General features: G+C 40.2%; 1 protein-coding gene and 1 long non-coding RNA gene across 3 annotated transcripts; one reads left to right on the top strand and one right to left on the bottom strand.

Annotated features, from left to right (window-relative positions):
• Nucleotides 1-26518: 26518 nt before the first annotated feature.
• On the bottom strand, nucleotides 26519-31373 carry ID4 (inhibitor of DNA binding 4). Of its 2 annotated transcripts, XM_005665612.4 has the most exons (3): nucleotides 30540-31373; nucleotides 30097-30155; nucleotides 26519-29541 (listed from the first exon to the last, which is right to left on the bottom strand). In XM_005665612.4, exons 1-2 carry the CDS (start codon nucleotides 30978-30980, stop codon nucleotides 30111-30113), a joined length of 486 nt encoding a protein of 161 aa, XP_005665669.2. In that variant the 5' UTR covers nucleotides 30981-31373; the 3' UTR covers nucleotides 26519-29541; nucleotides 30097-30110.
• LOC146401209 (uncharacterized) lies at nucleotides 29658-50296 on the top strand. The gene is made up of 3 exons (XR_014809155.1): nucleotides 29658-30185; nucleotides 35808-36029; nucleotides 46664-50296. It is a non-coding gene; the product is annotated as an uncharacterized LOC146401209 (long non-coding RNA).
• Nucleotides 50297-72089: the final 21793 nt, after the last annotated feature.

The following is a 72089-nucleotide window of genomic DNA, read 5'->3' as shown; positions in this document are numbered from 1 at the left end:
CAAATGTACAGGCACTGTTGGATTTCTCAATCATTGTTTCCACTGAGGCCTTTAAACAAATGACAACAATGGCGAATCATCACCAAAAGTTATACTTCTCTGTACAAAAATCTCTGTTGATAATTTCAGAGTTTGACTGTCTTGAATCTCTTTGGGCTTGTAGATATCCAAACGGGTTACCCAGCCGAGAACTGAGGCCATTAATCAGATTATTCAAGGTGAAAAAAATACTATTGTTTCTATTAACTGGAGACTTCAGGGATTTTGTTTTTCTTAAGCGAAGTTCTTTGATCTGGCTTAGCTGAATAATCCCCTGGTTCCTAGCTTTGTTTTGTTTGGTGCCACTCTGATCATAAAGGAGTTGATATTTCTGCTGCAAAACCATTTACAAATTTGATGGAAATAGTGCAATGAAAAGCCATTTCCAGTAGGGCAAGGGCTTCTGTTAAATAGGCCACACGCGTGTGCACACACACACACACAATTAGGGATTCTTTTGCTGTGTGGAAAGAACACCTTTATTTTATCTATTATAGCTTCCTAAAGCTCCCTTCACCTCACGTAGGAATGCAACATAATATAACATAGATCATGTTTGTGATCTGCTAATTTTGCCCCTGTTCAGTGATCTCCCTCCCCCGTTCTCTCTCTCCTGCCCTTCATTTCTTTGAGCCATTCAGTGCTTCCAAAAGCCCCAAGAAACATCTGAAGAGCTGTGATACCCACAGTAAGTCCTCGTTCTGTTATGAGCTCGCAAGACACACAATGCCAGCTCTGCTCAGTAATCTCCTTGTCAAGCCTGCCTCTCTACCTTCCCATCCTCATTCCAGGAGCCTATTAAATTAATGAGATAGAAGTCCGCGCTCCAGCGGTCGACATGTTATTGGTGTAGAGCGCCGGTGCTGTTACAGTGTGCCTGTTTTCTCTCCTGGGACGTTTAATTTCCGCTTCTCAAATGAGCTGCGAAGCTGTGAGGCCTGGCAGTGTTCGTCCTCGGCACTCCGTGATGCAGATAATGAGGGTACTGATAGGTGCCTAGGAGACTGTGATGGCTCCAAGCGCAGCCATGGTCTGATAATGCTTTATGCCAGCAGTGTCACAGCGGAACCACTATCATCCCTCAAGGAATGGTTCATCTTTATGTGTAATACAGCAGCTGTCACCTAAATGGCTAATGGGGAAGCAAAGTAGAGCCATAGTGCTAGTAATCTTTGTCACTTAATAATTTTAAAGGTATCAGACTTCAGCGGCTCCTGCAAGTTCCAATAAAAGTGCACTTGCCGATTTTGTGCTGTTTGTGGTGGATTAAATGTAAATTGAGAAATCTGTGGCGTTGTTCTGTGCAAATCTAATTTAGTATAATTTGAATAGCCAAGTAATTAAAATGTATTATAGGTATAAGATGCTGGGATGGTGGAATGCCTGCATTTAAGAGGAAGATTTATTGGGTTTGCAGCATCCACTGTGAACCTTCTACAACCACATTAGCTAACATCTGGTGGAAAATGCCGAGATGCAGGGCAGAAGACATGCACACAGGATGTAAGCTTTCATGAGTTGGAACAACAAACCGGAAACATGGGGTAGCACTTGCAATTTAAATTAATTAGTAATGGGACCTGTGTCTGCATAGGCGTACACACACATGCACGAGGGGTAGATGGGTGTGTGAAGGGTCATGTGTGTGAACACGTAGGTACATACAAACACATATCCTTTCTAATTAACATCCAACCCCTGCAGAGTAGGAAGTGAAGTTTGATTGGATTTAAGGAGCAGGGTAGTAATAATGGGACCGTTACTACAAATGATGTCTGTGTTGACACTGCCCCATTAGTATTTCCTGGCAGATTATTTTGTTTGCTTTGCCTAAGTGCACAAGATTATAGGAGGTGATTTAGTAGGCTAGGCCACTGGATTCTGAAGGAAAGCCAAGCTAATTCCAATCACACCTACGACCAGACTGTTAATCTTTGAGGAGTTACTGCACCTGTGCTGGCAAAGGTTAAGAGGCGAGACATTCTAGAAGACTCAGAGCAATTGTCCAAGGGAAAGGGTAGCCATAGAATGGACCCATAATTTTCTTAGAGGATAAATCAATGGACATTTTGAAATCTGAAAAATATGCTTGTAGATAAGTGCTAGAGATACTGTCCAAACAAACACAAAACGTGTTCCAAGGAAATATTGGTCAGGAGACAGTCAAGAGTGCTTGCTAAGAGATGAGAGATAGTCAAATGCATGTGAACTATGTTTAAGCAGCACTTCAATATTACATTCTTCTCTTTTCATTCCTGAGTGCTTTGGGCATATTGTCAAATGTGAGTCCTGCTGGGAGAAAAAGAACTGGGTGGGATGGGGAACTGTGGCTGTGAACAATAGTTGCTGTTTTTACTTCCTCTCTGCCTTCCAAAGCACTCTGTTATTCTCCTTCTAAATTCCTGGTCAAATAGGAGCAAAACTAATAAGGAATTTCAATGCTGTAATCAACTTCCTCCAAAGGCTCAGCCTCCCCTGCTGAACTCACTTACAGGAGGACCTTAGGCTATCAGGCCCCAGGGGCCCCCAGGTATAAAAGTTTAGCTCAGGTCCCTTAAGCCTCCACCTTATTCACAGCACATCTCTGAGGATACAGTCATAGCTGACTGTTTTGAATAAATATGTAGATTTTAAATAAGGTAATAAGGTTTTTAAAAGCACTCTCAGGTTTGTGATGTCTGAGCCAAAAACAGGTATTGACACAAGTGTTGGAAACATTTACTAACACCTGCAGTCTCCTCAGTCATGTGTCTCTTGGCAAGTAAGAAAAGAAACAGATACAACAGTCATCAAAAAAAATTACACTGGTGATACAAAAATGAAAAAAGTTGTTTTTTGCCTAATAGAATAATAATGTGATATTCAACATACATAAAAATTGGTAAAAAATTTCTTTAGTACTCATTAGAAAATTGCTAATCGCCATTGAGCTCTTTGGGAACCCTTATAGGTGTGATTAAGAGGCTCTATGCAAAATCCATTCAGATTTAGCATTCCTTAAAGTCCACTTAATATACAATGTCATATTTTAGGTCGCATCTTCATTCCATTGACATTTCAATTAGAAGCACTGTATCTGTGCTTTGAAAATCACAGAAAAGATGGTTTTTCTAAGGTAAGAGTTTGAAAGTCAATATTATCAGCATTTTTAAAGAAAGAAGTTAACATATCAAATGTCTTACTTCCCTCATTTATTCAAACCAAAGGTTTTGCTCCACACAGAGCACAGAGGTAATGATTGTGCATCTGTTGCTGTAATACAGCAAACTGGGAAGAACTAACTACGTGCAATTCAATAAAGTATATTTAGCATATTTTCATTGCACCAAATATCAGCTGATCCACCTCTTATTAGTATAAATGGCATAGATTAGTGTCAGGCATTTTCAACAGTGAAGAAATTACAGGAGTCTGCAAGGCTCATTAGGCTCTGGCTGCATGTTAACGAGGGGCCAGGCCTTATTAATAAGAAGAAGAAAAGATAAAACTAAGCTGCAAGGAAAAAAAGGAACAAAATACTCCTCTAAAAATTCTCCAGTGCTTAAAAAGTAAGCAGACTGTAGTGTGTGATTCTTTTCCTTCCTGGTTCTCTTCACATTTGTGAGGACATGTAGTTCCCTTTATTTTTATTTATTTAGCCATAGACATAAAACATTTTGTTTCAGTTAATGTCAAATGCGTAACAGAAACCACGTTATTTTAAACAAGTGAGAGGACTGTCAGCTTATGCTTCTGATTAGCCATTCTGGAGTCAAGTTCAGGTTTTGTATTTACACCTCTTGTTTCTCCTACCATAGTCCCTTAAGGAAGATGGGAAATAACCTGCCCCAGCCTTCAGAGATAAGAGGATCTCTGTTTCCTCCCAGCTTCCATATCTCACTGTGTTTGAAAATCTCGGTGGCAATATTCAAAGAGCAATCCTTCCCTGGGAAGGAAGGTAACGAAGATTTCCATAGGGTCATACCCAATGAGGACCTTTTTCTGCTAACTTAAAGGTCAGTGTGACGAATTCCGATTGAAGAAAAACAACTCCATGATTAGCATTTTGCTTAAATTTTGAGAAATCAATCAATAAAGCCTGACACTAGAGTACAGGGAAAATAAGAGCTACACACAAAAGAGTAAAAATAAGGATCTTGTCTAGAGGATGTGTTCATTCAGAATTGTGTCAAAAGACAAAGAACTGAAAGCAAAGGAAAATCCTCCAGGCTCAGTATGTGCCATGATATATTTCTGCAAAATGGAGAAAGAAAAAAATTCTGTATGTCAGAGTCCTCCCAATACACACACATTCACATCTATGCATATTCACACATACCCCACCCGCAGTGGAGCAATTGCACAGCTTTTTAAAAGCAACACCAGAATAAATGTAAATGATCAGTTTTTTAATTTTGCAAAAATTAAAACCGTTCACATTTTGCACTTCTCCAGAGCCTTTCATCTAGGACTATTTCAGGGTTTCTTTTAGGCTACGTCGTTACAAAAAGATAAGATTTACATTAAAGGAAAGATAACTGTGCTAAAGTCATAGTCTATTGTTGAACAGTCAACGGTAATTAATTTAGAGTTTCAGGATGTTCTGAATCATCTTCCATTATGTTTACAGTGTTTTCCCAAAAGCTTAAAAATTACATTTATTTTCTACCGATTTCCCTCCATTCTTTGATTTCTCCCACTGCCTTCAAAATGAAAGTGAAATGACCATGACTCTCAAGGCTTGTTTTGAACCAGCATTATCACTAGCATCTTTGCAGTTATAGAACGCTGCCATTTTTTGCCCAGGACAACTGTGAGGTAAGGACAGTTCGAAGCACCAGGAACATCTATAATTGCCACGTCTCCATCCCGAATGCCAACATGGAAATGCATGGATCCTAGGAGGTAGAGCAGTGGGTATTCAATGCCTTCTAACTTTCCCTAAATCAAGTTGTTTGAAGATGATGGAGACAGCAGTAATTGGCATCTTAGTCTGCTCTAATATTTTTAAAGCTTCCTTTCTTTTTTCCACTTTCACATAGCCTGTTTTCACAGACTAATAATCTGTTGCAGATTACTGCAGATATAATATTCAGAAGTATTTCCTTCAAGTTTTGTGTATATACAAAATTATACCCTCCCATACTTGAATATATGCTTATATAAATACTGTGGGTTTTAGGTACTGGATAAGGCATTTTCTTCTTTTTTTTTTCACGGTTGCATCCAAGGCACATTCAAGTTCCCAGACTAGGAGTTGAATCATAGCTTCAGCTGCCAGCCTATGCCAAAGCAACATGGGATCCAAGCCACGTCTGCAACCTACACCACAGTTCACACAACAATGGGTCCTTCACCCACAGAGCAAGGCCAGATTGGATAGAATCTACATCCTCAAGGTACTAGTCACATTCACTACAACTGAACCACAATGGGAACTCTGGCATTTTCTAAAACAGTTAAATCAAATTTTTGGGAAGGCAAATTTTAAAAAAAATAAGAATTACATGAATGTGCCCATTTTAATCATATCAGTTTCAGTGGCAAACTTTTGTGAAAGAATACCACAAAAGTTTTTCACAGATCCAGTATGAAGGAAGCAATTGTCTGTCTTCTTTTTAACCTTTAGCATGGAGACATAGAAATTTTTTTGTGACCATCATTTTTCAAATCAGGTTTTACCAAGAGAATTGGAATCCGGCTCATGGAAAGTTGGAAAATCTCAAAACCTCCCAAATCCCCATCATGAAAGATCATGTGTATTACTTGATTTTCCAAAGTGACAAGGCGTACATTAAAAAATATTTCTCTTATTGTTATATTTCAGGCACGTTTACTGTTAGCTGCTTGGCTTCATTATGTATCATAGTCTGAATCTACAAATCAAGTATAATTAGACTTAGCGAACTGATTGGATTTCTAATTAAGCTACATTGGAAACAATGCACAATCAGTAAATACTCTGACTAGGTACATTTTAAAGAGCAACTCTTGGGCTTTTTGCTGATGACTAGACACCAGTGTCATTAAATTTGTTGGTGGCAAGCAAATTTTAAAGCTAAAATAGAGGCAATTAGTAAAGATCTTGAAATATTTAATCACGTTTGTCCAATTAGTGTGCAATTAGGCAGTGGTGTGGCGTGGGACAGGCATTCTGCTTCCGTGCTTGGTGCAGAAGGATCCCTTTGAAATTTTGCTGTTTAGTTTATTGATATATAAAAAGGAAGTTATGGTTGTAATTTCCAATTTAAAAAAAATACTGTGCAGATGGTCTGACTATATATTTAACAATGTTAAACAAATCCAAACAAGGGAAGCATGTTACCTGAAATTACACAGCTGTGATCTGTGAATAAGCTCTGGATCATGGTAGATTACAGCTGTGCTTATCTGGATCCTTGAAACTGCCAGGCATTTTATACTAGAGAAATTGAGAACCTGATAAGCTCACCCGACTGGTCTTGAAATGATTGGCAGCTCCTTACTTGACCAGATGCACCCGTTCCTGGTGGTTAGCTCAGCTCCTAGCTCTGCTCCTCTGAGTTCCAGTGGTTTAAATTTTATGCCGAGGGAGAGACGAGAGGAGATCCTGCCCGAGAGGTTGATTTGGGAAGTATCAACAAGCTGGGCAACAATGTTACCTGGTACACTCCTTGCAAACCAACAGCTCCTGTCTACTTAGCTCTATCCTTGGGATGGAGCAATGTCAGTGGGGGGGTCTGACATGCCCAGGACAAAAGGAAGGAAAAATGTCTCTTATTTTATTTTATTTATTTTTGTCTTCTTGAGCCATATGGAGGTTCCCAGGCTAGGGGTCCAATCGGAGCTGTAGCCACCAGCCTACGCCAGAGCTATAGTAACATGGGATCCGAGCCGCATCTGTGACCTACACCACAGCTCACGGCAACGCCAGATCCTTAATCCACTGAGCAAGGTCAGGGATCGAACCTGCAACCTCGTGGTTCCTAGTCGGATTCGTTAACCACTGAGCCACGAAGGGAACTCCACGTCTCTTATTTTAAACACTTAATTTGCATTGCCCTGCCACAAAATAGGGTCCTACTCTCTTTTGTTTTGCTGTAAAGCAAAGAGCACTGTCCTGACATTCTTGTCAGGGTGATCTTTGGAAAGGTAATGATACCATTTCCATTTTAAGAGAAGGCTACAGAAAGGCCACCAGGCCATGTGTGTCTCAGGCATCAGTGAGACACAGGGCTGAATGACCTCAGAGACACCTGGGAAGTGTCATTCCATGGAGTTATCAGATAAGATAATGAGGTGACAGTAAGAGAGAACTGAGGAACATTAACAGTGGGAGGGGTGTGTTGTGTGGAAAGTGAAAGGGGTCTCGGGGAGCGGAAGGAGGCACTAAAAACTCACTGTGCATCCAGGTCTTCTAAAAAGCTTATTTGAGTCAAAGGACTGTCCCCCATTTTCTCCTGGAATACTGACTTCATGCTCAATCACATATGACAATCTAAATACCATCTTAACTAGGAAGTGAAAAGATGTTTATAGATCAATAAACTTGTTTTTCTAAATGCTGGTAACCTACTAGGGTGAAATATATTGAATCTCAGGACTCTAAGTAAGGATTTCTGGATGGAGATCCAGGTCTCCCCAATGCACCAACATTTCGTGTTACCAGATGTCAGTACAGTCTGTTTGGATCACTTGGAAACTAGTAAGAGGAAAACCCCTTAGGTATCTACACATGTAAGCAAAAAACTCAAAAGTAAAATGAAAAATGTCCTTTAAAAAATGACAGGTGAATTTATGTGGAGGATGGGATTAGAATACACAGGACTCTAAGATCTTACGATAGCTTTACTGGGAATTTAGGAAGCCTGTGTCATATTTATTTACATATCTTCCTTCTTTAATTTTGAAGGCCCCTTTTTTTCTGTCTCACAGTCTGGAAGCAGGTTACAATTATCATAAGTCAAAGCCAGACATTTTGAAACCTTTGAGTATAATTAAATTTTATATTGAAAGTTAATTACATTCTTAATTAAGTTCTATACTTAGAATGTTCATAAATTTGTAATTCTAAATATAGCATATTCTAAATTTAAAAATTTAGAACATTAGTGAGTTAGCCATGGATAACACTTCTATCTTGCTTTTTCCTGGGCAGGAATGGGATTCTAGGCTGACAATGTCTGCTGCTGTGCATGGTCACAGTCAAGCCTTTTTTTTTTTTTTTTTTTTTTGGTGTGGGGTCCAATCGGAGCTGTAGCTGCTGGCCTGTGCCACAGCCACAGCAAGGCAAGATCCGAGCCACATCTGCAACCTCCACCACAGCTCACGGCAATGCCAGATCCTTAACCCACTGAGCAAGGTCAGGGATTGACCCCTCATCCTCATGGATACCAGATGGGTTTATAACCTGATGAGCCACAACAGGAACTTCTCACAGTCAAGTCTTGAGGGGTAATGTATGCTCAGGCCCTTTCACCTAAGCTGGTAAAGTAGGGAAGGTTAGGTTGATGTTTACAAAGATGTGGCAGAAAGGTACTTGAGTGAGTTTGTCAAAGTAAGTAATTGTGTGTTTGGCAGAGCCCTTCTTTGCTTTTCGGTCTTTCTACAGCTTTCTTCACGCCCTCCCCTCAAGGTCTCTATGTTTCTCTCTGTGCTTTTTCCACTCCCACTCTCAGAAAGCCTTCTGGATAAGATTAACTAAATTTAGCAAATAAAAATATAGGAGGCCCTGTTAAATTTGAATTGCAGATAAGCCATGAACAATTTAAGTATATTCGTATATTACATGGGATATACTTATACTAAAAATTACTTATCTGCAATTTAAATTTAACCAGGAATCCTGTATTCAATCTGGCGATCCTGCTTCTGGAACACATTCATACTAAGGTGTAAGTAAGTGAGAAAAGCATCATCTTTTTCCCAAGGACAAGTCTATTTTTGTGTCAATCAGAAACTTAAGGGAGAAGTGGATTGCCTAATGTTGAGATTTTAGGCATCCGTTAAGGCCCTGGTTTTCAGTCTTGGTTGCATATTATAATCACCTGGGGGAGCTTTTAAACTCTCAGGCCAAAACCCAAACTAATTGAATCAAAATCTCTAAGTGTAGCACCCACGCATCAGTGTTGTTTAAAGCTTCCTGGTATTCCAAAGCACAGCTGGTTTTTAAACTACGGAACTAAGGGTTCTCAACCAAGACTGCACCTAAGAACCACCAAGAGAACGTTTTTTCAAAAAGCATACTTATGCCTGGATGCCAACCCCAGAGGTTCTGACTTAATTGGTCTGGGTAGGGGTCTGGCATTCACAGTTTTTAAACCTCTCTGTGTTATAATCACTGAGTGATTATAGAAGATATGCAACAGGGTCTTTTGAAGAGCAATGGGTCATCCTAGCATTTTATAAATCACACCAGAGTCCTAATAAAGCTGTCCATGATGCTTGGTTTCTGGGAAAAACAATCCCATAAAATGTACCTGCTTCCCAGTGTGAATCAGGGTCTTACATTTCTTTTTTTTTTGTCATTTTAGGGCCACACCATGGGCCTATGGAGTTCCTAGGAGAGGGGTCGAATAGGAGCTGTAGCTGTCGGCCCATGCCAGAGCCACAGCAATGTAGGAGCCACATCTACAACCTACATGATAGCTCACAGCAATGCTGGATCCTGAACCTACTGAGTGAGGCCAGGGATCGAACCCGCATTCTCATGGATGCTAGTTGGGTTCATTAACTGCTGAGCTATGACAAGAACTCCAGGGTCTTACATTCCAAGACATTTAGGATGCCTCTGACAGTTGCCTTGGGAAAAAATCAGATGTGACTCTACAGTATTGAAGGCAATTTAAAAAAAAAAGAAACAAAACTATGGTCTGCTTGGCCAGATGGGTAGATCAGGGCATCGCCAAGGAATGATGATTATCAGGAGACCTAAAAGACCGAAGCGAGAAGGAGGCTGAACACGAGAAATATAGTCAAAGGGAAGAAAAAAATTCCATAAAAAGAGCAGGATGGGAACGAAAATCAAGAAGGAGCCAATGAACCCAAATAAAGCTTAGCTTGGTTGGAGGATTTTTTTGTATGTGTGGCGACAAAGCAAAACAAAGCCTACAGTTTTGATGTATGTGAGTGACAAGCAGCAATAGAGAAGCATGAGTGACAAAGTTGGCTGAAATCACATTAACATATGCTGCTGAGTAAGACATCTAGACAGCTGATAGACATCAGCTCCATATCATTTGTGACCCAATGTGCCCTTACCGAAAAACACATTTGTCCATCTGTCACAGACGGTGCAGTTCAGAAAATGGGAATTCCTTCAAGGTACTGGCCCTGACAACAGAGTGGCTAAGCTAAAAACAGTTTTGGCCCAGGTCAGCTACAGAGGAGGCCCTGAAGAAGGTCCCAAAGTCCCACAGAAGAAGAGCGTAAGCAGATCCAGAGCTGGGCTGATGTTGGGAGCTGACTGAGAACGGGAGAGATTACCCTAACGTGTACGCAAGAGTGCGTGTGTCTATGATGAGGACGATTCCTGCTGAGGGTCAGCAGGAGTTGAGGAGGAGGTAAACCAAGAAGAAACTGGAAACTGTCTGCTCAAAAATTCCAGAGAAATTTGCTGGTCAGCTTTCTGCTGAATTGGAGCCTCCCTGCAGGCCCTGAGGACCCTCCAAACGTGGATCTGGAGGTGCATCAGGACTGTTTGCAATGCCTGCCTTGGATGGAGTCTCTTTCAATAGAAGCTGCCTTGCTCAGAGCCACTGCAGAAGGAGGAGCCCCCAGACCCATGTATTGTAGTGTGTGAACCCCATCCCACCTGTCTCACAGCTGATTGGGACAGGTGTGGGTATCCTACTGAAGGGCAGAAGACTCAGGTAGGGCAGCACCTGTAACTCTGTACAGAGAACGTTTAAATTGAGTCAATCAGATTTTCTCTCTTGGAAACAGGACCTAAGATACTGTAACAAATATTTTCAAATGGGGGGAAGGGGGACTGCTTGCGGGTAGAACTGGGGCAGAAGAGGCCATGGTGGGTGGTATTTACAGGGCTTAGAAATCTTGATGAAGCCGAGGCAGTTCATCAAAGAAAAGAAATGGCAAGAGATATGGCAGAGATCTGCTGAGAATGGATGAGAGACATGGACAGGAAGAGATAGCATTGCCTTTGAAAGAAAGAGTAGGGGATCCCTGGAGCCTCACTGATGTCTAAAGAGTTTTACAGTTCATGGTCAGTTCCAGTCTGTGGATATCACATCCATGCTCTGTCCCCTTTTCTGGTATGCTGAATGGGTCTCTGTTGCCCTAACCGCAAGCATCTAACTAAAACAAAAGGACACAAAATAGTTTGTAGTTCCCAGTGGGAAGAGCTGCTAGTAAACAGACACATGAGAAATCCCACCCTGCTTCTCAACACCCCTAATGGGCCACCATTAAGACAGGTCGACAGTGCTATATAGTGGGGCTCTGGGCTTTTCTCAGGACGGTTTGCTCTCTAGGTGTTCATATCCCCGCTCCCACTATTCTCTTGGCTTGCGAATGTTCTACTCACTCTCCCCTAGCTTCCAGCTATAGGATGCTATAATTTATCATCGCACAATATTTTAAACCATTACTAATTTCAGCCCCAGTCCCGAGTAGAACACCTATCCTGATGGTCTTAGTAGCAGCAGAGCTGACTCTTGGGTTTACAGGGAAAAAAAGCAGCTGTCGCTTTGGACTTACCCTCTCCATACCTCACATCCCCTATTTGTAAAATGGGGGGGGGGGGGTCATAACCATAATTACGAGAAATTAAATGAATGAACACATGCAAAACCCGTAGAAGGCTATCCAGGAAATATCGAACGCCATACACATCAGCCATTGTATTTTAGGTTCCCTTCTCCTCTCAAGGACTTCCAGCCTTTTCATAAATGCACCTACCCCTGCCTGTCCCTAACTTGGATGCCCATGAAAAGTGACACTGTCCCCTTACTGCCACCAGCAAAGCCCATTAACAACTCCTGGGAAATAAAAATAGAATCTGGGTAATAAAGTCTCACCTTTTTTTTTTTTCTTTTTCCTTTGTGCTTAGTCTAGCTTCACCTGTTCACAGGGCGCTGCTTGCAGAGACCTGCCTGCGTCCCTTCAGACCAGCATTCCTCGTGCAAAATGGCTTCTCCGACGCTTCGGCTCCACGGAGGCCGTGTGCAGGCTGTGTGCAAGCCGAGCGCTGGCTGTGTGTGTGCAAGCCGAGCGCAGGCTGTGTGCAAGCCGTGTGCAGGCTGTGTGCAAGCCGAGGGCCGAAGCGCTGCGCTCCGCACACCTTGATTCAAGACGGCGCCGCCCTGTGCGCAGAGACGCTGCGCGTTACGTGCAATCGGGAGCAGGAGCAGCGCAGCTGTGCCCGCTGGGGAACCCACCCTCTCCCATAAGATCTCCGAAAAGCACCCCGCCTATGGCCTGTGGGCAGAGCATACGCTGTAGAGCGAGAGCCCCCACCTCTCCATGCTTTGATCAAAGAATAAAGCTTTTCTTTGTTTCTGAACCACCTTGGTCTTTGTTCTATTGGCTCCAAGGACAACAGGCAGAGGGACCCTATTTGGGAACCGGCTTGGAGAGGGTTGGTAGGTAGTGTAATGTCTTTGACCCAACACCCTCATCAAGCTGCCTACTTTCCCCCCTGCCATTGCTGAACTTGCTTTATATGAGCCTTAGCTCTGGAAGGCACTTTAATGTGCTCATGGAGACAGTATTCCCAATTAAGCAACCAATTTGGAGTTCCAACGAAGGGAAGTTCAAGTTGCTCACAGTGGGATTAGTTTGGGCGTGATTCTTCGAAATGATCGTAGATCTTCCCATTTAACCTAATGGGAGACTAGATAGCATGGCCATATCCTGGCTCAGGTGGAAGCAATGTTGATCAGTGTATCCCCTGGTTATTACCTGGGCTTATAAAAAAGAGCGAAAAGGCTAAACAGAGCAAAATGACTGATCATGACTAAATAACAGCAGCAGAAAAATAATGACCATTTACTGTCTACACCCACCAAAAATAAGGCATCATGCTGACTAATTTGTGGAATATGATCTCCCGGAGTCCTTCAGGTCTGTGAGGTGAAAGTTTCACCTCTATTTTTATTGAAGGGAAAACTAAGCCCTCAAGAGGTTAAATGACTTTTCCAATGAAATAGCTGGCAAAGGACAAAGCCAAGGTCTGAATCCCAGTCTATGTGCCTGTAAAGCCCAAATTCTTGGCCTTCGTACTGCATGGGACACGATACCCCAAGTGCTTACGATTTGGTAGATGTGCAGAATGTCCACACTGCATGTGTTGAAGTCCCATTCTGGGGGCCTTAGAAACCACAATAAAGAGAAAAAAAAAGACCTTAGGAATAAAGCAGGCATACACGGAGCTCATCTGTTCTGTTCTGTTCTGTTTTTGAGGACAGCAATAAACAACTGAGCAGATTCTCTTTTTTTGGACAGATTGATTCTAAGCCTAAAACATTATGTATATTTTGGGGAAATTCAAAAGGTTCAGAGCAGAGATTTAAACACAAAGCTGGTCATTGATCAGAAATATACTTAGGCATTTCATGTGAGTTGTATTTGGCCTTGAGAATTCTCTATGAATTTCCAGAGGCCCCTTCAAGTAAGTGATGGCCCTCTGGAGGGTGATGAAAACAGATGGAGAATCTCTGTTTGTCCTCCCTCAACCCCTCCACCCCCAGCTGGCACTCCTGCTTCTGGGAGGGAGGGAGTGATCACAGGCAGCTTAAATTTTATTCGTGGAAGAGTGTACTTAAGAAGCCGGCAGCTTCCCTTCTAAAAGAGCGATGCTTGATGTAGCTCTGTGGTTCAGTCACCGTGCTTCCTTAGTGAGATCTTTCCAGGAGACTGAATGTGGTACCCAGGAGGACTGCAGTGTTGGCTGGTCCTAAAACTTTTTGGTGGGGAGATATTTGTGCCTCAAACACAATCTCTCCTACAGCCTACAGTTGCCTGCCAATCTGTGCAGCTGGTGCAGGACTCAGCTACTTTGAAGGAGGAGGGAAGATGGCTTTCTCCCTTCATCCTCCCTCCCCTAGCCCCCCTCCTCTTGGAACTATTGCTCCCCCTCCCCCCATATTGTACAAAACCATGTGGATTTGCTGAACAGGTCTGTAAAATTAATTATACTGTGAGTGCTTGGTAACCAATGAATTGTAAATTGTACATTATTAAAACAGCATCAGAGCTCTGACTGATCTATTATTCTTTGGGGACTGAACAAAGATAAGAGCTCTATGTGCTTTCGAGGTCTTTCTTGCCACCATACAGCAGGCATGGAGAGGAAATATCAAGTAGTTTTTTTGTTTTGTTTTGTTTTGTTTTTCTGCAAGCTGAATTAAATAGAATCTTTTTTTCTCCTCTGTTATTAAATTGTTATATGTGCCCTCACAGTTCTGTTTGTAGCATTTAGTAAGGTAGTGGGCACTCAATAAATACTATTTGGCAGTGATTGTGATAATGTGTATCCATATATGCTCGTACACAAACGCCGTGCCATGTCAACCCACTGTGAACAGGAGATATATGATATAACATGGCATCGTAATAAAATAAATTGTGTTGATTTAGTGCTTCTCTGCAACAGCTCAGGAAGAGTTCAGAGTAAATAGTAGGAGACATAAAAAGCATCAGCTGAGTATGTGCCAGGGGCCTTGTGGCTTCCGTTGAAAGGGAAGAATCTGGAAGAAACGTTTTTTCTTGTCTCTTCTTCTAGACACAACAGGATGACCCCTGGGAGTTGTTCATGAACCTCTCTTTTGACTGAACTATCTCCCCTGTGCAGAATTTCTTAGCATCTTTCTGTCTACCATGATGATTTCTTCCAGGCGCATCCTGCAGTCCTCCATGGAAACTTTCTCTTTCCACAACTGACCAAGCCTGTAGTCCCTGGAAATGCAACTGCCAGTCAGCCAGGCAGCATTACCTCCACAAGCAGGCATTCCAGCTAAGAGAACCAAGGCAGGCACAAGGCAAAACTCACATCATTCCACCCCTCAAATAAGTAAAGGTTTATAAACCCACCCTTTCAGGAGGAAATAGGGTGCCTCAAAACAGGGGCTGTGCAGGACCAGGTATGCAATTTATGGGGCCCGATGCCTAAAGAAAATGCAGGTCCCGTGTTCAAAAATTCTGAAGAATTTCAAGACTGTGATAGCGGAGCATTAAAAAAGGGTGGGCCCTTCTAAGGGCGGGACCCTGAATAACCCCTCATGCTGCACACCCAGGAAGCCAGCCCTGGAGCAGAGGCATAATTGCCCACTGGTTTGTGAGGGTTTCTGAATTTTTAGGGCATGTCACTCTTCCAGTGGCCTGATTGGGCTGTCGGACAAATTCACCATTTCTTCTGGGCAGGGGATGCAGTGCCAGCAATTCTGTTTTCCACCTCCAGCTGCAGTGGGATCCCTTCACCCATCTCCATGGTCAGAGGGCAGCAGTCATTCTCAATATGAGGCTGCAGTTGCAGGGAAGGGCTGAAGGGGAATGACGTTTTATGATCAAACCTAAAAAGGCTATGGGGTTGAGGCGGAACTCAAGGAAGCAGGAGAGAGAGAAAGAGAGAGGCAGGCGAGCATGCACAGGGGGTGGGGGGGAATTGCCATAAAAGAATAGGCAGAAATCAACTTTCTGACAGACTTTTATCCTTAGACACAGTCTCTCCTGCCGTTTCTGGGCACTCTGTTGTTGCCATCTTCTTATTCTCCAACGGACTACTGTGATTTTGCGGGGAAAATGACAATAGCCTCTTTTGTTTTATTTTCAGTGAGTCTATTCGCACCACTTCCTTCATATTTCAGTTTGGTACAAGGACACAGGAGAGATGATCAGGGCACATGAGGACAGAAGGGCGAGATGCTAACAGGATTGGGGGACAATGTAATCACAGCCGAGAGCAGCTGGTGGAGAGGTGAGAACGGGGCAGGATGAAGGTGGTATTGATGAGCTGTACCCAGCCCAGAGGGTTTAACCTTCCTGTAAGACCTTCTGATTTCTCTCTGACCCTGTCCCCTCTGTGAGGACCACAACCTGGGTATTGTCCTAGAAGGACAGATGTGTTCCGCTGCACAGGTAAGGGATGCCTTGGGGCAAAAGCCTTCCCTTCAGTATCCTTGTTGCTAGAAATGGATGTGAGCCCTTTAGGGGAATAAATCGATCAGATCCCAAAGGGGCAGTGGTCCAGGAGGTACACTGGCTTAAGATAAGAAAAGAAAAGAAAGCAGAGCAGAACAATAGCATGTCTTATAATTCATTTGCTGCTCTGTTGTCGTAGAAAATGGTTTTGGCTGTCGCCACAGAAGAAAACCCAGCAGAAGCAGTTAAAGTACTATTCAAGCCACACTGGAATAGCCGTTGCTGGTCATCAGAAAACAAAGCCAGAAGGGTGAACCTCCCCTCCACCTCTACCCCACCCCCATAGGCAAAGAAAGCTCCTCCAGGCAACAGGTCCTGTGAGTGTAGTGTGCCCTAAAATTCAAAAGAGGGCAGCAGATAACTGACACTGCCTGTAGGAACAGAAAAGCCTGTAACCTGAGGAATGTCAGCAGGAAATTTTGCCGGTTTATCAAAACGCGTGTCCTTTAAGGGTTAGCTGAGCCAGAAATTTGTGTTTCTAGAGCTATGTGTTTAATGTCAAAGCAAATGTTTGACGTTGACGGCAAGCGTGGACCCAATGCCCACCACGGTAGCCTCATGCCATGTGATGTAGTGATTTAAAACCTGCCGTGGGGATGTCAATAAAGTCAAGGCTGAAGTTCATGAGAAATGGCCCTGTAAACTGAGGTGGAAACTGCCTGTGCACCTTGGCCGTCTTGTAAGTGCTTCTGCTGATATGAAATGAGTGGAACTGTCCCCATGAAGAGTGTACAGTCTCCCCCTACCTGGTAAATTCCACAGGGGCTGAGATCCACAAGATGTAGGAGAGAGTAATTCTCTTATTCCTGTTGAGATTTCCCAGTGCTTCCAACAATAAGTTTGTGATGGGAAAGACTGGCTCCAGCTGCCTGGAGACGGGGGTTTCAGGGAGGCTGGGGGCAGGTGGGGTGAGAAGAAGAAAAAAAATGACCGGAGGGGAAGAAGCCTGAAGCAGTTGGGTTGAAGCAAAGCACCAAGTTGGGCTGAACTCAGTCCTGCAGAGTTCGAGTATCAGGATTTCATTCCTAGGGTCATCCTTTTTAGGATCCTGTTTCTGAAAAAGAGTCACGATCAGGTGTTAGATGCAAACACAGCGTCACAGAGAAGTTCTTCTGTGCTATTTTGCAGGAACAAACAGTGACTAGAAAGGCATCTTATTTTTACAATAAACCTTGAAATGGTGTTGGAAGGCTCATGATACTCTTTATTTTAAAAAATTTGACCTGGTTTTACGTAATTGTTTTGACTCTTGATCTTTTTTTTTTATTAAAAGTATTTTAAAATCATGTCGAGCTATCAAATACATAAGGAACCTAGATGTTGCCTTTGAAAAGCTGAACCCTGTTTATTTTGAGCACATTTTTGACCCCTAGAAAGAATTCTGATGGTTTTTACCCCATCAATGAGTTAGATTAAACTGTGAAGAATTTCCAATAAGACTGGGGAAAATGCACATTATCTTTTTTTTTTTTTTTTGTAGCCTAAAATTAACAGCTGCTATACTGTCTAGATACACACCTGATGCTAGACAAAGTGTTTCTGAGAAACATGCCCTAAAAGTTTGGACTGATTTAATATTAAACAATTACTATGGAGCTGAGGAAATCAGCCCCTTTATAGATGCTGGCGAACAGAGGATTCTCATCATATGCAGAATAATAAAAACCAGACTTGGCAAGAGCTAGCTGGTCTAAGTGATTGCGGATTTCTTTGTATTCTCCAAAATATTCAGGCAGGAGATTATTTTTTTACTAGCGTTTCGCATGTCATGAAATTAGAGCTGCAAATTGATAAACAAGTTGATGAGGTCTCTAGTGCCCAGCATCATTAAGGACTTCTGGGCCTTTTGTAGGTCTGCTTGGAGTGTACTTGTAGTATAATATAATCCAAGGTGATCGTGGATTAAAATAACTTAAAATGCAAGTTTTAAGGCAAAATGCTGCATTTCTCTTGTCCAGAGCAGTCATCTCTAGAGTTTCCAAAAAATAGTTTTGTTCTGAACAGAGCTCTCTCAGGATGGCCACTCCCCCACTCACCCCACCAGTCAATCTTCAAATTGTAAATCCAAAAAAAAAAAAAAAAAAGTAAAAGAAAAAAGAAAATAGTTGTATTTACAAAATTTTTATAAGAAGAAAAGGAACCACAAGAAAAAGAAGTATAGGCATCAGAGCAAATAAGAGCCTTGATGCTATAGATAACAAATAGGAGTCTGATATCTATTGAAGTTAACAAAGTTAAGGAGACTAGAGGTTGGAAGTACTGAATTTTGTTGGTGGCTCTGCTTCTCCATTAAATCATTTCACAAAAGACACATTTTTGCATTTTAGAGCTCAGTTTTCTTCTTAGTAAAATAAGGACATTTGATTTTTCTTTTAAAATTCTTATTTTATGATTCTTTGAAGCATTGCCATGGACAATGGCTTCTTTACCTTGTTGAATTATTCTTGGCTTTAGTTTATGGCAAAGCACAGCTACCAGAAATTATGCTACTATGTTATAAAAGGTATACTTCCCTAAACCATGAGGAACCATACCAGTTGCCATGCTGCTGTTAACTTCATTTCTCTCTTAAATACCATCTGGAATCCTGTGTACCACTCCAGTGTTATGTCTTTAGTTTTCAAAATCATTTCTTTCCCAGGAGAATATTATTAGGGTGCAAGATTCTTAAGCCCTGAATATGGGAGTTTAGGTGTAGAGAGCCTCCCTCTGCCCCCATCCTCAGCATCTGTAGCACTTAACTATCAGAAAACAGATCAAAAAGCAAACAAGCTTTCTGCCTGAACATGTTAACAGCAAAATCAACAGATATAAGGCCACGGTTTTAATTTCCTGTAAGCCATCATCTATTTTTCTCTGCCTTCTTACCACTGCAGTTCTTTCTTGCTCTTTAGATTCCCATCTTTTCTCAAATCCTTCTTCGTCCATCAACATTTATGTCTTCTGTGTGCTGAGTACCTCTGGTTATTTTGGAGAAAAAGAAACGACACAGAAAATATTTTCTGCACTTAGAAGGTGTAAAAAAGATCTAGGTCTCTCAGAAATATTTGTGCATTGCCTAAATCTTTGTCCTCCATATTGAGGACATGTGTCCCTTGCTCCTCCATGCTTGTCAACTCCATTTTCATATCGGAAGAGGGCAAGATAGTTTTAGGTCTTAGAATATGCGTAGAGGAGTTCCCGTTGTGGTGCAGGGGAAACGAATCCAACCAGTATCTATCAGGATGCGGGTTCCATCCTGGCCTCGATCAGTGGGTTAAGGATGCAGTGTTGCCGTGAGCTGTGGTATAGACTGACAGCTGTAGCTCCAATTCCACCCCCTAGTCTGGGAACCTCCATATGCCATGGGTTCAGCCCTAAAAAGGCAAAAATAAATAAATAAATCATTTAGAAAGCTATAAAAAAAACCATGAGTAGAGGTAGAGATGATTAGAAAAAAAAAGGAACTTACGCGTACTGAATAGTCAGTGTGCCTGGTGCCATGCTAGGGACTTTGCACTCCTGATCTTCATAAAGACTTTTATTGCTATGTTTGTAACCCCAACATAAAAGAAAGTTTTAACAAGCCTCAGAGAGGTTAAGCACCTCACCTAAGGCCACACAGTAAGTGGCAGAGCTCAGAATCTAATTCCACAGATTTCCTAATGTTTCCTTTAGTAAAGTTCTTACAATTTTGGAAGAATGGAAGCTCTTGTCTTGACTACTTTTAAATTCATAAACATCATATATAATTTTAACAAAAAGAAATCTATTATATGAAATGAAGGTACAATGGTACCAATCCCCACTTTTACACATATATGGTATTTTAACATTTGATAGCCATGAACTAGGATAGTTCTAAGGCCAACACGACAGTTGAGACAAAACCAGTTAAACCATTTTTCTATATCACCTTTAAAGGCCATCCTTTAGGATAATATAATATACTAGGAGAAAGAATTTTTTTGTAAATTTGTTTATCCAGAAGAATCTCTTTACCGTTAAAGTAATACTACTTATGAGGGTGGAGGATAACACGGGGTTCAGAGTCTTTCATCCTTTTTGGTGTTGTATCTAAAAATTCATCATCAACCCTAAAGTCACATAGTTTTCCTCCTTTGTTTTCTTCCGGAAATTTTACAGGTTTCCATGTAACATTTAGGTCTATGATCCATTTTGAGTTCATCTTTGTGAAAGGTGTAAGCTCTGGGTGCAGAGAAGGTGTGTCTTCAGATATTGCTCAGGTCATCACATAGATGCCATGAGAGGATGTAATGATTTAGAATGACGTAGAAGAGGGTAGAAACTGACCTCTTTCTTTGATGTCTTTCCTTAGACAACTAAGGATGTAATGGGATAGGTAAAGCAAAGCAGTTATTGCAAATGTTCTGACTCATGGAAAATAGGAATGAGAACCAAGGGGAAGGAAGATTCAGAACCTTGAGGTAGGAGCCCCCACTGTGGCTTAACGAAGAAGAGGTTGGTTGTAATGAAGCCAACTAGCATCTATGAGGACATGGGTTCCATCCCTGGCCTCGCTCAGTGGGTTACGAGTCCAGCATTGCTGTGATCTGTGGTTAGGTGGCAGATGTGGCTCAGATCTGGCGTGGATGTGGCTGTGGCGTAGGCCAACGGCTGCAGCTCCGATTCGACCCCTAGCCTGGGAACTTCCATATGCTGCAAGTGCAGCCCTAAAAAGCAAAAAGAAAAGAAAGAATCTTGACCGTAGATTTGTCCCAGCCATCCCACTCCACAGCCTCACTTTTGAAGCCTTCCCTCCCAGGCATCCCCTTCTAGTACCAATCTCCCTTCTCCCACCGGATAGTATTCCCATGACCTTCTGTTGCTATTATATTAACCTCTCCCCTTTACTGGATCAAAGCTCCTGGAAAATTGGAAAGGGGTATAAAAAGGAGAAATACACCATGCATAACATAGCAACAATAGCCTAAACCTATACAAGATATTATAGCTTAAAATGCTATTTCTTGGAGTTCCCGTTGTGGCACAGTGGTTAACGAATCTGACTAGGAACGATGAGGTTGCAGGTTTGGTCCCTGGGCTTGCTTAGTGGGTTAACGATCCGGCGTTGCCGTGAGCTGTGGCTTGAATCCCGTGTTGCTGTGGCTCTGGCATAGGCTGGTGGCTACATCTCCGATTAGACCCCTAGCCTGGGAATCTCCGTATGCCATGGGAGCGGCCCAAGAAATAGCAAAAAGACACACACACAAAAAAAAATGCTATTTCTTGAAATGTTGTTCCTGGGAGAGTTGCCTTAGATTCCCAGCGAAAAGTTAAAATGCAGATTCCTGGTTCCCACCCTATTCCTGATGAATCAGAATCTCAGTGGTGGGGAGGAAAGGATGAATGGAACTCAGGAATCTAAACTTTAAAACTCTCTCCAGATGATTTTTTATATGTACCAAAGTTATAACCATTGTCTTATACAATGTTTTCATATGTGTTACCTTCTTGGAATCTTTCAAGAACCCTCTGTATTAGATAGTGATTATTATATACCCATTTTACAGATGAGGCAGGAGGAACACAGAAAGCTCACTTGCCTGAAGGGACACAGCTAATTAGCTGCAGAACTCTGAGTAGCAGCCAAGTCTTTTTGTTTTGTTTTTATTTTGCTTTTTTAGGGCCACACCCACCGCACATGGAAGTTCCCAGGCTAGGGGTCTGATCAGAGCTATAGCGGCCAGCCTACGCCACATCCACAGCAATGCCAGATCTGATCTGCATCTGCGACCTACACCACCGCTCACGACAATGCTGAATCCTTAACCCACTGAGCGAGGCGAGGGATTGAACCCGAAACCTCATGGTTCCTAGTCAGATTCTTTTCCGCTGTGCGACGATGGGAACTCCACACCCAACCAAGTCTTTTGGCTTGACCCTTCCCCACACCACAGGTCTCCATGTCCCCATTGATTGGATGTGAGAGGATAGAGCTGTGGAGGATAACAAAGGGTTCAAATTCTTTCATGCTTTTGGTGTGGCATCTAAAAATTCATCACCAAACCCAAAGTCACATAGTTTTCCTCCTCTGTTTTCCTCAAGAAGTTTTACAGTTTTTCATTACACTTGGGTTTATGATCCACGGTGAGTGGATTTTTGTGACTCTGGGTCTAAGTCCATTCTTTGAAACAGGGCTGTCCAATTGCTCCAGCATCGTTTGTGGGAAAGACTATCCCTTCTTTATGGAATTGCCATTGCTCCTTTGTCAAAGAGCTTAGATCCTCATTGTAAAGTACTTGACCTCTGTTCTCTTTCTTAAAAGAAAGCCAGATCTTTTCAAAGCCCTGCCTTTAATGATTATTTGCTTAGGATATGGACCCTACTGTCTTAGGAAAGAACATGAGGCAATTTGGAGATGAGAGTATGAATGGAGAGAAACCCCCAAGAGTAAATTGGAATAGAATCCACCATCCTGCATTTCGGGGCCCTGGATTAGAGAATGAGAAACCAGGTTCTGGACCTGCCTCCATCATTCATCCTCCTTTGGGCTTCTGTCTTCTTCACTGGAACATGAGGGGAATGATACAAGACATATTCCAGGCTACTGATCTTACAATTCTACTTCTAGGCCCCAGATCCTAGTAGGGGCAATGAAACTTCCATCTGGAAAATGTTTTCCCTTTCAGGCAGGAGGATTATTCTTTCTGAACTGATTCATGGGGAGTCACTGCATTTCTCGCGACTGATCTATCCCACATCAATGTCATTCACCAATTCTAGAGAACGAGGAGCCCACGACACAAGCAGGGACCGACCAGATTGTGCAATCTTTCTGAGTGCCCCCTGCCTGCTGCTGACACCCCAGGCCTATCACATCTGACAACTGTGTAGCCATCCCTCCTTGCCTCACACCTCCATTCCTGGTACTGAGGTGTCTTTGCTTATCCCCACTTAAATCAGGAATGTTTCTTGGCGAGAGAGAATCGGCTGTGCCTCTCTTTCCTTCTCAATCTCTCCTTCCAACTCTCTCTGCCCAAGGCTGACCACACTCCCTCATTCTCAAGAACACACAGTTTATCTCTTTTCCGTGTTTAAGGCAGCCAAAGGCTTTAAAAGATAATGACAGTCTCTCATCTGCACTGTTGAGTGGCAAAGAATTTGCTAGATTTCCTGGCACAGAGAGTTACAGGAATGTTCTTCTTGTACTTTGTGGTCTGGAATCCCTGGAGGGTCAAGAAGCTACAGAAAACATAGACATGTGAAAACAATTATACTATAGCATGGGATGCCTTAGCTCTTTAGTAGGGAGTGCCGGGGGAAGAGGCATCATAGGATTCTTGCAGAAGAAGTGACAGTTGGGTCTTAAAGGATGGTGAGAAGTTCAAGAACAGAGTAGACTGGGAGTGGGGGTAACACCATGTGCAAAGGAAGGGAAGCATGAAAGAGCTATTTTGGATGTGGATAGGTCAGCCCTCACCCACAGATGACCAAATTGGCTTAGCTGGTTTGGCTGGCTGGGCAGGTGCCCCCTCCCTTTACCCCCATGTTGCACGATCCATGTGTGTTCTTCCTGAGTCTGCTCTTTTCCTAACACTCAGGAAATCAATCATCCTCTGTCAAGAAAAGAGAGATAAGCAATTTTGCCATCTAGCATCCGCAGGATGAGAACTTCAGTAGAGCTGAAACAGAGACTATGTCTCTGAAGGCAGCCAGAAGCAAAGGAGGAAAAGAATTGGTGGGAAATGAGAGCTGAAGGATCCTTACATTCAGGTCATGGGAGCAGGAGAGAGGACCTGGCTTAGCCCTGAGTTTTTTTTTTTTTTTTTGCATTTTTATGGTGAAGCTCCAAGGAGGAAGCTAAGCGCCCCATGTGACTGTGGGATCTGAAGGATGCAGGTGTATTGGTTGCTATGCTCATCCAGCAATGGCAGTGACTTCCTGGAACCAAACTGGCTGGCACCCTGATCTTGAACTTCCCAGCTTCCTGAACCATGAGAAATCAATATTTGTCTTTTAAGCCACCTGGTCTATGGTACTTTGTTATAGAAGCCCAAGTTGACTGAGACAGTAAGGAATTCAGAGAGAATGACAGGTTTGCAGAAAGCATGAAATGCTGTTTCAGATCCATTACACTTCAGAGGCAGAGAAGACCAGAAGGCATCTAGGTATATTGGTCTGAAGCTAAATCATGATGAAGGGGTAAAGGAGTAATGGAGAGCAATTGGAAGATACTCTGTGGGAGGGGATATTCTTCATTCCATGCAACAAATATTTTGTCAGGCCCTGATGAAGCATTGCCAGACATGCAAAGAAGAATCATGCATAGACTTCTAGCTTAAGGAGCCTACTTCATTTTAATTATGGCCACGGACTTAGGCTCAACATATATGAAAAATGTTTCCAAGAAGTACTGCTGAAGTAAAGTGTAAAATTTATGTCTACAAGTTTAGGTCTGTTTCCCCACCTTTCTCTCAGGTTTGATATAATTAGGTCCCCTTGTTTTTCTTTCTTATTTTCTTTAGATTACTTATGAGATTAAACCAAATTCTAGGATATGGCAAGCATGATAATTGATTTACTTACTCTTTATTTTCTGTCTGACTTTCTGCTTAAACATAACATGGCTAACTCATAGCAGTCCAAAAAAATGAAGGGTGTGTCTCTACAGAAATCTCCAAACTTGGGAATTAAAGTGGAGAGAGAATGGAGGAAGGTTAAGACAGTGTATTTATTTCTTAGAGTAAAACTCCTTTTCCAAAGATATTTTCCTGTATGTTAGTTAACTATTTTTAGGTAAACAGACACACACACACACACACAGTGACAGTCTTTCAATTGACTGCTAAAGCTTGTGAAATGTGTAGTAAATATTTAAGAAAATGCTTAAAATATTTAAGAAAATATTTAGAACATTTAGATATTTAAGAAACATTCTAAAATATATGAATTTGCAGGAAGAAGGACTGCAGGACTGCAGTACTTTCCTTTGGAAATTAAACTTTGGAATAAAAGATAAAATTTTAGAATTTGAATTTAAAGCATACTAAAAGTGCTGATATGCACTTATATCACTACCAATTGAGAAACAGTAATTTAAAGCTCACAATACTGTCTTTGTTTCACCAGGAATTTGCACATTTTGTCAATACTTTGGTAGCATCTTAGAAAATCCTTTCTAAACTATGAAATTTCTTATTGGAAAAACATTTAGAGACAAGTGGATTCATATAGAAAATTTGTCTTCAGTTCAATATTTTAAGTTCAATTCCTCTTTAATCACATTTTAGCCGGTGGAATACAGGTAACACATTTTGTTCTTCTTTCCCTAGAAACTGGTGTGTTTACTCTTATGGACTCAAAGGAGCTTTTCAAATTAACTTCAATTTTTACGGCCCTTTTTTCATACCCCATGTGTGAATTTACTGTGGAGACTTATGAATGATGGAACCAGCTTCAGCAGCTGACTGCCGAGTTGCTTTGCTTGGGTGAGTATAGAAAACCTTTGGCAATGCGGTTCAGACTCGAGTTTAGCACTTAAGCGAAAGTTTTTAGAACAGGCCAGGATATCAATCAATATGAAGGAGACACCTGAATGCAAAACACACTTTAAAAAATTCATTAAAAATTTGAAAGCATTTTCAATTAAGTTTATATGACTGCAGATTTCCTCCCTTGAACAAATTAGTGACCTTTTGTAAGAGTTTTATCTTTTCGAGTATCTGTTGTATCAGCACTCCAGGTAGAACTCTAACTAAAATTACAAGTTGAAAACCTTTGGGGCAATGGTTCTAATTAATATAATTAATATTTTAGCAAAATGTCATGGGTTGTAATTGAAAGAAATCATCTGGGTCTGAAGAGCACCTACTGAGGGCAGCCCTCTTAAGATTAATTCTGAGGTGGGTAAATTAATTTCCTGGACTTGCAAAGCAGCAAAGGGAAGCTTTTCCCTCTTCAGAAGCCTGGAGGGGTTGGTGTTTGGCCCTGGTGAGACCCACAGGCTATCTGTGTTGATTAACATATGTATAATTAAAGTGTACCAGCTAGAAAGGCAAAGCCAGTTTTATTTGACTCTGAACTACTGTGAAACAATTTCTTTCTGTCTATACTATTTATCTTGTGTGGCTGGGGGGGAATCTGGGACAGAGTGGGGGTCTAGTTTTCCTGAACATCATCCTGCTGCCTTCTTAGGATTTTTGCTTCCTCTCCCAGCAGACACCGAAGAGTAGACAAGATTCCCCTAGCCTTCAAACTAGATTTTCTTTCCGTTCATATCACCATTTTCAAGCCACATTTTTCATCACATGGTAAGAAACACTGTAAATAATTGAGGTGATCCATCAAGAGTCCCATTCTTGATAATGAAAAATTGCATAACTCAGTAGAAGTCAATTAAAAACCACAAACTTCAGAACCCTTTGCTCAGTGAAGATTTATTATTAAAGAAGGCATTTAACACAATAGACTATGGGGGGGGGTCAATTTTTTTTAAAGTTCTAAAAATTCCATCACAGCTTGACAATAAATTTGAGTAAGATTTACACAATATCAAAGTATATTTTTTTAAATGAAAAGGGTTTATTTTTTGTCCTTTCACATGAAATGTCTGAGATATTCATGATTTTAGAACCACATTAGAAACAACATCCCATCGTGAGATACTTTGTTTTTTCCTTTGAAGATTTTAAATGATTCTTACTCTTTGGTTGTGCCTATACAATGAAAAGTAGACAAATTAAACAAAGTCAGGATATTTTCCTCTGTTAAAGCAAATATCTGAATAATGAGAACTACTTAGATAAACGACTCAAAATGTTTTTGCTATCTGGTTGCTTGGTTAGGACACAACCAACATTTAATAGAATGTATTATCTTAACACAACTGCACATAATTAAAAAAAAAAATAAACAGTGACTTTGTTTCTTTAGAAATACCCAATGTGGCACAAGTGGCCAAGGGGAAAATGCCAAGTCTCTCATGTACAGTATCTGTAACACTTTTCTTCCCTTGTACTAGTTTTTCATGCCCCAAATATGAAGTGAACTAAGGAACAACATTGATCCTCAAAAATTAAAAATATTTATTCATTTATTTTGAGGTGTGTCATCGCCCAGCATAAATGTAAACCGGGCTTCAAGGCTTAAGTTGGGTATGGTAGTCAGGCCTGACAAGATGCCTAACTCCAACCAACAGAGCACATGTGACTTGCTTCCTACTGAAATTAAACTGCCAAATCAAAAGGAGGAATTGTCCCCTTTCTTAATCACAAAGAATGCAATCGTTAGAATTCTTCAGATTTGGAATTCCAGCAGTGTTCTTGTGTTCTCCTCCTGATGTGTGACGAGAATGAATAATATCAAAAATAAAAATAAATCTCATCTGAACAAGCCCTCCTTTGACTTTATAAGGCTCAGCATCACATATGTCAAATTCTAAAAATACCTAAGACCAGTGAAGTGTCAAAGCTGAGGGGATACCATGCTAGGGACAGAGGGCGGATTTTTAAAAACCTTTCGATTTTTTTTTTTTACTCTACTAGCATTAACTTTGTTCATTTCTGCCACTTCCACTGACTACTAGGGGCCATGATATTTCATATTCACATAAATATTTGACTTTGACCTCATAAAAAGTCCCTCGGGTCTATAATACTTTTATTCTTGTATAATCTGAAACAAATCCTTTCCTTTTAAAAATCAAACAGACCACGTTACACACACAGTTGACTAACTATTTACAAAGCACCCAATTAAATCCTACTTAATTCGCTCTCACTCTAAAAATTCCATCTAACTGGTGTGTAGAGTACTGATCACATTAAATGCAGAACGTTCACAAGCCCTGATAGTCCTATCTAACCCAGAAAATATTATCTTCCTTAAAGAGAAAAGGAAGTCTTAAAAATTAGTGTAAGGTTTTGAAGAAATGAGACCAGAAATCACAGTACAAGACAGAGAAGTCTACTTTAATATTCACATGTAAAAGTTACACATCACAAGAGATTGGACAGTAGTTTAGCGGTTAACTAACATAGCTATAGTGAAAATCATTTTTATAAAAAAATAATCTAGATGCGGTCATTAGAATTTTTGGTCTACTTAATGTTTGAAGATCGACTTTTATCCCTGCTTGAAGGATTTGCCATTATGCCTTTTAAATTTTTTCTCCCACTGCTGCCTATTAATATTCTTTGGAGGAAGGAAAGCAGAAAGTGTTCATTTCCAAGAGTTTGTCCTTTGGTAGCAAGCAGAGAACATTTTTCATTTCTATGATTTAAATAATCTGTACAGACATGAAACTTAGTGACATTAAGCTTTAGTGTAAAATGAAGAATGATAAGTACTTTTTTCACTTTGATAAAACAGCAGATTTCATTAACTCATAGGATCCAAGCATTTCCCCACCCTATATGCAAAATCATTCAGAATCCATTTTGACCTCACTTAAAAAACAAAAAACAAACACTTACTCTTTATATATTACACTATCAGACCCTGTACTTAGAAACTGATAAAGCATATTTTCAACATGTACGCTTCACATACAAAGATTTCAATCTAGGTTAAAGAAAACACATTTGAGTGGACTCAGAACAAGTTTATTGTGTGATTAAACATCTCATGCAGTCATGCAGGACCACTAGCTATAACTGTTACTTCCGAGTCTACAGGACGCTGGGCAAAACAAAAACAAATTAAAAAGCCAGGCCAAACAAAAAGACATTCAAGATATCAAGACCTCTTCAATTGAGCTGAAAAATAATTTTCCAAAAGAAATATTCCCATAGATTAAAAAAAACACACACATAATATTTACAAAAAATATTTAATTAAAAATATCTTATAATTACAGTAGTCTATTAAAGCATATACTTTCTCACACTTATAGAACATCTCTATATATACATGGTATGAAATGTCACTCAGTTATCTATACAATATGTAACATTCTTGCAGGGAAAAGAAAGTGTCCTGCCCCCTTATAATCATCTATTTTAAACAATAGATGTCAAAAAAAAAAATATCTACAATGCTCTGGTATATTAGTAAAGCTTCAAAACAAAAATTGAGCTCCTTGGTCACAAAGTAGGTTTCTAAAGTCAGATTTACTCGTGATCTTCTATTTATCAGTCCGGTCACACTTAATCTTAAAAGTTTAACTGCACCTCCAAAAAACACGGAAATGTACAATTCACAGCGGTTATAAATGAAAAGATAAAAGAGAATATGTATGTAGAATGTTTATGAACGTGCAAAACAAAACAAAAAAAGATGAAAGTTTTATTTTTCTTCCCTCATCTCTCTCTTGGAATGACGAATGAAACGTTTCTAGGATTTGCTGATATTTTTTTTTCCTTTCCTCCGGTGGCTTTTTCTCTAACTTCTGCTCTTCCCCCTCCCTCTCTAGTGCTCCTGGCTCGGGCTCAGGCGGCCGCACACCTGTGGAAAAGGAATGAATAGAGGGGGTGTGTGAACCTTCCCGCTGCAGACTAACTGGCGCCACCGACCAAATTCAAGACATGCTTGATCAACAACCCAAAACAAACTACCAGGTCAGACTACACCCGCAGCCCGCCGCTCGGCCAGGCGCCGAGCAGGCAGCTGCGGGCCCCGGGGAAGCCCGGATAGGGGATCCACTCCCTAGCCCTGCCTGCTTCGGGGGTGTCAGGCTGCGCAAGGGGACATCGGGCACGATGCCCAAGAGGATACCCTCCCTTGGTGGAGAGAAGGGCAGTTAGGTCACTGGGGGCGGCATGAGGGCGTTGGGGACAGGAGCTGATCGGTCACCATTTAGAGTGAAGCCCGAGTTACTAAAGCTAAGTATGGGTCCACTTACTCTCTGGGTGACAGGGAGAGAGAAGGGGTGTCCGCCTCCCGGGCTCTCTGCTTTCAGAAATGCGGGGAGCAAAGAACAGTGTTGTGCCTGGTACCGGAAGGCCCTGGGGACAGGCGTCTCCGGTGACCTGACACTCGAGAGGGGAAACGCGCGCTCACCTGGAAAGCGCGGCTCAGCGGCACAGAATGCTGTCGCCCTGCTTGTTCACCGCGCCGGCCTGGAACAGCAACGGAACACCGAGGGAAAGGTTAGCAGGCGCGAACATCTCACTCGTCACGGTCCTCGGTTTGTTCTCGGAACGCAGGCGGGCCCGCAGACGCCCCCGCCCCAGCCTGCAGCCGGGGGACGCCCCCTCCCCCGGGCACAGACTGGACTTGACAGCCCAGGATGCGCACAGCCGTAGTCCGGCCCCGCACGTTCACCCGTCTCTCTTCGCCGAGACGGCGGCTGGCCGCCCCCGGGTGCCAGGAGGACAGGAGGGCGCAACTGCCATGCTCGGCAGCCCCTGCCCGGAGGAGGGGAGCGCCCGCGTCCGACCACCCTACCACCGCCCTCCTGGATCCCCTCGGATTCTGCCCGGGGCCGGCACTCGGCCTCTCACCGGGTCAGTGTTGAGCGCCGTGAGCGGGGTCCGCGGCGGTGCAGCTGGACAGGTCCCGGCTGGGTGGTGCGGCGGCGCCGGCGGTGGCGGCTGCCTCAGCAGAGCCGGGTGCGTCTCCAGCGCCAGCTGCAGGTCCAGGATGTAGTCGATAACGTGCTGCAGGATCTCCACTTTGCTGACTTTCTTGTTGGGCGGGATGGTGGGCACCAGCCTCCGCAGGCGGCTGTAGCAGTCGTTCATATCGCACTGCAGGCACAGCGCTGGCTCGTCGGCCGCCGCCTCGGCCGCCTTGCAGCGAGCTGCCGCCGCCGCGGCCGCCGCGGCCGCCGAGCCGCCCAGGCTGTGGCCGTGCTCGGCCAGGCAGCGCAGCGCCAGCTCCCCGCCACCGCAGCCCGACGGCGCCTTACGGCCCGAGGGGCGCACCGGGCTCACCGCCTTCATCGCGCGCGCCCTGCGTTCTGAGCGAGCGGACCCGCTGGGGCGAGCGAGGGAGGCAGGCAAGGTCCGGGCCCCCACCCGCGGCCGGCTCCGCTCCCCTTGCCTCCGCGCCCGGTGCGCTCGGTCAGCGCTCGGGGCACCGCGAAGCTCCCGGCGATCCCGCGCCCAACAATTGACGGGAGGGTCGCTCTGCGTTTTGCGAGGGGATCTCTGCTCTGTGGGCCGGGACCAAAAGGCAAGAAAAATCAAAAGCACCGGAAGGAAAGCAGCCCACCCGGTTCCCTAGTCACTTCCTTTCGGACCTCCGACTACAGCCCGGTCGCCGCCGCGCTCCCTCTGGCCCGAGGTTTCCCCACTCCCGGAACCGACTCACAACCGCGCCTCCTCTACGCTCTTGCTGGGCCCGCCGCGCAGCTGCATTTATAAGCCGCGCGCCCTGGAGGCGGGGCCAGAGCGTTGGCCGGGTCGCCGAGCTAGCGGCGCGGAGCCTGGCTGGGCTCGCAGGCGGGTGCGCAGAGGGGGGCGGCGAGGGCGGGGGCTCCGGGCGGTGCTGCGGAGCGGGGAGCCGGGCAACCCGAGTGGAGGGGTGGGCGGGGGGTCGGGAGTGGCCAGCCAATCAGGCGGACGGTGCCACCTCAGGGAATGACGCTCGGGCCAATGGGAAGGGCACTCCATTCCGTCAACGCTGTGGGTCGGGGCTCTGAGAAAAGAGAGCTGGGTGGGAGTTGGGCCAGGCTGGTGTGTGCCTTAGGGAGGGGAAAAGAGAGGGAGAAGTTCCTGCGAAGAACTGCGGGAATGTGCGGGTGGAATTCACTCTCCCCCTGCCTAGGCGTCTGAGGGAGCGCTGGGCCCTGCTCGAGGCTATCCCGCCACTCCTAAGGGTGCGGCGCCCAGGGACCCTCCGCCACCCATCACTCCATCTCTGGGATTCCAGTGCCTTAAGAAGGACGTTGTTCCAGAAGGCACGTTTGTTCTCTTCTGTATTCTCACCCCTCCGTTTCATTATTCGCCTTTTCACGATTGCTGAAACCATAATGATGGAATGGAATGCGTAGCCTTTCCGTTCCTGTTTTTAAGACGTTAAAGCTTAACAAAAAAAGAAAGAAAGAAAGAAGGCCGGTCGCAGATTTTGGATGAAGGGACATATACATAAAACCCGAAACGTAGGGTTTTTCTTTAACCCATCTAGACGCAAAAGTGGGCTCAAGAAATGCAATTGCCTTAAGCATTAAATTACAGCACGTAAATATTAAAAATGCATAGGCACGGAGTATTTAAAATTCCACCATGACATATAATATTAATCTGTTTTATGTAAAATTCATACCTGTAACTTAATGTAGGCCATTAGTGCACCGCTTCACGTATTAGCCAATGTACCCCGCCTTAAATTAGATACCGAGAATGCCCACAGTCCTCTCCTTTTGCAATAAAGCATTAAAATTCACACTTCCAGTCCCCGGAGTCTTGCTTGGGCCCCACCCTGCAGGAAAGTCTGCTAATTAAGGACGTCTCTGTGTTAGATTTCTAATGGGAAAGCTGTCCTTCAATGGTTCAAAACAAAATTGCACAGTGAACTTCGATAGGGCCTTGTGTGTACTCTGCAAGAAAAAAATTGAGCCCTTCAGATAAGTAATGAGCATAAAAACCCTCTGTCAGTAGGGACATGAATTTTGTGTGCCTTTACCCTGCAAACCTCCCACCTTCAGTCAAGCTGGAGATGAATTAACGTGAGAATTTTCTTAATTTGTGTACGCGATATGGATTGGTGCCTTCATTTTCATAATAGAAAGAAAGAGATATGGACCTCATTTCTTCCTGTCAACCCTCTCTACGGACACTCTCCCTTCCTTCCCAGAATTGAAATACCTGCATTAAGCAGGAATTTTGTTTAGCCACGTGGATACTTTATGACTCTTTCGCTGCTATTTCCCCAGAGCACATTCCTTTTTCCTGATGAAATGAGGAATGGCTGTTTAATGCCGGGTTCACAGGTAGATACAACTCTCCTCTCCCCTAATCCTTGGGGGATACAGCCTCTAGTAATTGTCTGGAAGCAAGTGACATTTTCATGTACTTAGGTGCAAACCTAGATAGTCTACATACACACTCCAAGGAGAGCAGAATGAGGAAACCCAAAAGGAAGGCTTTTTCCTAAATATAGGCATAGGTTCATATATGCTTAAAGGGCTATAAATATACCCAGAGTGAATATTGCCATTTTAGATAGAAAGTTGGGCAGGTGTTCCCTTGGAGCCCATCATGTCAGCACGAATGATAATAAGAGGATAGATATACCGATGTTTTGTTTCATTGATTTTTCTCTTTCCTAGAGTTTCAAAGCTGCTCCAAAATTTAAAAGCTAATATATTTTTTCCCCATTAGACAAAATTTAAGTACCTCGTAATGCCCAGGGCACACTAACATTTCAGAACTTAAACATTTCCTACTTTGCTTGTAAGTTTGAAGTAGGTGACACAAAGGGGACAATCATATCCATCTTTTTGGACTTGGTGAAATCTCAGCCATGCCCTAGGGGTGACAAGTGCCAAATACCAAAGTTTCAAGTGTTGTTGGGGTTGCTCTGTGTATGACTGGCTTAAAGTCAGAAAGACAAATGACTGAGGGACTGTGTGTGGGGGGGTAAGTTAAAGGAATGTGCTCTGGCCACGTGATCAAGAATACCCAGGAAAAATGTGATCCCCAAATCCTGCCAGCAGAGGAGACAGAAACAGTGCTTGTATTCTTCTTTGTGAAGGTTGGAAGGCAGGAAGCATTTAAAAAAATCAAAGTTCTACGTAAAACATTAAGCAGTGGAAATAAGGTCTGCATCCTGTGCTTTTTGGCCCAGGAAACCAGAGAGTTCTAGGGGCCATGCAATGTAGGTTTTTGATTTTCTAGGCAGAGTCACTTACATGACATCAAAGCTGAAGTCGAGAAAGACTTCAGGCACTGATAGTTCAAAACAGAGTTACTCGGCAACTTCCAGTTTTTGGAAAAACCTTACAAGCTACATTCTTCCTACTGTCTAGAAAAGGAAATTCTTCCCTTTACGTTAAACGGCTCCACTGGTGCTTATACAAGTAAGGTGGACTAGCCAAAACATTTTGCCATGAACGTGATAGAGACTCCCAAGTTATCCTTCAGTGGGAGCTGGGGGTGTGATGCTCAGAGGAGAATTGCTAGGGAGTTCCAGTGACCAGAGTCATGTGTATACCCCTCCTCCAGACAAAGAGGTCTGCAGCCCTTTCTGGGGATGCTTTCTAGATGCTAATTAGACCCTTGCTGAACTGCAACACCCAGGCTCTTAGAATTCACAATCGCCCTGTGTTTACATGGAGCAAGGGTATCCAAGCATATTGTGCTATTCATCCCAAATGCCTTTTTAGGACTTGATACTTCTTTCTCCATGGCCTGCAGTGAAACAGTGGGTGGGCTCAGGCACACAGATAAACATGAGAGTTCCCATGCCTTGGTCCCCCTCTGGTTGTAAGTGATCACTGAAGGAGGCACAGGCATTCTTTTTGGACATAAGAAACCACGATGTACTCTGCTGCAGGAATGTCCCCTGCTCCAAAAGTAAATTGGGCAAGGAGGCAATTCAAACTCAAGGCTGCTTTATCTGGCACTAAGCATTACAGACTTACTTGTGCTACCCTTGGACTGCCGATAACTGTCCCGGAAATGATGATAACCTCTTGGTTTGCCCGGTCTTGGAAAAGCCTTACAGGAAGAGGACTTAATATACTGAGCATGGGTAGGCAGTGGAGGCCATCAAAAATGCCTACTTTTAGAAGTTTTAAAAGGTAGTCTGTTGAAATAAAATGTAGGTGATTTTTTTCAAAGCCCTACTCAGACAGATTAAGGACAGGAAATGTGAAGAAAGAGGTATCATCTGTTTTCACTTTGGGAGATGTCAACAGCATGGGCAGCTTGGGTTCCAGTTTTGGATCCTTGATTCACTAGTTTTATATCCTTAAGCTGGATTCTTAAATTCTTATGCCTTTCATATATGAAACAAAGACAAAAATTGTATCTACTTTATAAGGCGTGAACTCTGTGTGTGTGTGTGTGTAATGTGTGCAATGTTAAAATTCATTATTATTTTTGGTAAATATTATCTCCCAGTTTGTGGCTTGTCCTTTTATTCACTGACCAATCTTTTGAGAGCAGAAGTTTGTAATTTTGATGATACTCAGTTTATCAGTTTGTTCTTTGAGGGATCATGTTTTTTATATTGTATCTAAGAAATCTTTGTGTAACCCAAGGTAACAAAAGTTTTTTTCCCTATGTTTTCTTCTAGCCATTTTATAATTTTTAGGTAAGGTTGGTTTCCCAGGCCTGCAATGTATTCAGTCACATAGGGTCTCACACTTAGAAGGGTCCCATGCTTGGTTTAGTGTTCCACTGTTACCATCTTGGAAATCCCAGTAATTTCTGAACAAAGGGATGCATTTTCATTTTGCGTTGGGCCCACATGTTACGTAGCTTGTGCTGGCTTTATGGTTTACATTTAGGTCTATAATCTATTTTGAGGTTGTCTTTTATATGTGGTTCAATATATGAATTGAAGTTAATGTTTTTGGATATATGTATCCAATTGTTCCAGCACCCTTTGTTGAAAAGACTATCCTTTGTCCATTGAATTGCCTTTGCATCTTTGTCAAAAATTGGTTGTACATATTTATGGGTCTATTTCTGGCCTCTGAATTCTGTTTTGTCTCTTTGTCTCTTTTTTCATTATGGCCACACTTTCTTGACTACACAGCTTTATAATAAAGTCAGGTAGTGCTGATTGACTGATCCTCCACCTTTGTTCTTCATTTTCAGTTTTTTTTGGCTCTTCTGTGTATGCTGCATTTCCATATGAATGTTAGAATCAGCTTGTGAATTTCTTCAAAGAAGGACTTATATCCAAAATATATGAAGAACTCTCTGGAGTTTTCGCTGGGGCACAGTGACAACGAATCTGACTAGTATCCGTGAGGATGTGGGCTTGATCCCTGGCCTCACTCAGTGGGTCGGGGATCCAGCACTGCTGTGAACTGTGAGGTAAGTCACAGACAGGGCTCGGATCCCAAGTTGCTGTGGCTGTGGCTTGGCTGGGAGCTGTATCTCCAATTTGACTCCTAGTCTGGGAACTTCCCAATATGCCAAAGGTGCTCCCCCACCAAAAAAACCAAAGAACTCTCAAAACTCAATAATAAGAAATCAAACAATCCAATTAAAAAGTGGATACACAATACTAGATCAGACAATCCATTAAATAAGATAGACAAATGACAAATGAGCACATGAAAAGATGCTCAACATCATTGATTATTTGGATTGTGCTTCTTCGAAACTACAACGAGATACAACTACACACTTGTCAGAACTGCTAAAATTAAAAAGGTTGACCATACTAAATGTTGGTGAGGATGTGGAACAACTGTAACTCTCTACGCTGCTGCTGGGAATGTAAAATGAGAAAAATCACTTTTGAAAACAGTTTGGGAGTCTCTTAAAAAGTTAAACGTGCCCATACCACATGATCTATCCATTCCACTGCTGGGCATCTATCCAAAAGAGATAAAATCGTATATCCATAGGCCACAAAGGGGCATGAGAATGATGGATATGTTTATTATCTTGATTGTGGTAATAGTTTCATGGATGTATAATACGTTGAAACTTATCAAGTTGTAAAATGTGTGTGTGTGTGTGTGTGTGTGTGTGTGTGTGTGTGTGTGTGTGTGTGTGGTATATAGTATGCCAATTATATTTCCACAGAGTGGTTTAAAAGTATTAATTTTAAAAGTTAACATTAGGATCTGAGAAGACTTCTTCTATGAGTCTAACAGGATTTGTTTTCTAACTTCCATAAAAGTGAGCATTTTATAGTCTCTCTCTCAATCTCTCTTTTAAACTGTCAAATTGCTCTCAGTCAGGCATCGTAACATTAACTGAGCGCTAGTGAGATAGGGTGCAAAGCGGGTATGAGGCACATATTGATTTAATGTATCAGCTGTCATGGTTATCCATTAACATATTCAGTCACTTGCCAGAAGTGGACTATGCTAAAACCACATCCTGTTTTGTATTGTTCTGGTATGACATGGATTTGAGGCTGTGAGGAGGACTGAGCCGGATTATTTGAAATACTTTCCCTTTTGCAAAAACTGAAGCTGAGTTCTGGACTCCCATCTCTGTGCTTCACCCCAGTTGTGTCCTCTTCCTTCTCAATTACCCCAAATTAGCAGCTGCCTTGTGGCAAATATACACTGGGCGGAGAAGATAAGAAGTCTCATGATTCTGTATTCAGGACACCCTAGTGCTTTTTCCTCTTCACCCTTTCCTTCTCAAGAAAGTGAAGAATCTAACAGCGTCTAAATACATTCACTTCTGGAGCAGGGAGCAAAAATTTCCAATAGGCACCATATTTTTGCCTCTAAAATCCTATAGCTCAATCTGTAGCGTTGGTTTCTCCATCAGGCAAGAAGAGGGATTTATAGAGATGGAGTGAGGATTAGCTCCTTTGAAAGCCCCAAGAGAAGGCACTAAGTAAACAATGGGGGGGGGGCAATACACTGGGGCATAATAGAGACTTGGTGTTCATTGACGGCTGTGCCATTATTGAAAGGGTTTGTAATAGGTAAAAAAAAAAAAAAAAAAAAAAAAAAAAAAAAAAGGTTACGAAGATGCCAAATAAACCAAGTTCTTTTGTTTTGTTTTGCTTTTTGCTTTTTTTTAGTGCTGCACCTGCTGCATATGGAAGTTCCCAGACTAGGGGTTGAATCGGAGCTACAGCTGCTGGCCTACACCACAGCAACTTGGGATTCGAGCTTAGTCTGTGACCTACACCACAGCTCAGGGCAATGCCAAATCCTCAACCCACTGATGGAGGCCAGGGATCAAACCCACATCCTCGTGGATACCAGTGAGTTTTGTTTCTGCCACGAAAGGAACTCCCGAGACCAGGTTCTTGCTTCAGCTCATCATTATCCTTTAGCAGAGAAATTCAAAACAAAGTTTATTTGCTTATTTATTATTTAAACATTCATCCCAATAAATATTGATATATGTATTCCTCTGCTGCATTCTATCTTTGAGCAGATAACAATCTTTGCTAAGAACCGTTCTGCTCATGGCAAAAATTATTTCTAGACTTCACTGATGGAGGGGTTTTCATTATTCCCTTTCTTTTAAAATGAACACAAAATAATCTCAGTATACAGGAAAAGCCCAGTTAAATATATTTTAATTACCTAGAGGAAAGACACCAAATAAAGAGTAATTTGTTTCACATCTTAGAACTGAATGCTGAATAGGAATCCATAACAACAAATCTGCCCTCACTGAGGAAAAAAAGTTCCCATTTTGTTGATATCTAGGTCAGGGTGCCTAAGAACAGATACAATGTTCAAGAAACAGTTGGAGACAAAAAAAAAAAAAAAAAAAAGGAGTTCCCGTTGTGGCTCAGTGGTTAACGAAACTGACTAGGAATCCTGAGGTTGCGGGTTCGGTCCCTGCCCTTGCTCAGTGGGTTAATGATCTGGCGTTGCTGTGAGCTGTGGTGTAGGTTGCAGACACGGCTCGGATCCCGCTGTGGCTCTGGCGTAGGCTGGCAGCTACAGCTCCGATTCAACCCCTAGCCTGGGAAACTTCATATGCTGCGGGTGCGGCTCAAGAAATAGCAAAAAGACCAAAAAAGAAAAAAGAAAAAAAAAAGAAGCAGTTGGGCTATTTTTTCCCATAAAGAGGAATTTTGGAGACATTTTTTGTAGATCTCACAAGTTGTCACTGGTTATTAGATGGCTCAAGGTGTCAGCAAATGTGTACCTGCATGGGGAAATGAATGTGTGCAAAGCAGATGAACAGCACGAAAATTCACCCGTATGTGGAATAATTAAACTAGTATATTTTTTCACAAGCAAAACATGTGCAAAGAAGCACTGGAAGAACTAAGGATGCAGAATTAAAGGAAAAGAGACTCAGTTAACTTTCAACCTCATCACCATTGATAATTGTATGTAATAGTCCAGTTTGAATAAACCATCCCTTTGGGAGGGATTATATTAGCATCTTTAATATATTAAAGAAATTTTTTTTTCTTAAAAGACAACTGTTTGACAGAATAATCTAAAACTGTGATAAAGCCTTAGATAATACTTGGTCTGATGGAACCATATTTATCATTTTAAAAACATCTTGTTCATTAGGTCAATATTAAGGTATGAGTCTCTTGTCTGTATTATGTTCCAAAAATGAGTAAAACACACACTATCAAGAAAAATAAGACAATTACTGTGTAAAAATGCTACATATATTGTCATTGAGTCTTGAGTCTTCTGAGCGTAAGACTGGAGATGAAAGAAACTTGTGGACAATGCTTTAACACTGGTTACCCACCCATTATTCTGTCTTTATCAGGAATCTACAAGCTGTACTACATAAAATGGTTTTGCCCATGGGCAGATGATTAAATGGGCAGTGTTTGGCACCTTTAATGTTGTCCATCAACAGTCTTCCCAGAACTGCCAGCTCTAACTTCTCATATACACAGTTGAAAGAATGGTAATGCTTTCTGTTTATCCAGCTCCTAGAAAAAGCATTCCTCATATGCTAAAGAGATGTACGTTTAAAACCTCGATATTATGGATTATATCATACCTCTTTAGCCTTACTGTTTAGGCTCTCTGTTAACTAATCCTTCTCCAAAACTATTCCAATCCAAGTCAAGTCAATCCTATACAAACATATGCTGCACAGCTATTACATGACAAGATTGTGTTCAAGAAAAAATAAGTCCCTTACATACCTCATGCTTGTTAGAAAATGGTTTAAAAAATTAAAAACGAATGAATACAATACAATGCATTCTACACAGTAGTACAAGCATGGATGGGGCATGGTGGGAGTGAAAAACAAAGCCTAGCCAAAAAAGAAACTTCAAAAAGGAAGAGTTTACTGGAGCTGGATCTTGAAAGATGACTTCTTTGGTGGAAGAAGGCTTATCAGGTAGTGGAATAGCAAGTACAGAAGCCTGGAGGAGTGATGCTACAAGGGTGTCTGTCCCTTGCTCTCTCTACTTCAGTTCAAACACTCAAGTTTTATTTTCTTACAATCAACTGGTACTTTTCTTTCTCATCTCATAATCTTTACGGCAAGTGTGATAAGGGGCCTCTTCCCTTCCTTCAGACTCAGGTAATCTAAAACAAAGTGCATTATCTATCTTACATCTAGATAAAATTTAGAATTGCTTCAAAAAATGAGAAGTAGTGGTCCCAGTTCTATCTCTGTTCTTGTTACTGAGTTTTTAGACAATTTCTGATTTTAGGGGTCCTTAGCCAGGTACAGCGAGTGTGGCAGCCAGCCCTTAAGACCATATCTCAATAGTCTATCAACTTTCTAGTGGGATGGAACTTGGTAAGAGGAGGGACTGGCTGAAGATCTGCCTGTTAGTTCTCATTCCCTTGTCATGGGTAAAAAAAATCACAAGCCTAGAACAATATGGCTGTTCCTCATGGCCACGTAATTTTTGTAATTCTATCATGGTTGTGACACATGCTGAATAAAAGTTATTTTGTAGCCAGCAGAAGAATTTGGATTAATGATTGAGGAGGCTCTGAGTACTAAGAGAACCAAAATAACTGTCTCTGAACCATTTTTTCAGAGAAAAGAAAATACAAGGGGTGGGGGGCAGGAATCCAGGTCTAACATCTAGGAAGTTAAATACAAGAGACAAAAAGTATGAGGAAAGGTTTTTTTTTTTTTTTTTTTTTTTGTCTTTTTTGCTTTTTCTAGAGCCTCTCCCGTGGCATACGGAGGTTCCCAGGCTAGGGGTCTAAGTGAAGCTGTAGCCACCGGCCTACGCAGAGCCAGCTCATGGCAATGCAGGATTCTTAACCCACTGAACAAAGCCAGGGATCGAACCCACAACCTCATGGTTCCTAGTCGGATTCGTTAACCACTGAGCCATGATGGGAACTCCAAGAAAAGGTATAAACCAATTTTATACTTTAATGACTATCACTAGAATGTGATATAAGTATTTACCAGATAAATACATAGGTCTTCCACTGTATTCACATATTTAAAGCAGAATATAATGATCTGGGTGAGAGATTGGACTGGAAATTTTCTAGGTCCCTCCCAACAATAAATTTCTATGATTTCATGGCATTCTTACATTACTGTGCATGTTATTCCCTCCGATTAGCTTTGCAATTATAGTTTTGGTAAAATGCTTCACTGGTCTTCATTTCTAAATGCCTAATACCACAATACTACAAGTGGCAAAGAGATAAGCAGGCACCTTTGTGATAAAGCTACTCAGCCTATTGTCGATAATCCTAATATTTCCTCTTGCAAGAGATTCGGCATTTATTTTAAAGCATCCTGTTTTCTCTGCATATATGCCTGGTACATTCCCATCTAACCCAAGTGTCTCATCTACAACTTGGAAGATATTTATGTTCACATAGTGGCTGTGTTTTTGAATCACAGATTACGGCTTTTTATTAAGAATTCTGATTTCCATAAGTTATCCAAGAAAACTAGTCTCATTACGACAGAATCCTATCACACAGATGAATTCTGGTTACTTTCCACATTTTTCTTGACTTTTGTCTAAGAAGTAGAGTCTATGTGGTTCTAAAAAGGATTTGCAATATATACAAAGCGTATTGTTGAACTCAATCTTCTAATTAAAACAAGGAAACAAATAGCCAGTTTCCTTGTAACTATGTTTACTTGGAGTTCACAATTTAGGGACGTGCTCACACTCACTGTTTTATCTCTTCAAATACCTAAGGTACTTAAATCCTGAGAGGGCTCGAGTCCATTGTATTATCATTCATTCATTATCCACCAATTTGTACTTGGTCCTTCTATTTTCTCTTGACATTTTAATCTTTATAATTAGAATAATTATAATAATAGTAGCAGTGTAATAGTCATATATATAAAATATATATTCTGATCTAGAGAATTATACTCTGCAAATAGGGTTACTTTAAGGACTTGGTAAGATAAATCTATCTTTCTCTATCTTAAAGATCACTGGCAAAGCAACGGCATCAATCAAATGGTAGGGATAGAAAGCAGGGTAGGGACTGAAAGCAGGGTTCCCAAATGTTGATGTGCAAAACAATCTCCTGTGTACTTGCCTAAAACACAGACATCTGGGAACCACCCCTAGCTTTTTTGCTTCAGGTGATTCGAAAGCAGTGATTCAAGAACCACATTTTGAAAAATACTGGTGTCATCAACAATAAGTATAATACATTAAAATAAATAACACAGTACATATGGGATTTCATCAAGCCTCTAAGTAAAGGTGGATAACTCATGACGATTTTTTGAGAGTCATTTGTGCGGACATCTCAGGAGCTGACACACTATGAATGGGAATGAATTGGGGAGGGACTAGAGGGGAGCTGCATGTTGGTGATGATGATGTGATAGCATATAATACCTACCATTTATTGACAGTGACTATATTCTAGGCACTATGAAGTGGCTTCACATAGAGATCTGTCACTTAATTCTCACAGTCCCGAGAGATATCACCTCAAAGTGAAGGACTGAGTGAAGTCAGCAATTGCAATCAACATAATAAATGGAGATTAAGAGCATTAAAAGAGCAAAAAGTCAATTAGAGACCACGAGATTAATCATCTGTAACTATATCAATACCTGTAAGTGTACATATATAGTCAGTTTTAGAAGTCTAATCACTAATCATTCTTGTGCACGTTATATTTTCAAATGTAGAATTAAGTCAGGGGTGGTTAGGGGAAGAAATCTGTCAAAAAAATAAATACAAAAAGAACCAGAGCAGGGTAAACTGGTTCTCCAAATATAGACTCTTAGGAGTGAAAGGAGGAGTAGAGTTTGCCCAGCCAAGTTTCACTTTGCAGGAGAACTCCCAACATAGTGTAACCATCAGGGCAGTTTTGGCAGGGCTGTTTATCATAGCCGGCAAAGGGGAGGGTGGAGCCCTTTTAGTGACAATGAAAACTCTTCGCAGAGTTCTGTGAGAACAATATAAGCTCACTCCCTAAAAGAACTCAAAATTCAACACAACTGTGAGTCATGAAAAACATATCAACTCTAGAACTTTAAGACTGAAGTTACATACAACATATCTTTTTATGAAGCTGAACCATGTTCCTTCTACAATTAATAAGTTATCTGAAGATAAATCAAAGGATACAAAGTTTCAGTTATGCAAGATGAATACATTCTAGAGATTTACAGATAGAGTAGAGCATAATGCCTATGGGTAACAATACTGTATTGTACACTTAAAAATTTGCTAACAAGTTAAATCTTATGTTAAGTATTCTTATCACACACAACAACAATACTAGTAATAATAATAATAAAAAGGAAGGAAGAAAAAGCAGGAGGAAACTTTTGAAGTTGATGAATATGGTATAGATTGATAGTGATGGTTCATGGATATATACTTATCACCAAACTCATCAAGGTGTAGACATTAAATATTTATAGCAAAAAATAAAAAAATAAAAATCAGCTGATCTGGGGGGAAATGTGATTTAAAATATGCAAGATATTCTGAAAAACTTATGGATCCCAGTCTTGGAGAAGTGATGAGACTTGCAACCTAGTTTGGCCACAGTCCTAGCTCTCCAGCAGACTGGGTGAAGCTCCTGTAATCTTTTCCCCTTCAGCTTCCCCATCTGACAGTGCAACGAGAGGCTACAACTGTTTGATCTGCAGGGTGCTGCCCAACTCCAATAGTCTGTGCTTGTAATGAACTAATGAATGATTTCATTTGGGGGTCTTGTTTTCAAAAAGAGTTATGTTGCAAGCCATCATGATTTACCTTCCCCAAGAATAATACCAATCCCCTCAAGCTAGTTTTTAAGCAAGGGTCAATGCGATATTGAGAGACATAGGGGGAGAGCCTCTAGCTGGTGGGTTGACGCCATTCTATAAAACACAAGGACAGGGGTAGGCTGGAGGCTGCTGTAATAATCCAGACTTTGACTGGGCTGATTCAGCACAGGTGGTGATAAATAATTCGATATATTTTGAGACTCTGGTCTATACGGTTTTCCAGTGGAATGAATGTGGGTGGTTAGTGGAAAAAGGAGTCAAAGAATTCTGTAATTTTTGGTCTTAAACAACTGAAAGGACAGAGTTGATGTTCGTTGATGGAGAATTTTTATGTGAGGAGAAGGGCTGGAGGACAGCTTAGCTCTGCCCATATTAAATTGAAATGCCTCCTAAGGCTTCAGCTTGGATCCAAATGGAGTACCTGAATCCAGAGTTTAGGGGGAGATGTTTGCACTGGAGATATAAATTTGGAAGTGATTGTCTCCACGTGGATGGTATGTAAAACCAAAAGATTGAATAATGTATTCTAGAAAGAGGCTAGCTAGCGAAGGGTGTCTAAGCATCAAGTTCTGTATCACTTCACTGTTCAGAGGTTGGGGAAATGAGAAAGAAGCAAAAAATTAGAGTGAGAGGAGTGACCAGGGAAAAGGGGAAATCAAGGAAGAAAGAGTTTCAAAGAGTAGGGAGTGCCCTTGGCAGGTCAAATGCTCTTAATGCGGTACAGGCTGGAGGAAAATTCACATACAAGGGAAAAATCCAGTAGCAATGGGAGCTACTTCATCAGCTTCATCTTCCAGTTATTTCTTTGTGCCTTGGGACATCCAGCATAGGAAAGAAGGAATATTTTTAGTTAGATGTATTCAAAACATAGATAGGAGCAGATCAATTTGGGTTAAAGTATATACGTATTATATATTTTTATATATAACATATATAATATATATATTCCACAATATAAATGTATAAATATATAAAAATAAATAAATAAATAAATATATATTTATATACAAAATCTCCTGCTTCTAAATTTAGTCTGCTAGGGCAATATGCATAAATTTCTTCCAAGAAGAAATTTTGTTTTTCTGTATTTTCAGTGACCTGATGATGGAGTTGATGCAAACTATCCAGAGAGCCCACTTTCCACTTGGAAGAAGGAATTTTTCAAAAATCTCTAAGTGAAAGAAAAATTTTCCTTCGTTTGTACTCCTTACTTGAATATATTCCTGGATCTCCTTGTTAATGGGATACGGGAATGAATGAATGAGCTCTAACATAATGTCTATCCATTAAGGGACACATTCTAGGCTCAGTATCCCACAGTGTTTTGCGGCATGCCCATAGCAACCTGAGCCGTCTCTTCAGCCAGCAAGCTGACACTAAGATCTGCCTTTTAGAACACCTCTTATCTGCTGCCCTCCTTTCAGCCCTGACTATCCCAGATCAGGTGTTCTCCAGGTGGTCTGTGAAGTCACCTGTATTTTTTCACTTCCTCAACTGTGGTCAGGAAACAGCTCTGACAAGCTACCTAGAAACTCTGGTTATGAGTCTAATCTCCTCACTGGTCCAGTTGCTTTGTAGGAATCAAACAAAAGTCTTCCTGCTTATGTCATTTCCACTAGTCCCTCCTCTATTCGATCCTTTTGGCCTGTGGTTTTCAGAACCACATTTATGAACCTAATATTTTCTCATCTTCTCAGAAAGAGGGGTCTTCTTGGTGGCTCTGGAAAGAAGACCCCTCTTTAGTGGCTTGTGGTCTTGAAGTAGCATGACTCAATAACATAGTTATTAAATGTACATTCTCTACAGTGTAGAGTCACTGGTTTTCCTAATTATCTGATACTTCAAGTCAATGGATGTTTACAAGTTTTGGTTTTCAATTATGCAGATTCTATTCGTACAGGTGTAAACCACGGGAGTAACCCAGAAAAATATGCTGCCTGCTATGTTAAGCTGTATACTGTTTACCTGACATTATCTAGACTCCCCTGCTTATCATAATACATTTTAGCATTTTATTCTCTTTCCACAGTCACCTTAAATGCCATATAATGACTGTGTGTTGAATGTTTCCTTTTTCCCTTATTTACAATTCTTACTCTAGAACAATAAAGGCAAAATTATTTTTTGTCTTTACTTCCTAAATGTTCCACACCACATATGAAGTATTGGTACGAAGAATAAAAAGTAAAAGAAATATATCCCCAAGAAATTTCTACTGTAAATGTTTTTATTATTCCGTGATTCTTTGTTTAGTGTTATTATTAAAGAAGTATGGATTACTTCCCAGTGATTTTTCTAGCTTAATGAGGGATCCTGGGAATATCAGTTCTGGGTGAATATAATAAGCATAAAAAACAAGATACATGTCATTTCCCCTAGAATATGAATATAAAATCCAATCAATCTGGAAGGCAAAAAGCAGCACAGAAGGATATTTATAAAGGAAGCTACAAATACCCTGCATTTTGGGGTGCCTAAGTCATACCAGGTTGTAGTATTACATCATGGGTCAATCTTTAAGTGAAGCTGATTTTTCTGTGGTTGATACATGTGCTCTGAACATAATTCTTACCACTCCTACTTTAAAAAAAAAAACCAACTTTTTATTTGGAGTAATTTTAGGGGTATAGAAAAGTTTCAAAAATAGAACAAAGAGTTCCTGTGTACCTTTTACTCAGTTTCCCCAGATGCTAATATCTTTCATAACCATGGTATATTTGTGATAATTCAAAATTAACCTTGTTATATAACTAACCTTGTTATATTACTATCAACTAAATTACAGACTTCATTTGAATTTAAGCCATTTTCCCACTAATGTTCTTTTTCTTTTCCAGGATCCAATCCAGGATACCAAATTATATCTAGAGATCCAACTTTTGAAGAAAATTAGGACCAGAGTTAGACCTTTGAAAAACTCAGACCTCATAGACAGTGATTTAGGTTTGGAATCAGGAAGAGTAAATAGAAAGAGAACATGTGCAAGCCTTGGGGAAACCTTAACTTCAAAGATGTAGCCATCATTATGTTTCACTTCAAAGATATAGCCATTATTATGTTTCATTTCAAGCCATTTTTATATGATGCTACTGTCAGGTCATCTGGTATTTTCCTTCATTGGCAGAATTTAACAAGGGCTCTTTTAAGTCAAAATATTAAAAACCCTATTAAATATGATATACTCCTGGACTTTGGCTAAGGGCAGTATCTTGGACATCTATCAGTATCATCTAAGTGAAAATGTGTATATAATATTCCAAGATACAGTTATTTTCATACATAGGTAGTATCTTACATATCTCACTCCTTCCATTTTAGCCCTATCCCTTGACCTGTAGCTACAGTAAGCATCACATTATTTCTTTAGTTTGTTCATTTACTCCAAACATGTATTGAGCCATCACTTTGGGCTGAGTTCTATGGACCCATCAGTCTTTTGGATGAACCCAAACAAGATAGCTTGTCTTTATCATACTGTGGATAAATGCTAATAGACGTATTCCTTGCATGCTGTGGAAAGAAGCATAGAAGACATGCATGAAGAAGATGAACCTCACGCAAAAACCATGGAAGCATGAGGTAGCACAGCCTTTGGAGTGTCTGTGCCCCACCTGGAAGCATGGCAGGAACTGGAGCTGGATGGATGGGTGGAGGCTTGGGATGACAAAGGCCTTGGTTGCCAGAGGAGGGGTCTGAATTAATCATGAAGAGGATGGGAAACCAATGATCAGATTTTGCTTTGGAAAGATCAGTATAGAGAATGGATTGCTGGAGGAAAGAATTTGAAACAGGGGTACCAGAGGGAACTTTTGGGGTAACATGGTTTATGTAAGAAACTACAAAGCCCTCCCTTCTCTTCTTTACTTGACCAACATTTAAATCATCTATTTAAGAGCAGGTTGAAACGCTACTTGCTCTGAAAAGCCTTTTGTCCCTACCCTTTAGACGTATCTAGTTACTCAACTCTTCGTTCATAACTCAATTATAATACTTATCACTGAGTGTTGTATGGATTGTTTTTCATGCCTGCCTCTCTACTACGGTGAGCTTCTCTAAGCCAGAGCCTCTGCCTTAGTCATCTTGGCATCTTCAGCATTTAGGACAGTGCCTAGCACAGGGTGTCTGCTCAAATATTTGATGTGTGAGAGACAGAGTGAATTTTTGCCAGTTGTGGATAGAATGCACAAGAAAGTTGATCTTTCCCCCCAAACTGAACATTCTTTACCAGCCAAATTAATTTTTGCAAAATTCCATGCATGATCATTTAATTAGTTAAATTGAGGAAACAAGGAAATGAGACTCAATTAAAGAAGAAATTGTAAGTCTTTAAACAATTGACATAGATTAGAATTGTTTAGCCATGATTAGATAATCAAAATTTGTGAAATAGCAAGTAAAAAAGAGAAATGCTTATGGATGCAAACTCGTTGCAGAGTATATTATAAAAATGATGTTGTGTCATTTACCTCAATATATTACGTGGTCATAAATTTTTTTAGTTCTGAGGATTATCCATGAGGGTAAACAAAATCTCTGTTGCTGCCAGATGCCAACTTATTTTCTGGGAAAATAATTTGATTTAATCTATTTGGATCCCTATGCCTAATTTATAAATAGTCACTTGAACCAGGGAGTCACAAAAGCAAATATCTAGAGGGGCCAAGTAAGTAGCAGAAATTAGCAAAGGTGGCTGATACAAGTATCTAGGATATTGGAAAGCCTTGTGAAATAAAATCATGCCTGACTCATCTTAAAGTGACAGCCCTTATTCTGATTCAACAGATTGCTGACATGCAGGCACTTTAAGATCAGTGTGCTGTAATTTCTACTTTTTATGAGAAGCTAAATACTTCAATTTTTTAATAGACATTGTATTTTTTATAATAAATTTAAAAATCATTGATACTCTATGGGCAAATCCTCTTCCAATAATAACAGAATAGGTTGTTTTGGATCAACTGAGAACAGCTGGAGAAATGGACTATTAAAAAAAAAACAACCTGTAAAAATCAGTGCAAAGCCAGCAAGGTTGTGAAGAATTGCAAGTCAAGATCTAGGAGAGGATGGAAGTCCACAGAGGTGAACCTGGTATTTGGGTCCACTTTTCTCTTAAAGGTAATTGCTGATTCTGAAAGCTGTGGCCGAGCGGACAAGAACTGAGAGCTTTGGACAGATTCATGGAGGTGGGGGCCTGAAAAGTGGAGGTAGTGTTTGCCAGGGAGTAAGGATCTGGTAAATAGCTCTGGAAGTTGGTTTGGACCCAGAAGGGCTAAACCCAGGTGTTAACTGGAAATAGACCGATTCTCAGAGGAACTGAAATCAAGCTTCAGATGATCTCCATCACTGATGAGATTAAGGGGTTTAGGGGTCATCAGTGCCCCTAACATAGCTGCCTGCCTAAGGCATGTGTATATTCGTTCTAGAGGAATACAGAATCATACAAAGCCTCTTAAGGATGATCATACACAGTGTCCAGTGATCAATAATAGCCAGGCAAACACGGAGACAGGATGTGACCAAAATCCAGGAGCAAAAATGGACAAGAAAAACAGACCCACGTGGAGTCCAGATAATGGAGTTTTCAGACACAGACCACTATTCAGATTTTTAGAAATTAAAAGACAAGATGAAAATGTGTCTACAGAGACCTAGAAACAATAATAATGAATCAAAAGAAATTTACAGAATTAAAGCTGTAAAAAGCATAGAAGATGCTCAATTTTGAGCACTGCTCTAAATACTCTAAATACTGTGAGTACAGATGTAACACAAATGGGACTAAGGGCCATAAATTGAGGATTGTTCTGGTTTACACTATAGCATAAAGAACTTGGCAGAAGTAATGAAATCTTACTTTATGGACCACAAAGGACAGCAAAGTTTGGGCCTTCAAGAGCTCCCACAAATGTGAATTAACCCCAAATCATACTGAAAAGTTTGGACAGGGAAATGCTGAGGGATAGAATAGTAGGTTCCACAGTCTATAGAATCAGGTCGGTTTAGATTTGATACCTGAGTCGGCTTCTTACTGGGTGAGTAACCTTGGATCAGTTACTAAACTCTGAATGTCGGAGTCCTCATTTTTAAAATATGGATAAGAATCGATTTGTTGATAAAAGTGTTAATAAAAATTAGAAAAGGCATATGAAATTCCCAAGCACAGTAGAATCACAGAGTGAGCATGATGGTTCCCTCACAGAGTTATTGGCATAGAGCTTCTTTCCTCTCTATACCACAGAGTTTTCTACCCTGTTGCTTCTAATTACATGCATTTTTTTCCCTCTGTTTTCATCTTTTATTATTTTTTTAATTTTAATTTTTCACCTGCCTTTTTTCATTCTCTCCTTTTCTTCATCCCTTTTTTATTTTGAGAAAGGGTCTACCTCATGGAACTAATTACCATCATCTGGAATTGATATATTATCTGGAATATATTTTAATAAACATCTGAAAATGAGTATATCTTAAAACATCATTGATTTAAATTTATTCGGAAAGTACCAGAAAATGACCTTTTTACTTTTCTCACAATATGTCCAGAATAAAATATCAGTAGGAGTTGCCTGTTCAAACCAAAAATCTATTAGGTTTTTTTACTTCCTTGCCAAGCAGAGAGGGTTACAGCTTTATATTTGTCTGTTTGATAGCCTCCCTTGTGATAAGCAAGACAGCTTAGCGGGGTCCTGAGTCATCAGCAAGACCCCCCACTGCTTCAGTCAATGCCCAGAATGCTGGCAGAGGAAAAGCTTTTGAATTCATTATCTAAAACCGTTATTTTTTTTTGGCCATCTTTTCTTTCTTCCACAACTTCTTCTTTTAAAGGGTACATTTCTACTATACCTTACCGTTTTGAAAGACAAATATCATGAGATAGGCCAAAAAAATTTTATGACTATATTCCAAATTATTGTGGAATAACCCTCGTGGGTAAAATGCTATTTGATAAGTATCATTTGCCAAGAGACTTTCACTAAACTAAAAAACATCAGAGAATAGCTTTCTATATCGAAAATACATTACATGAGCACATTCTATTTTCAGTCTATGTACTTCAAATATTAGTACTTAGGAGAATTTTAACATGTTTGCTTCCTTTTATATGAAAAAGAAATTGAACCTTTGTTCTTCACTTAGAACTATTTAGACATTTCACACCTGATCTCTCTTTATGTATTTTCTTACAATATTATTAGTTTCAGGTGTACGACATGGGGACTCGATCTTCTTATACATTACAAAATGATCACCATGACAAGTGATCTTTGATAGTTTTGAGAAGTAATTTGTATTTGCCTATAAAACAAAAGGACAGAAAGACTTGACCACAGGCTGAGAATCACATTTCATGATTATTTGTCTAGTTGAGACAGGACTCTTGCTCAACTAGATAACCCTACGGTGAGGGCTCTGCAGAGCCTATTCCGTATGGCTCCTGAGTACTTCATCATTGCCCTTGTGGGGCTTCTAAGCCCGCTCACTGGGCACTTCCAGGCAACAGCTGTATTTCAGGTTACTTTCCTGACTCTGGGCAATTGTATTTGGCCTCTCTGAACCTTTTGGTCTAGCTGAGTCTCTCCAGACTCCAATATTTCTTTATGCCAAAAATTCTAATCACTTCTTTTAATGAGCAACGAAGTCCAAGTTTTTATCAGCCGAAATCCTATGCCTCCTTCCTCAAGGGCAGAGAGAACTCAGTCTTCAAAAAACCACAATTGCCTGGTTTCTGCCTTCTGGAGAGGAAGTTGTTTGCATTCCATCCTTCTTCTAGAACTCCCCATAACTTCTAATACAGCAAAGACAAGAGAAAGCAGCCGAGTTTACTTTTCAGAGTAGATTGGACATCCATGTTCGGCCAGACATAATCAGAACAGCAGAGTTAGCTTTGTTAATGTATGCAAGAGGCTGGAGGAGCAAAGAGCAGGAAAAGAAAGCGGGACAAGAAAGAGATCAGCAGAGAGTTTCAGGCATCTCATGTCTGAGCTGAGTTGTCAATGATATGTGGTGGGAAGTGCCAGCATCTCAGATAGGAGCCTGAGCAAAGACACCAGGGCATGAACAAGGGCATGTTTAAGGAACTGTAATTCTGAACTGGTGCAATGTAAAAGGAATATGAGGGGGTGGCAGGAAATGAGATTGGAAAGGTAAGCAGAAAGCAGTCAGATTGGAAAGTGCCTTTTTGCCACTCTAAGGCTGAAGATGGCTGTTGAATGCTGTGAGGTTAGCCACCTTGCTGGCGGAGCAGGGTGGTTTAAGATCTAGATCAGAAAGGGTTAGGATAAGAAGGCTGGAGTCAGGGCATTTAGGGGAGAGATCTATCAATCCCAAATGGGGCCATTTGGTAAAATGGTAAAAGAGCACATTTAAATCCTGAATTTTAAAGTTCTTAGCTTGCTGAGGCTGTGGATTAATGAGAGTTGGCAATATAAGGTTTAAGACTAGGTTATATGAGACCTTAAAACTTTGGCTGCCTGGATTGAGATGCTCTTTGGTCAAAGAGTCCAGGAGGCTATTTGCCCTCTAGTGGCAACCACAAAGCATTTTCTACTTTGCTAGAAACAGGACTAGAATATACAGTACAGAACAGATCATCTCAGGAAGTTAGGGCTCGCTATACTTCATGAAGCTATCTGAATTACTACCTAGACTTGAATATCTAGCTTAATACTACAAAGCCTAATATGAATTAGCTGCATCCGAAAAGAAGATGTTTAATTTAAAAACATCTATCGTACATACTAAGTTATATCACTCTCACTGAAATAACTTACTGCAAGTTTTCAATATTATGTTTAATAGATAGGAATGTAGCACTGTATCATAAATGATATTGTTATCCAAGATTTTTAAGTGTAGAGATTTAATTATTTTAAGCGTACAACATAGGAAGGTATTTGGAGATACTGAGGTAAATGTCCTTGCATACCTAAGAATCTATTTTAGGCTCTCTGATTGTTCACTTAGATTCTACACTTGCCATGGAGATAACTTTGGCTACCTAATTGAGCATCAGAGAGATCCCAATTCAGGTCTTTCTTTTTCTTTCTTTCTTGTTTACATAAACGGTTTATTTTCTCTTGAGGAACGTCTAGCATTTAAAAATTTTTGATCTTTAAAACGTTTAGTCTTTTGAGAAGTCATGCTTTCTCCTGCCTTTGCAAAAGGCATTTCACAGAGACGCCTCATTATTTATTCATAAGGGTAGGTCTCCAGAATAAGGTAACATTACCTTTGGACTACACTTATAGCCTCTGTACACATGAATACATTCATAATTGATGGAAGGGTCTATGCTACTGCTGCAGTTAGAACACACTTAAGGTCACATCTCTGGGAGAGCAAATCATGTTGTTAATTTGGTTAAGACATGAATAAGGGACATAAGTTTAAAATTATCTAAAAGGAGACAGGAGTATAGAGTGGGTGGGGAAAGAGAAGGAGGTGTGGGAAAGAAAAGAGAAAGCAAACTGAAGCAAACAAGTCCAGAAGAATATTCTGAACTGTGCCTTGCTAAGAAAGTGATTTTTATTTTCTTTCTGAGTTGTCTCTCTTGTTGGGGCAAGTTAATGATTGACCACAATGTTATCCATTTTTGCTGGCAGTTAGGCCCTCAGTAAAACTGAAAGTCTTTGAGAAACAATGAGATGAAATTGCCTTAGGAAATTCTGACCAGATGAACATCAAACAGGCAGGTGAGGTTTTTCCTGGAATGCTTCTGCCCAGGTTTCCTTCCCTTGGATATGAAATTATCTCATTAGCGAGTTCTCCATACAACTGATGACTAGTGATGAGGATGTAGTTACTGACATAGGTATTCAACTGTGTAGCTTAGGTGGGAGCAACAAAACATATGCAAAGTGTAAAGCCATTTTTATAAAAAATACTTATGTGCATGTACATATATGTAGAAATTTATTTATAGAAAAACACCTGGACTTGCTCTAAATGTTGAAAGGGATTGTCTCAGGTTAGTGGGATTGTGGATAATCTCAGTCCCCGCTTCCCTTTTCTAGTTATCTATATTTTAAAGAATAATTTTTTAAAAGGATAAAGATATATACATTATAGGTAGATAACTGAAAATATTCATATTTATGTGTGTGTATTTGATTGGTTTAAAAAATAAAAAATTATTTTTTAAATGGGTTTAAAAAATTATTCAAAATCCTATAGGAGTTTTAGAAAATAAAGAAGAACGCTTACCTGATTGTAGAATGGCATAGACTTTTTTGTGTGTTAAAGCAAACCGACAAAACCCATAAAATATTAATTTCATCACATAATTTTTAAAGTCTCTATAGGTTTTTAAGTGGAAATACTGTTTAAATAAGGATGAAAAGCACATACCAAACTCAGATAAAATATTTGTAATATACAGGACCAGTTAGAAATGCTTAGCAGAGCAACCTGGAACAAGGTCAGGATTTAATAAATACAACCATGTTTATTATTTATTAGTAGTAATTAAATTAACAAGTATAAACCTTTGTTGCAAACTAGTAAGAAAAGTAAAAACTCTTCAAAACTGCATAAATGAAATGAATAAACAAGTCCCTGATCATGTAGTGGTGAATGGAATCAAATTTTAACTCTCCAATAGTTATAGAAATTTATATATATATAAAAAAATATATATATATATACACACACACACACACACCATCCTTTACCTATCAAATGAACAAAGATTTATAAAAAGAGAAAAAATCATTTCCTGGGCTAGCAAGGTTTCAGAGAAATGGGTACGTACATATTATGTAAGAAAATGAATCAGTACAAACTTTTTAGATGGTAATATGTCAGTAATCAAAACCTTAAAAATATCTATGCTTCTCAATTCAGCAATTCTACGCCCAGGAATTTATTTTAAAGAAACAGTCAGGAATTTAACATATGCTCTTTATCTCACTTTTATTACAGCTTTGCAATAAAAAAATTATAAACAACCTAGGTCACCATCAGTAGGAGAGAGATAAATAACTTATGGTACTTCCAGACAATAGAATATTATGGAGGTATAACAAAATGAAAAAAAATGTGGCTGATATAGAAACAAACCTTGCTATATTTTGAAATTATATTTAAAAAATACAGAATAATGTAAAATGGGGAAAATAAACTATTTTAATTTGCTTGTATATTCATAAAAATACTTTGGAAGGGTACCCAAAAAATTAATAATAATGATTTCTGTGGTGTGTAAGTAGGAAATTAGGCAGATGTAGCACAAGAACGAAGGCAAGAACTCTCATTTAGTTTTTGAACACATGAATACATTAGTATTTTTAACCAAATTAATGAATTGAATTTTAAAAATTACAGAATGCAGTGTAAGATAATGTAGAGAAGCCAAGTACCTTTTTAAATGTCCACACTGAATAAATACAATACCTGGAATTAATGATACTTATCCTTTCCTCCTTGAAGACAGAGAAAAAAAGAGATACACCTGCTTTTCCTCTCTTTGCATCCTCACACCCGTACATAGCAGGTATGAAATTATTTTCAGGGAAATGAATAAATCAATGAAGATTTAAAAGTTAAGTTAGTTGCCAAAGAAAAATCCACAAGGTCTTCTTATATTCAAGTTTTTTTCCCCCCAGTAAAAGCTAAAATTGTTTTGAGAGAAGGCTAAAAATAAAAGTTCCAAGGGTTCAAGTAGCTATTTTAAGTACTTACCTATTTCTTCAGCTGTAATTCTAAAAAGGCTGTTCATGTAGATAGTTAAAGCTAAGATAAAATCAAGTAAAATAACTGGGAGGCAACACATTGCCACACTATGGTACCATATAGTTTCACAGACCAGGTTATCTTTCCACCCAATAATGTGACAAATCACTTTTCTTGCCAATGAGAGATACCAGGATATGTTCACAACTAAGCCATGACAGTTAATGAGGGACTGAAGACATTGAGCTTAGAGAATGTGCTATAAACCATCAAAACCCACCACAAAATACACCACGTATTAAAAATGATCTACTGCTAGTATAACAGTTCACACTAGGGGAAATGTTCAGGGGAAGAAATGAAGTCCATGAAATGAGCTGGTGACTATATATTAGGATTAGTGATTCTCAACACTGTCTGCACATTACAATCACCTGGGGAGCTTTTAAAAATACTCATGCCAGGGCTCCACTCCCACAGAGTCTGATTAAATTCATGTGGGGTAGAGCCCATGCATTCCTCTTTTTTTTTTTTTTCTAAGCTCCTGAGGAGATGCTGATGTAGAGTCAGAGTTAGAAAACATTGCATTGGAATATGAGAAGGATGGAGAGAATTGTTACAGAAAAAAAAAAAAAAATTAATCAGCTGGTTCTAGTCATTAGAACTGATTTAAAGCCAAAACTTTTCAAATTAAATCTTTCCCTTTATCTCCTCACCTCCCAACCCAGACCTTATTTAAAACTCCATGCTTGGACTATTAAATTATTTCCTATAGGTCAGTCTCTTTTGCTTTTATTTTTCCTTCATAGTTCCTTGAACAACAGTAACAAGTGGTCTTTCTATATCAAGAACTCTGCTATCTACAGAATGAGTGTAATCTACATTTTTCAACTTGGTTTCCACTCCAATCTAACGGAAACATTTTGCTGCTCAGTTTCCTCGTCGGCACTTAGTTGGGACTGAAAATGTCTAAGGTTCTTTTCAGCTCTAAAATCGTAAATTCTCTATTTCACTGTCCTAGTACACATCCCACCAGTAAATATCCAATTTCATTTTTTTGTACTTCTCCCAAATACTTCTTAAGTCAAACAAAATCTTCTCCACTGTTCTACTTATTTCTTGTTCTTTTTCCCTCCAGTGTCATTATTTATGATCTCCTCTCCTGAAAGTATTTTCATTCCCCTTAGCCTATCACATGCTCAGTTACCCAGATCAATCTCACCACCTCCAGAGGCTTTCAGGAAATGACACCACTTTATATCCATCATATTCTCAGTTTAAGACTCTTTTTACTCAAAGAGTGGTTCATGGGCCAGCAACACTTGTACTCCTGTTATACATCCAGAATTCCAACCCATAACTGAGTCTGCATTTCCACAAGATGCCAGATGACTTGAATGCATGTCAAACTTTGAGATGTACTGGTCTATAACAGTTTATTAGCATCTTCTTTTGCCTTCTAGTTTGTTTCTTACTTGCATATCTTTAAAGGTTTTCAAGTCAGAGAGCTCATCTTCTTAACTGAAAAAAACAAAAAACAAAAAACAACCCAAACTTCTAGTAATTATTGTGTATTCAAGTAGCATGCACCCTGAACTGTTTAAGTAAATGAATAATCGTCATGTTAACAAAATACAATCATAGGATCAGTAAACTCAAAAGTTAATTTTAAAGGTTTATAAAAATACAATGATAGTCTTTTAGAACTTTAAGGATCTTAAGAGAACATTTGATAAAGTCAACTCCTTTTACAGATGAAGAAACAGGAGGTCCAGAGAGGGAAATGACTGCAGCAGGGAGGGCAGATTTAACATCTTCTAGAACATTCAGGCCAGTTTCAGTAATAATGCATCACGAATCTTTACAGGGCCAAAAGCCAACAGTTAAAGCACCCAAAATAGACGTTTATGAATTCAAGTGTATTCATTTAACTCAGGCTCTAACATTATTTGCTCAACATTTTAGATTACCCACCACAACTTAGAGTGCTTAACTTGTGCCTGAGAGAGCACTAAATACTGGTGATACTGAAATAATCATGAGCCAGTGCTTGGCCTTCTGGAGGTCACAGTCTAATGGACAGCAACACAGGATAGAGGGAAAACAAAGCATAAAAGCACTGAAAAACTGGAGTCCTTCACCTTCTAGACCCTTGAAGACACTGTATAGTATAGCACAACGGAACAATGCAAGAAAATGCAGTTGGCGCCAAGTCTGAATCACGAGTTCCTTACATTTCTTTCTTCCTTGTACAATTTTAAGCTCTCCCCAACCCTCTGATTCCTTTTTTTTAATGATACCAGCACAATTCGGAGCACACAGTAAGACCGCAGTGAGGCAGTTCAGCACTTTCCAAGTCCACTTTATCTACAAGGGAAGTTTTATTTTGCTTTCCCTTTGTAAATAAGTGCCATAGTCACAATATGTGGGAAACAAGTCATCTGTAACCAGGCCCAGCCTCGGGCTTCCCTCCAGACCGCGCGCCGTTAAGGTAACCTGCAGAAAGCAAGCGGGCCCCCGGGGCTGAGCTGCAGCCCCAGCGCGCCGAGAAGCCAGGAGCACCAGGCGGGCGTAACCCAGAACGCGCCGGCCGACTGGGGACTGGCGGGGCGGGGCGGGGCGGGGCGGGGCAGGATGGGGCGGGGCGGGGCGGAGGCACCTCCCCCGGCTGGGGCCGCGCGGCTCCCGGAGCATTCCTGCACCCTCCTCCCGCGAGCCCTGCTCTCTCCCCCGACAGCTGATTCATTGGCTCGGCCGCCCAGACTGCCTGGCGCCGGCCGCGTGACGTCACCCATTCACTGAGCCCGCCTCCCCCCCCTCCGCTGGCGCCGGCCGGGCGGTCGCCCTGACAACGCAGACGCCAGCCTGCACAATGACTTCCAGCTGGAGCAGCCCTAGCAGGCTGCGCTCGCTCACTCGCGCTGAGCCTAAGAGCGCGGGGGTGGGTTTCTTTCTTTCTTTCTCTCCGTCTCTCTCTTTTTTTCCAGGCTCCTGCGGGTTTCCCCTGCCGGGAAATGCGCTCTTTCTAGTTTTCTAGGGCTCTAGTCCCAGTCTTTTCTGAAGCGTGCTTGCAGGCTCCCTTTTTCGGTCGTATTCTCCCTGGGATCTATGTTTTGCTGGGCAGCATCTCATGCTAGGCTCGGCAGACCTACTGGAGGTTGGGTTCAGCCCTTGCAGCGCTAACACCTGCAGAGTCGAGACTCCTGCCAAAAGGCGTAAAGCAAAAGAAGGAAAATTTATTGCCATAATAGCGAAAATGATAAACCTCAGCTGTCTTAGAGAAGAATGTCGGAGTAGGTGTTGTTACCTCCCACAATCACAAAACAACTTTCTTTAAAAGAATTTGCACTATCCCCTCTTAAAACGCAGTGGTTCTTATTTTGATTTTAAATCAGACTTCACGACAGTTAGGAACTTGAAGTTAGGAACTGAACGCTTCCAAAAGGATTAATCTTTCCAGGAGAGAAAACAGATCTGGGAAGTTGTGCTGTAAATTAGAATGCAGAGAGTATTAGGATCATATTTGAAAAGAGGGAGAGAAGGAGGGGGGCGGGGGAAAGAAAGAAGGAGAGATGGAAGAGATTGGTCGTTTTCCGAGTAAGGCAAATATGCAACCAACTTTCGCCCTCACCTCCCCTTCTCTCCCATCCAAAAATTTTAAGTCCTGAAAGAGGAGAGAGGAAGACAGAACTATTGACCAGAGTTGGGTGGAAAATGATTCCTTATGCTTTATTTCATTTTTTTTTTTTTTTTTGGCAAACCTCTTGCCTCAAAACAGCTTCATTTTTGCAAAAGTCCACAACTGAGAGCTAAGTGAAACCCTCCCACGAATAGCATAAATTTGCATTGTGGAAGTTGCTCATCTGTGAGATTCCTGAGCCCAGAGGATGCAAATTCCCTTTCCAGATCTTGCAAAAACACCTCCAGTAAAAACAAGCACTTTGGCCCTTTTCTGTTTCATATTACTCCATATTTCAGCATATCCTTCTTTGCTATATTTATTGTTTGTATCTTTAGTTCTGTCTTCAAACGGATTTTAAACCCCTGGAAAGCAAAGGACTCTTTCCTATACTTTAAATCTCCTGGTCCAGCCGAATAGATGCACAGTATCTTTTGACAATGCTGCTAAGGAATGATTACTCGCCACACAAGGCACAGTTCAGTGAAAAGAGGCTACTAGGTAGTAGTTGATCATTAATAAAACTAATGTATTACAATTCAGGATCAAGATCGGAATATTTACTTTCCGCATGTTTCTGAGAAAACTGCTGGTAGCAGTCAGCGGTTTGTTAAAAAATTAAAGAAACCCTCGAACTCATCTTGTTAGCCATCAAAAATGAGGACTCAGTGAAACATTAATTTTCTAAAATTGCTGCACATTTAAATGTGATTGTAATTGCTCCTTAGCGTTTTAAAATTATAACATCGATACCAAATGCTTTAGAATCTAAAGAACATCCTATTGGGGGTGGCATTTTTGTATCAAATGGTCTGTATAACATAATAGATGACTGATTATCCCATCCGCTTTATTTGGATTCATTTAAGTGCCAGGTTTCAACCTGGGGTGGGGGTAGGGAAACCGCAAGGGACTTAAAATAGATTTGCATATTTATTTCCCCCTTTCCTTTCTATCCTCAACTAGACTTAATCACAGATGTTTCACTCACCTGTAGTTTCAGTCATAGCATTAGCTGCCTGCGATTCCAAACCCTAGCCACACTTTAGAATTACCCCATTAACTAAAAAAAAAAAAAAAAGCTGGCTAGATTCCTGACCTAGAGTTTTGTTTGTTTGTTTTTGTTTTGTTTGTTTGTTTGTTTTTTACTTGGTCTGGGGTATGGCCTGGGCATCTATTAAAAAAAAATTAGTTTGCACTTCTCAAGTGGCTCAGCAGGTTCAGGATCCAGTGTTGTCACTGCTGTTGCTTAGGTCGCTGCTGTGGCATAAGTTTGATCCCTGGCTGGGGAACTTCTGCATGCCATGGGTGCAACCAAAAAAAAATTTCTGTTTTTAATTTTGAATTATTGATTCACAGAAAGTTGCAAAGATAGTACAAAGAGGTTCCATATATTCTTTACTTTGTTTCCACCATTGTTTACATTTTACCTAACAATGGAATAGTTATAAAATCATTGGTATAAAGTGTTCCTGTAATTGTATGTCATCTCTTGAGAATTCTTATAACGACTAGCACAATCAAGACAGGGAAGGATTCCAACACAACGAAGATCTTACTGGTATAATCCTTTTTCAGTTATCCCCCTCTCCCCAACTATCCCCAGTACATACACACCATCCTAACCTTGGCAACCATTTATCTGTTCTCCATCTCTATTATTTTGGCCTTTTGTTTTATAAATTGATTCTTAGAAGATTGTGACCCACTGAGATAGGCTTTTTCTCACTTAGCATAATGCCCCTGAGATCCATACAAGTTATTGCATGTAACAATAGTTTATTCCTTTGTTGCTGAGATGTATCTCATCATATGTATGTACCCCAGTTTAATTTTTTTCACCTATTGTAGGACATTGTGATAGTTTCTGTTCTTGGGGTCTATTTCAAATAAATCTGCTAAGAACATGCATGTATAGGTTTTTCTGTGGACACACGCTTTTGTTTCTCTGGGATAAATGCCCAGAAGTGTGATTGCTGGCTCATATGGTAAGTATATATGAATGTTTAATTTTTGAAGAAACTGTCAAACCATTTTCTAGAAATGCTGTATTATTTAACTTTCCCAACAGTAAAGCATGAGAGAGCCAGTTTCTTCCATCCTTGCCAGCATTTTCTAATTTTGATATATGTCTAGTGATATCTCACCATGTTATTAATTTGCGTTTTCCTAATGACTAGCGATGTTGAACATCTTTGTATGGCTTTATTTGCTGTCACATATCCTCTCCAGTGAAATTTTTCTTCATGTTTTTGCCCATTTTCTTATTAGATTTTTTATTACTCTTCAGTTTTGAGAGTTGTTCATAAATTCTAGATAGGAGGGTTTTTTTTTTTTATGAGACATACATTTTGCAAGTAGTTTGTCCCAGTCTTTTTATACTCTAGAGGATTTTTTGGAGAAGAAAGATTCTAATTTTGAGGAAGTCCAATATTTTGATTTTATTAAAATGTGTCATGCTTTTGGTGTCATATCTAAGAAATCTGTCTAGTCCTAGATCTTGAAGATTTTTTTCCTCTGTTTTCTTTTAAAAAGCTTTATAGTTTCACATTTTACACTAAAGTCTGTAATCCAGTTAAGTTAATTATTATATAAGGTGTGAAGTTTACTTCAGGTTTCATTTTTTTGCCCATGAATTTGTTGAAAGAGACTATCCTTTCTCCATTAAGTTGCTTTTGCACCTTTGCAAAAATCAGTTGGTGGTATTTGTGGGGGGGGGGTCTATTTCTGGCTTCTCTATTTTATTCTATTAATCTATATATCCATCCTTCCGTAGACACCATGCTGTCTTGACAACTGTGGATATTTAATAAATTTTGAAATTGGGTAGATTGACTCCTCAGATATTATTCCCTTTGTACATTTTTGAAAAGCTATTCTAGTTCCATTCCCTTTCCATGTACACTTTGGAATAATTTTATATATATCTACAATAAACCTTAGTGAGGTTTTGATATGAACTGTGCTAAACTGTATATATATTTGGGAAGAACTGACATCTTTACTATGTGAGGTCTCCCAATCTATGAACACAATATGTCTCTCCATTTGTTTAGACTTTGTCTGATTCCACTCATTAGAGTTTTGTAGTTTTCAGCATACAAAATTCTGAGCATGTTTACTTAAAATTAAACCTAATTGTTCCACTTTGTTGCACAATTGCAAATCGTACTATATTTCTAGTTTTTGTTTACACATACTCATTGCTAGTGTATAGAAATGTTGGTATTTATATGTTGATCTTATATTCTGTGGTTTGGACTCACTCATTGTTCTAGAAGTTTTTTAAATTGATTTGTTGGTTTGTTTTGATTTCCTTGGATTTCTTTAAATAGCGAATCATGTTATCTACAAACATCGAGTTTTAGTTCATTTTCCTGCCTTATTGGTGTTTGCTAGAATGTCTAGCACTATGTTGAGTAGCAATGGTGAGATGGGGATGTCCTTGTTTTATTCCTATCTTAGGGGAAAAGCAGTCTTTCATCATTAAATGTGGTGTTAGTTATAGGTTTATTTTATTAAGTTTTTAAAAATCAATTTGAAGATGTTCCTCCATATTCCTAGGTTTCTGAGAGCTTTTATCATGAGTGGGTTTGAATTTTGTTAAGTGCTTTTCTACACAGACAGTTGATAGAATTATGTGATTTTTCTTCTTGAGCCTGTTAGTCTGGTAGATTATTTTGATTGGTTTTCTAACATTGAGCCAGTCTTGTAGCTCAGGGATAAATACCACTAGGTTATGGTATATAATTCTGTGCTGACATAGTGCTCAAATCTATTTGCTAATATTTTGTTAAGGATTGCTGAGGGATATTATATTATACATTTTTAAAAAATACTGTATTTGTCTAGTTTTGGTATTAGGATAGTATTGGTTTCCTAACATTAATGGGAAAATGTTCCTGCCTCTTCTGCTTTGGTAAAGAGATTATATAGAATTTGGAGTTCCCGGTCATGGCGCTGTGGTTAACGAATCCGACTAGGAACCATGAGGTTGCGGGTTCGATCCCTGCCCTTCCTCAGTGGGTTAACGTGAGCTGTGGTGTAGGTCGGAGATGTGGCTTGGATCCCGTGTTGCTGTGGCTTTGGCGTAGGCTGGCAGCTACAGCTCTGATTAGACTCCTAGTCTGGGAACCTCCATATGCCGCGGGAGTGGCCCAAGAAATGGCAAAAAGACAAAAAAAAAAAAAAAAAAGGAGATTATATGGAATTGGAGTCAGTTCTTTAAGTGTTTGGTAGAATTCAATGGGAAAAATATCTGAGCCTGGAGTTTCTTTTCTGGAATTTGAAAATTACACATCTAATTTTCTTAATAATTATAGGGCTATTCAAATGATCTATTTTATACTATATGAGTTGGGATAGTTTGTGTTTTTTGAGGAACTAGTTTATTTTATCTGAGTTGTCAAATGTATGTGTATAGTAGTCTCTTATTATTCTTTTGATATATACAGTCCCTGTAGTGATACCAAATCTTAGTGTTTCATTCCTAATATTATTGATTTGTGTCCCCTCTTTTTTCTTTGTCAGTCTTGCTAGAGGTTTGTCAATTTTATTGATATTTTAAGAGATTTTTTTCCCACTAATTTCCTCTATTTTCAATTTCATTGATTACTACTCTCTTTATTATTTCCTCCCTATGCTTGCTTTGGGTTTATTTTGCTATTCCTTTTCTAGATTTTTGAGATATGATCTTCATTTTTGGGGGGAGATATTTTTCCTGCTTTCTAATGCAGTTTTTTCTTGCTATACGTTTTCCTCACTTCACTGATTTTACTGCATCCCATAAATTTTGGTATGTTGTATTTTTGTTTCCATTCAGTTCAGTGCATTTTTTGATTTTCATTGACACCTCCTCTTTAAAGGATATTGTTTAATTTCTAAGTGTTTGTTTATTCTCCTGTTATACTTTGTGTTACCGATTTCTACTTTGACTTTATTATCACCAGAAAATGCACTCTGTATGATTTAATTCTTTTAAATTCCTTAAGGTTTGTTCTGTGGCCCAGTATTTGATCTGTTCTAGTTTGTGTTCTATGGTTACTTGAAAAGTGTTGAATGGAGTGTTCGCTGTGTCAGTTAAGTTCTGCTGGGTGATAGTGGTATTGAATTCCTCCATATCTTTGCTGATTTTCTGTTTAGTTGTTCAACCAATTTTTGAGCAAATGGAATATATCACTTTAAATATAGAAATGTGGCTTTTTAAAATTGGATCAAAGGCAGAAGGAATGGTAGGTGACGGCTTAAGTCAGTAAGAAAGGCTGTTGATTGTAGTATGGTTGAATAAGGAAGGAAGCAAAACCAAATGCAGTAAGTGAAAGGCTGGGAGAAAAGTCAGAGATTAAGGACTTGGAAATTTCATAAGTAAAATTCTTCCTGCTTCTATTTTCTTTCTCATTTTCTTTTGAGTGTTCTGTTAAAAAAAGGGGGGGGGTGGGAGTTCCTGTTGTGACTCATTGGATTATGAGCCTGACTAGTATCCATGAGGATGCTGGATCAATCCTGGCCTCACTCAGTGGGTTAAGGATCCAGCATTTCTGTGAGCTGTGATGTAGGTTACAGACATGGCTCGGATCCCGAGTTGCTGTGGCTGTGGTGTAGGCTGGCAGATGCAGCTCCAATTCGACCCCTAGCCTGGGAACTTCCATATGCTGCAGGTGCGGCCTTTTTGAGGCTTTTTTTTTTTTTTTTTTTTTTTAAAGGAAAAAATACCCCCCGCAAGCCAAAACCCAAAACAAACAAAACTATTTCTTAAGTGTGACTTGAAGTTCTTTCCTCTTCTTCCATGATGTACTGACCTTGGATAATTTTGTCCAATTCAAAGTAGTGTGAAAAAAACTAAAAGGTTCCAAATCTATGTCTTTAGCTTGAATCTCTCTTTTAAATCCTGATTCATGAATTAGATCTCTAATTATCACTGAGCGTCCCCTCTTAGATGTGTCCCTAGATTTTCAATTTCAACATGTCCAGGTTCTCTTCTCATCTGTGTTTTCTGTGTCATTAAACAGCATCTCCCTTAATTCAGAGATTCAATCCAGAAACTCAGGTATCATCTTTTCAAGGAACAACGAACTCCTGCTGATTTTTCCTTTAGGAATCTGTGAAAAACTACACTGAGTACTAAGGGAAGGAGTGTTGGAAGAATACCAAAGTAAGTCAGATATGCCGAAATATGAGAAGGTAAACTATCCTCCCCTAGTTTCAACACGGATATCCTCTTGGACTATCTCTATACCTTATGGATACCTGATTGAGTTCAGTTAGTATTGTCCTTAGTGTCTAGACCAGTCATTGATAGTATTTGAATTTTAGATTTAATATTCCTTTCGAGAACTTCCTATCATCTTATACTATCTCAATTCTTTTTACTTCGTTTTGTTTCTTCCTTTCAATTTTATGATAATTGCTGCTATAAGTTGAGCTCATTACTTTTCTGTCACTCACTGTTAGTTAGGATACAGTTTATGTTGAAGTAAAATCTTAGTTGCTTAGAGAAACAAAGATTTATTTCTTGCTTCTGCTACCTGTCCATCATGTGTTGGCTATAGACACTGTGTTGTGTCTTCTTCTGGGTGTAAGTGAGGCTGATGGAGCCTCTACCATCTGGAGAAGTTGTCTGTTGTGCCAAAAGGACAGGAGGAAGTAAAGTATATCCTACTTTCTCTCTGAAGGTCTTCTGTCTGGCAGTGAGGTACAGCAATTGAACTCATCTTCCAGTGACCAGAGAAAGCATGTCACGTTACTATGCCCAATTTCAGGTAGGTCAGGAATTGTAGTTTCTCTCTATACCATGAAGGTAGAAAACTGGAATAGATGGTGAACATTGTTAATGACTATTAGCCTTACTCATGGCTCTTCTACTGTCAATCCTCTCTCTCTCCTTCCCTCCTCCCCTTCCTTCCTTCATCCGTCTTTTAACATTTCAAAAATTCCCGGAAAAAAATTGCTGGGACTGCTACAAAAATGGGAAACTAAGCCTTCGGTACTATAGGATGGTTACAAATATCAAAAAAAAAAAAATATTTTGCTAATATATTGCCTTACAACTGCATAGCTGGTGATTCTAAGTGCAGTCTGGCTACAGCAATGATCTGAAGTAGCACAGACAATAAAATCAGGGGCTTAAAGAGACTGCAGGTTGCTTCCCTGTCTTGGCAACTACTATGCATAAAATAGGTAAGCAGCAGGAATTTACTGTATAACACAGCGAATTATATCCAGTATCTTATAATAATGTATAATGGAATGTAATCTGCAAAAATAAAATAAAACCAAATGAATCACTATCACTGTACTGTACACCGGAAACTAGCGCAATATTGTAGTTCAACGATACTTCAATAATTAAAAAAAGAGACTTCAGGTAAGGCAGAATTGCAGTAAATACCAAAAATGCTCCTCTAGGAGCATTACCCGTTGCACAATTTACGTTCGCAGTTGAAGGTAAAAATTCAATATGTATTTTTCCCTTGTAATGTTCTAAAATTTTAAGTTGTGAAGAATATCTTGTTTTCTCTCTGTCACATCTTCTCTCTCTTTCTCTCCGACTCTCTGTTTTTCTCTTAAATCTAGGCAACGAGAAGGCAGTCTCTCCTTTCTGTAATTTAAAAGCTTTTTAGCAGGTCTAATTTACTTGAAAATAATCTGAATATTGACTCCTGACAAAACAGAACTCCATAGTCCACTTATTATATAGGTATTTATGTTAAACCTAATTCCTTTCTGTTTTCCTTCTTACTATGCCCCCTTTCACTCATTCCTAGGACTACATCTCCTACAGTAAGATGGAGTATGTGACCACTGATGGTTAGTTTTATAATGCAATGAGGAAGTCCTTTCTGTTAGATGTGAACTGGGGCTACCAACCTCATAATTGACCACTTGATAACATTAGACCAATGCCAGGGGTCAAGAAGAGTGATAGAAAGGAAATCTAATTTATTGTACATGTTAATGAAAAAAGAGATGTGTGTGCTTTGTGTGTAAGATAGTACATGTATGTGTATTATTTTTTTTCTCCTCCACTTGCCCCATGCCCCATATCCACACACCTCCAAGGAGGGGTTCATTCTTTTGCTACCAGCACTAGGTCACATTCTTGTCCCTTTGGTTCAGTGGGAGACGTCCAACCCATTGTGCTTGGACTAAGTACAAAGTTATCCTATAGCCCTGATTAAAAAAAAAGAAAGAAAGAAATAACCTTACAGTCATTTGAAACAAAGCCAATTATTACTTTTAAAAAGCTACCTGCTTTCAATTAAGCAGGAAATTATCTAAGAAGCCACTTAATTTGCTTTGGTCTATAGTTCCACAACGGCTTTATGCTGAGTGGAGCATGAAATTAAATATGTAGCAACTATCCTAATGGTTATGTTTCAGAATGCCAGCATTTTAGAATCTTAGGTATTCTGAGTGGTGACAAATAAAAAAACATACAAATCAATATATGGCCACATTGAAATTGAGAAAAAATGCAAATTATTAATGTCCTCTCTCTTTTTTATATCTTTATATGTGTTATATATATATAAACTATGATTTATTAAAAATACTAATTTATATATATAGGAAGAGTAGCAGTGCATATATGGCAGTTCTCTCTGACTTACAGTAAAATGCCACTTTTTCCCCCATGGAAATTCTTATACTAGCTTCATGGGCCAAATTATAATGTAGATTATGCAAGTATATATTAAAGGGAAAGGTCAAAATGAATTTTTACCATTTGTTGAAGAATTTCTAGTACTAATCCCTTGTTCGAGGCATCTGTCTTTGTTAAGAGCCAAGGATACATACTGTTTGCAATGGAGAAACTGTTTATGGAGACATATAAGGGTGCTAGTTTATGCAAGAAATTTTAGAAGCTTTACCGAAATGATACTTCAATCAGTACTTAACAGTGTTGTAAATGCTAGATGGTTCTCAGAGCCTCTTATTTATTTAAAACATTTTTTACAACTTTAAAACTATTTTTATACTAGATAAATCTTTTCAAACACTAATCATATTACAAGTAAACATCTTTAAAAATCTCTGTCTAAATGAGGATAAAAGCACCCTTGTTCTTTTGTAGTTTGTATTCCAAACCAACACTTTTTCTTTCTCTTTTTTTAAACTAAGTTAGACATTCTGGCAGTTTTACCAGGGAATTTTGACAAACAAATAGAAAAAATTGACCAGATATCTTTTCCCCTCATGTGTGAATCAGGACAAGCTTGAGCTGAGGAAGCTTGTAAGGTAATAGAGTTACTCTGAAGCTCAATTATTTGATGCTAAAGATGTTAATTTCTGTCATTGATTCTCTCCTTACTTAATGATATTATTAAAACATTTTCTGTTTTATTAAACTATTATCTATAAAAATTTTCTGAGAAGCAACAATTTATGAGGCTTTGTATATTTTTATAGAACAAAAAGTTCTCCTGCATTTTTTCTTCAGCTTTATTTTATTTTGATCAGAGAAATGGCATAATTAATCACAGAATCCCTGCAACCTGGAGAAAACTGCTCGACCTCTCTGAGCCTGATCTCTGTAAACTGCAACATTATCTTATATGTACAATGGGAATGGTAACTGTCTATCAAAATTGTGAGGATTGCTTGGGGTAAGGGAAGAAAAGCAATGAATGACACACAGTAGGGACTCATCAAGATTTGAGTGGCTCCTATTAATTGATGGATCATAGCAGCTTCCTCCCCTCCCCCAGCTTCTGTTCTACTGTGGCAGTTCTTGGGACAAAGGCTTGATGCCTGTGATTTCATTTAATTCTCCCAACAGCCTGTTGAGCTAGGTCTTGTTATTATCCCATTTTACAGCTGAGGAAATAAGAGCATGAAGACTGATGCTAGCTTATACACCATTTCAAACAGAGAGAAACAGGTAACGGTGATAGTTTGAGGTAAAGAGGCCATTTTACTTGAAACTCAGTCAAAAGCTTTCCCTGCTGGTAGGACCTGTGTTCCTTACTACTAGCCTGCAAAACATTCCTCCACTTGGATCATGTGTCTTTTGACCTGGAACATTAGTGAATGAGCTAGGATATGGATGCTTCTAATGCTACTCTATTGGGCTTGAAATGGACAGAGTTTAGCTTATGGAATTTGTTCCCAGCAAAGCCAAATCTTTATAGAATAGCCCAATTTCATTTATGAGACCACACTCAAATGCAAATTTAAAGGTAAAAATAAGTGCCTTGCATCTATTAACCCCAAATTCCCAGTCCATCCCGCTCGGTTCATAGATGCACACTGCTGCCTTGGAATGGATTAGCAATGAGACCTTGCTGTATAGCACTGGGAACCATATCTAGCCACTTATGATGGAGCATGATAATGTGAGAAAAAAAGAATGTATACATGTATATGTGACTGGGTCACCTTACTGTAAAGTAGAAAATTGACAGAACACTCTAAGCCAGGTATAATGGAAAAAATAAGAATCATTATTAAAAAATAAATGCCTTTCTATAGATAGGGGTTTGACTTATTTATACACAAGGGGGTTTAATTTTCCAATGAATGAGTGAGTTTTATGGACATGATGTCCATTAGTGTTGAAAAATAATGCGTGTATGGTGTAGTAGATTGCTGTGTGCTAAACACGTGGTGCTCTCTGCCAGGGAGTAGAACTGTATATTATAATTTGTATGTGTGATGTCACACCTATGAAGTCAAGAAAATGAATTAATTACATTCAATGTTTGGTAGAGCAACAATTTCAAGGATTAACCAATTATTTAAGAAATGCTTAGGTGATAATACTTTACTAGGAAATAACTGGGCAACATTATAAAAATCTCAACATGGAGGAAAAGATATTTAATTGAAAGAAGTGAAGCTGAAGATGGGACCTAAAATAATATTGAGAATCCTTCAATTCTCAAGTCAAAATTAGTCTAACTTAGATTAGAGCAGAGATGTTATTTGATTTTAAGGATGTGGTACTAGCCTTTACCTATCCAAATATTCACTCCTGAGAGGCTGATGTGGCTCCAGGAGTGTTATTCGTTTTCATGGGAAGTTACATGGAAAATAGAGTTAGAAAATTAGGAGTTCCTGTCGTGGCGCAGTGGTTAACGAATCCGACTAGGAACCATGAGGTTGCAGGTTCGATCCCTGCCCTTGCTCAGTGGATTAACGATCCGGCGTTGCCGTGAGCTGTGGTGTAGGTTGCAGACGTGGCTCGGATCCAGCGTTGCTGTGGCTCTGGTGTAGGCCGGTGGCTACAGCTCCGATTGGACCCCTAGCCTGGGAACCTCCATATGCCCCGAGAGCGGCCCAAGAAATGGCAAAAAGACAAAAAAAAAAAAAAATTAAAATGTGTTTGGTCTCAAGGAGCATAACCAACTCTCAGCTGGTAAAATGTACCAGGTTTTCAAAATAAAGAACCCAAATGTTAAGGTTTCATCCATCTACACAACATGCCTCCTGACTGGGGGCCCACAGGGAACCAAAAACTCTTCTCTCTAGTTTTTTCTAGTGCCTTGTGGCTGCATTGCGACAAAGAAAATAAGAAAAGAAAAGAAAAGAATAGCAGCACCAAGCTATATTCTTTTGTGAACTTTTGTGATTTCTATGTAAGTTTTCTTTCTTGACACACACGTGCGTGTGTGCACACACACACACAAACACACACACACACTTCTTTTCTCCAACTTAGCAGGTATTAATGGTGATTAGCAGGTGTGTATGTTGGTTAGACACCTGCATCAAAAAGCAAACTCAGCTTAAAGGAAAGGAGAAAATGCACCTACTTAAGCTCCATGTTTCCAGAACACGATTACAATTCTAGTACCAGCTCCTAATTTTATTTGAATCTATTCCCTGCCTGTGTTTGAAGGCTGGTTTTTTTGTACTTAGCAAAGTCTAAGCATGCAGTGAATGAGAAAAAAGTTCACGAAAGTGACTTCTCCTGGGAGGCCACAAAACCAGAACATTTTTGTAGAAAGCACTAGAATGGTCACCAGGACATGTTTCTTTTTCTTAGGAGGGATTGGTACCATCCTAAGAAGGAACCCCAGAGGCACAAGCTCTCTCTGCATGCGAAGACACGCGTGGAAGCCCACGTGTACACCTGGAAGCTGCCACGGTGTGCAGTGGCTGGATGTGGGATCTCAGTTCCCAGACCAGGGATTGAACCTATGCCACCTGGTGGAAGCACTGAATCCTAACCACTAGATCACAGGGATTCCCATCTAGGATGTGTCTTATCTAACATTCTATGGTTAGAGAAACCCAGATCCAGCTCTCTCTTTTGCTACATTATGTTGTATTATGACTGTTGGAAATTAAGACAACTCTGGCTCGGGTTGTCAGTGTCAGAAAGTGAGACATGTGGACAAGGAGAAATCTCAGCAAGGCTCTTTACTTCTGCAGAAGGGCGCAGCCACTCCAAAAAGTGTGCACGCCGAACAAAGGACCCTCCCCTATTTATCCCTAATGTAGGTGATGTACCTGTCCCTTCCCATTGGTCAGGTCAGGGCACACACTCTTCCTGGTTGGCTAATTTGAAACAAATTGTTACTGGGAGAAGAGGGAAAGGGGAGGGGTGGGGGTCGCAGGAAGGCGAAACCAGAGCAAAATGGAGTAACCAAGATTTCCTTTGATAGAAAAGACATTATGTTACTTTCCACGTGACTCAGTTTCTTATTTGTAAAATGGGTGTAGGAACAGGTCTCTGCAGTTAACAGGAATGTCACACAAGATAAATGAAATACCATGTTTAAAAGATAATAGTTTTTTTTAACGAAGGCATGTACTATGAAATGTTATTAATCAACCCTGTTAAAAGCATAATACAAACCATAAAAAGAATGCTTTGGACTTCCTTGGTGGCTCAGCAGGTTAAGGATCCATACTGTCACTGTCATGACTCAGTTGCTGCCGTGGCCTGGGTTTGACGCCTGGCCCTGGAACTT

Source organism: Sus scrofa, chromosome 7 (assembly GCF_054392235.1).
Source record: "Sus scrofa isolate SSC_HxYL_T2T_F1_AM1 chromosome 7, Sscrofa_HxYL_maternal_Yorkshire_Landrace_v2.0, whole genome shotgun sequence".
NCBI classification, from domain to species: domain Eukaryota; kingdom Metazoa; phylum Chordata; class Mammalia; order Artiodactyla; family Suidae; genus Sus; species Sus scrofa.
This window is presented reverse-complemented; position numbering and strand designations above follow the sequence as displayed.

What these genes read in the sequence shown, in the direction of transcription:
- ID4 (XM_005665612.4), bottom strand. Translation starts at nt 30,980, where the DNA reads ATGAAGGCGGTGAGCCCGGTGCGCCCCTCGGGCCGTAAGGCGCCGTCG. An exon ending in CGGCGCTCAACACTGACCCG is followed by an intron (nt 30,156 to 30,539) that starts GTGAGAGGCCGA and finishes TTGCTGTTCCAG; the next exon opens with GCCGGCGCGGTGAACAAGCA.